A 72,089-nucleotide genomic window follows, 5' to 3' on the forward strand; every position below is an offset into this window, starting at 1 on the left:
TTGTCGTTTCATGAAGTATCCCTTCTTGCCCTTGCCCTTCTTGAAACTAGTGGTTTTACTAACCATCAACAATTGATGCTCCTACTTGATTCCTACTTTCGTGGTGACCCTTCGCTGAGCAATACGCCCTCTTGTGTCGGGCCTTGGGTCGTAAGTGTCACCGACTGAACGCCGATCATCATGATGTCGGGGCCCGTAGGGCCCACCCCGCGGAGGGGTGCGTGAACGGCGGCGATCTTCGTGATTTATGGAACGGCTGCCTCCTCTGTGCTGCTGATGGGAACCAGGGCTATGAACCGACCGATGTGTATTCGCATGAACGGAACTATTATGGATCCTGTTATGCGACTGGGAGACTGCCGAATTCTGCTGCTGCGCCGTGTGCAACAGGGCTCGGATCTGCTCGATTCCCCTACCAGCCTCCGAATCAGTCGGCTGGAGGGAATCGGCTATCTTGGCAGCCGCAGCCAAGTTGAGGAGGGGTGTGCGGAACAACTCCATGTTGCTCCGCCGAGTGTGTCGACTGGCAGAACGGCGAGGCGGACGACGCGCGCCGGACGTTTCGCCGATCTCATGCTCGTTCCGGCCAGCTTGACGGAGATCTTCATGGGAGTTGGCCATGTGTACTTCTGCTGCAAGCCCGCGACCCGCGTACTCGGAAGGAAACTCAGTCGGAACCGAGCCCGAGTGTTGGGATAGTGGGGCAACCACAACAGACTCTAGAACCGCCACTTGTGAAGACGCGGTCTGGCGCGCCTGGGCGTGTTGCACCCAACGCTGAAGTCGCGGACGGCAGGACCGCTTGTTGCGGCGCGTGACGGCGGTGTAGGTCGACACCGGAGCCGACTGCTGGAGAAGAAGAATGCCGCGGGCGCCGGCACGGAAGTGTGTAGCCCCACGGCAGGGAAGCGCCTCGACGTCGAGAGGAGCATCCCGAAGCCACGCCGAATCGTCGATGATGAAGGAGAGAGCGCCGAAGAAGATCTGGTGACCCATGCTCGAATCTCCACCGGACGACATGACGAAAGGAAGTAGTCGCAAACTCGCCGGAAGTCGCTTAGACGCCTGCCCCACGGTGGGCGCCAACTGTCGTGGGTATAAGCCTGACAGTAGATGTGTAGGGTACGAAAAGGATGGGCAGAGCCTTAGCTACGGCGAGGTTGTATGAGTTCAGGCCCCTCTGCGGTGGAGGTAATAGCCCTACGTCTCAGTGCTCTGGGAGCTTGTTGTCGAGTGCAATACGGAATACAATGAGTTGCTAACCTCTTCACCAGCGGGGGAGGGTGGCTTATATAGAGTGCGGTGCCCTCCACAACGGTTCTGGTATAGGGGTGGAGTAGTGGCGATTGAATGCATACGTTATAGGTAACGTATGTCCTAGATGCTAATAAATGCACCAGGAAACGTATGACCGTTTTCCTCCAGGGGGGTTACGATGTTCCGAGTGGCATCCAGTCGGTTAGTTAGATGTTCTTCGAATGCTAGTCTCCGACTGGATGGTCGAGGACCTGTCACCGACTGGGTGATGGGGATTCCTTTATTCAGTCGGAACTGAATAAAGGCCTCGTCCCTTATGAGAGGTAGTCCTTGGGTAGGACTTACAGGACAGGCCTATAACCCTACCGTACGACTATAACCCCATCAAAACCTGCATGTCAGTGTGATCACTCGCCCTCCAATAAAAGAAATCCTGTTGTCATCCTCATATGGAACGACTCTGCATCCAATGTGCACAGCCGCCACCGCCCGAACCGGAAGGACCCCGTGTCGGACCACAGGTCGCCACGGGCAAGCCAAGTCGCCCCCGCCCCGCCGTTAGTCTTGTTGCCTCGTGTAAGCCGCGTCATGTGCACCGCCGCGGGTCTCTTTTGAGTCGCCCGAGAGCACTGTATCGCCATTAATCATAGCCCGCGTAGCCACCGCTGGCGAATCGCTTCCAGACCATGTCCCCGAGCTCCGCCTCGTCACGCTGGTATCCCTCGCCAATGGGTTCGAGCAAGGGTGCCCTGAGATGACCGAATCGAGCCTTCCTCCGCCTCTTCAATCGACCATTCCTCGTTGCCGATTCGTGGCTTCCAAGCCTGCACCGAGCCCACTGAGCTCCCCCACCGCATCTAAGTGAGTTCCTCTCAATTTCCCCTCATCTCCTTTGCTCTATTTCGCGTTGTAGCGCCATCACCTGCGAGCTCCGAGCACGGCCGCACCATGGCCGATGAACTCAAGCAGTTTGTGCTCCCCTGCCTAGTCCAGTACCACGCGGCGGCTCCCCATCATGGTCTGCTCCTTGCCCCCTGCCCCCGTGCAGTCCGGCGCCCCACGTTGTGGTTTTTGTCCTCGACGCCCCCTGCAGCCCGACGACGGCTACTGAGCCGTCCAGAGGCTGGCATGGGACCTCCTGGGCATGTCGTCCATCCGTGCCCGGCTTGTGGCCGGAGGCCATGGCTGGCGGCCGAGCATGCTTCTCTGTGGCGCAAGAGCCGATGGTGCTGGGAGGCTCGTCGACCGACAGCCTGGCTGATCGAAGCCGCGGGGCCATGGGTGCGCGAGGGCGTGAGGTGCTGTTCCGTGTGGAGAAAAGTCAAAGGAGACGGAGTTGACCACTTGCGCCATTTCTTGTCCACCACGTGGACCTTTTATACGGATCCACTTGTCGGATTTGCACTTAAATGGTTTTAATCTAGCAATCAGCGGTTTTTGAAAACTATCAGCACAATGGTGATGGTTTTTTGAAAACAAAACGAATGATGATGGTTTTTTGTTTTAGCATCCGCAATTGTGGTGTTTTTTGTAATTTAGTTGTAAAATGTCTAAAAGGTCTTATATTTAGAAACGGAGGGAATACATGATACACAACATCAAAGCATAACTCGAGCAGCACTTCTTCCCAAGTTTCACAGCTTTATTCACATGCTATAATTGCTCAAAAATCAAAAAAATATCACGGGTATGCTTGTTACGTCTATTATAATCCCTAGTACCACATGTACCGAAGCTTTATTCTTCATGCGCTATCTTCCTCCCTTTCAGACCATTGCCCGCTGCTCGTTTTCCAAGCGCATGGACCGAAGCGCCCTAAGACCTTTCGTTTCGAAAACTTTTGGATTTCGATGCCCAACTTTAGGCGAGTCGTTCAGGAGGCTTGGGAGACGGAAACTGGTCACAGCGATCCATACCACATACTGTTCCACAAATTGCAAAAAACAGCCTCCATGCTCCAAGTTTGGAGCAAAGAACTTTTCTCCAACACAAAAATCCAACTTCACGCGGCCCTACACGTCATTCTTCATCTCGATATGGCCCAAGAAGCGCGGCTACTCTCTCAACAAGAATCGGAGTTGAGGGCTAGATTGAAGAGAAGAGTCATTAGCCTTGTCGTTCTCGAAAGGACGAGAAAAAAGCAATGCGCGAGAATCAAGGATCTCAAAGCCGGAGATGCAAATACCAAATACTTTCACACAAGGGTCAATGCGAGGAGAAGAAAGAACTACATTCATAGGCTCAAAGTTGGACCTGGTTGGGTAACCTCTCATGCGGAAAAGGAAAAGGTGGCACACCAGCACTTCTCTGCTATCCTTCAGAATGGGGCCCCCCGGTCCCGGGACCTTAATTGGGAAGGTCTACAATTCAATCAGTGCGATTTAACCAGCCTCGGCGACGCCTTTACGGAGAGCGAGGTCCTCTCCGCCATCTCGCAAATGTCGGGCGACAAGGCACCAGGACCGGACGGTTTTACAGGAGCTTTCTTTAAGTCTTGTTGGTCGATCATCAAAGTGGACATGATGAAGCCGATCAATGCCTTCTCGAATCTACAAACCACACATCTGCACTGGTTAAACTCGCCAAACATTGTGCTTTTACCCAAGAAAGACGGCGCAGAAGATATTTCAGATTTTCGTCCACAAGCCTCATACATGCTTTCACAAAGATTCTGTCCAAAATCATGGCATCTCGGCTAGCCCCCTTCATGAATGAATTAATCTCCAACTCTCAAAGTGCTTTCATCAAATCCAGAAGCATCCACGATAATTTCATGTTTGTTCGGGGCTTTGTCCGCCGTCTGCATAGGAACAAGGCCCCTTCATTGCTGCTTAAGTTGGACATTATGAAGGCCTTTGACTCCATCCACTGGGACTATATTTTGGACTTTCTACAACGCCGCGGCTTCCCTCCCAGATTTAGAAACTGGATTACCGCCATCTGGGCTTCCTCATCTTCGAGGGTCCTTATCAATGGTATCCCGGGCGAGCCAATAAAACTTGGAAGAGGGCTCCGACAGGGTGACTCTCTGTCTCCGTTGCTGTCCGTCGTCGCTATTGATCCTTTACAGCAACTTCTTGATAAGGCCACTGATCTTGGCCTTCTCCACCGTCTTCGTGGTCGGGCTTCCACTATGCGTACCTCTCTCTACGCCGACGACGCCGCTATCTTTATGGCTCTTATCAAAGAGGACATACAGAATCTCGCGGCAATTCTTGCTAACTTTGGGGAGGTCTCAGGCCTCAAGGCTAACCCTCACAAGAGTATTGTTGCACCCATTCACTGTGCCAACGTTGACCTTGATGACATTCTTCAAAGCTTCCCCGCCACTAGAGTTGCTTTCCCTTTGCGTTATCTTGGCCTACCTCTGTCCACACACAAACTTAAGAAATCTGATTGTCAATTTCTGGTCGACAAGGTGGCTAGAAAACTTCCCCCATGGCAAGGATGGAACATTAACATCGCGGGGAGAACCACACTGGTCAAATCCGTACTTTCCTCTCTAGCCATATATTTCATAACCGCACTCAACATTCCGGCTGGCACCTCCGCAGAAATAACGAAGATTCAGAGGGCCTTCTTATGGGCAGGCACCAACTCGGTCTCTGGAGGTCAATGTAAGGTCAACTGGAAGCTGGTTTGTAGACCATTATATCTTGGCGGATTGGGGATCCTCGATCTAGAAAAGTTCTCCAAAGCCCTCAGACTACGATGGTTATGGTTCCAGTGGGCTCATCCAACTAGGGCGTGGGTCGGGTTTGACATCCCGTGCGGAGATGACGACATGGACTTGTTCTACTCTGCCACAACGGTGATCATAGGGGATGGCAAGAAAGCGAGTTTCTGGTTTGCTCCTTGGTTACACGGGCAAAAACCTAAGGATTTGGCTCCGGACATCTTCGCTCTCTCCAAGTGCAAGGCGGCAACTGTGGCTCATGCACTGACGAACGATGCTTGGATTAGTCGCACTGACACGCACACATGGTTCTCTTTGGAGGCCATACAACAATTCATTAATCTTTGGACCAAGATTCAGGAGGTTCATTTGGATGGCGGCACGGAGGACGCCATTCGATGGAAATTCACGGGAGATGGCTACTACACTGCCGCCACGGCTTACCAGATGCAATTTGCAGCGACAATCAAATCTGACATGCCCATGAGGGTATGGAAGGTTTGGGCGCCGCCAAAAGTTAAACTATTCTCATGGTTAATTATACCAGACAGAGTGTGTACTGCCGATAGACTAACCCGTAGGGGCTGGCCAAATTGTGGTCTTTGTCAACTGTGCAAGGCTGTTCCTGAAACTGCTTCACACCTCTTTTTTAAATGCCGCTACTCAGTCAGGATTTGGAATTCCATATGCGGATGGCTTGGATTTCAATCGCAGACCAATGTTTGGGCTGATCTTCCGTCTGTGAACAACTGCTGGGATGCTCACGGTCACATCGGCACGAACAAAAAGGCTTTCAAATCCATGATGATGCTTGTTTGCTGGGCGATCTGGAACGAGAGGAATGCTAGGGTTTTTCAGAACAAGGCATCTTTACCTGCTCATGTAGTGGCTACCATCAAGGCTGACGCAATATTATGGACGAAAGCGGGCGCTAGGTCCTTGGGGAGTATTATCCCAGGAAAATAAGTAATTTCTGTATTTTAGCTTGGCCTGTGTGGCCATGTAATCGCTATTCTTTGCTACTTTCTTCTTAATTAATGCATGAGGCAAATCTTTTGCCTCCGTTTCAAAAAAAAAGTACCACATGTTAGTTCAATTTGAGCATCCGGAGAAGCTCTAAGTGGATCTCGTAGCTCGCTCTGTCGGTGGTAAGGCAGTGTGATTTTCATTTCCTTTAGCCCTTCCACATTCAGAAGAAAGAACTCGCAAAGTTAATATAGGAACTATTTTGTACGGCATAATTCTTCAACACCACTTTCTTTAGATGCAGCTGAAAGCATTCGATTGGGTCCAGTAAGTCATACCTCCGGGCATTATTAAAAACATCCATTGCTCGTGACGGTGACTGAAACTGGAGAAAGATAGACCAAACAATACAAAGAAAAGTTACCAACATGTTAGCAAATACAAATAGTTGGCTAGATTACACCGCCACGGTGGCCCTTTTGTAAGGTTCAGACTGGAAATCAAATCTTTGCCCGATCAAGTTATTGTTTTCCACGTATGCTCCTGAAAACTGAATTCCCCCTGAAAGAAGCACAATAAGCAAACGACATTGGATTAGACCCTGACTAATGAAAGATTGGTGGCCTCTTTGTTGAAGCAATCAAGAGTATTTTCTGGAGTATAGACACTCAATACAAGGAAACGGAAAGCAGTGTTCAATGATTCTCAAGACTTGGATATAGAAATGTTATCCAGATGATAACTCCGTATTTTATTAAGTTTTAGAAATAGACATATATGAACTATTGTAGTAGCTTCTCTTCATGTTTACTCAAGAATTTCCTTTGACCATTTTTTCAGGTTTCTTAAAAATAACAGCAGCTACATTTGAGGGTCTTTTCTAATGGCTCATTATTTGCTGCCATCTTATGTACTCCCTCTATGCCTAAATACTTGTAGTTGGAGAGAACTAGTCTAGTCCTCCCCAACTACAAGTATTAAGTTACAAACAGAGTAGTATGTTTTCATGCCAATTTATGGATCTCTGTTTATGGGAAGGAGTACTCGGAACTGGATCCTCTAACATTAAAAAGGGATGTTAGAGAAGCTACAATACCTTAACTTCCCTTCTTTCAATTTATATGATTAAGGCTAAAATGATTTAAATTAGTTTGCAAATTAAAGATCTACTATCTATATTCGTAGTAATTACATACAAACAAATTGATGGTGAAATAAAATTAATTTTGGATTATTTATATCTACGGTAAATACCAACAGTAAATAATCTGCTAATATTCCCTAACTTTTCTTCTAAACTTTACACTAGGCAAGCACTGTAGCAGCATGACATTCCTTCTCTATGTTATAGGATCCGTTACTCTGCTTTGGGACCTCCAGACCATGCATGGTGTACTCTGTTTTTTGTTTGTTACAGAACATGGGCGAAATTGGATATGAAACTTTGCAAGTATGTAAAATAATATATTCAAACTACATCCTCCGTTCCTAAATATATGTCTTTTTAGAAATGCACTACGGACTATATACAGATACATATATAGACATATTTTAAAGTATGGATTCACTCATTTTGCTTCATACGTAGTCTGTAATGGAATCTCTAAAAAGACTTATATTTAGAAACGGAGGGAATACATCCATAAATTATGTCAGAATTTTTAAAATTCAATTCCTGTGGACACAAAAATCCTGCCACATTAAGCTTGTACCGGTCAAAATATATCAACTCCAGTTAAAAATAGGATACATCCATCACTTTAACATGCTGCTGATACATACGTAACATCTAAGGATAATACAGTAATTTGATAACTTGACTAGCACTTCTTCAAAAATTTCACAGCTCATGTGGGAAGGTCAAAAAAATATTGATCAAAAGTCCAGTGGCCTTTACCTTTTTTTCGCCACATTACAGATGAAAGTACAGCAAAGAATCAGCATTCAAACTTCACATGCTATTGTTCGTAAGAATGGAAGAATTTATGATAAATTTAAAGCAAAAAATTCTAATTGTGCGTAAAGAAAGATTTCTATGAACCAGAGATGCATTATTCGTTGAAACTAACAGAAACAAGGTTGCAAAACATTATGCGTGTAATGCATTCATGAATTGCAAATGAGGAGACCTGGGACAAAAGGCATGAAGGCCATCATTTTTCATCTAAAGCAAGTTATATGATACATAAATATTGTACACTGCTGGTGTTACCAGCTTACAATACAACGATCAAACAGCAACGAAACAAGGGCAACCAACTAAACATAACAGATTAAAACTAAAATTCAAGCGCAAAAGAGTGTTCTCTAGTTAAATTTCATATGTAATATCCCCTAGACCCAACTCTATACACTTCCAGCATCCGCTGGAGGGCATGTCAAAGGGGTTATTTCTGCAGAATAACTAAGTAGCCCTACTGCCACGAATACATATTCTCCTGGAGACAACAGCTCCAACTGTGGTTCATCCATGTATTTTCCCACAATGCCTTCCCTAGTGATGCACACGGCAACAGGAAACTTTACTAATCTGACCACAAAGAAATTACAGGAAATAGCACAAACGCCCCAGCAGGCATTGCCGCATCTCATGAATACTCTTATCTATCACAAGTCTGAAGATGATACAACATTATACATAGGTTATTTTCTTGCTGCTGCTAGGACAAGGAAACAGAAAAAACTTATCATACTCCCTCCGATCCAAATTAATTGACACTGGTTTAGGACAAAGTTGTACCAAACTAGCGTCAATTAATATGGATCAGAGAGTAGCTTTTCTTTCTGTTTACTGAATAACGTGTTTTTCCAGGTTCCTTCAAACTTACAGCAGCTACTGCTCTAATAAATTAGGAAGGCGATAGTGGTACCTTACTGGATGTCATTCTGCTCTAATAAATTAGGAAGGCGATAGTGGTAACTTACAGCAGCTATTGTTAAGAGTTTGGCGATCAACTCATTGTATCTCGTTTTGGTGGTAGACTAGGAGCTGTTTCGACTTAGGTTTGACAGTAGAATTGCAAAATTAGTCCAGCAAGTAAACAACTATCACAGAACATCAACCATACAAAAAGATAGATGCTGATCAGTATATTTGCTACCATCATATATATGTTTTCATACCAATTTATGGATCTCTGCTTATGGGAAGGAAGCGGTACTCGGCTTTGGGACTTCCAGACCATACATGTCTTACACTGTTTAAAGGATGACATCGAGTTAAATGACACGGGCATCCTTTTTAACTAAAAAGACAGTTAGATCATCATACATAAAGAGAGTAACTGCTGGTGTCACTAGCCTACGATACAAGACCGAACAGCAAAGAAACGAAAGTTACAAACTAAACACAACAGATTATAAACCAGCATCCAAGCGCAATGGAACAGAAAATAAACCACTGAGGAACCCCTTCAGGCGCGACAGAACATAAAACGAATTACTGATGAACTGTTTCAAGCACGATAGAACAGAAAATGCATTAGGCAAGGTCGGATTTGAAGCATGAGCTTAGACACCACCTACTTTGTCCTGGTAAAATCCTGAGTGGGCCATAAAACATTCCACCGCTAAATGAAGTAGAAGGCTGGGACAACATTATAGGCTAGATACAAAAGGTTGGGCTTCGAAAAGAAGGCAAAGTCAAATTTCAAGATGGGCACCAACTACATCGAAGAAAGGATTGGAGGCTTACTGGCTAGCACCACACGTTGGTGGTCTTGGCAGCCCAAGTTCTAATCAAATTTGGTATATAGCATCTCCTAGACCCTTCTCTTCACACTTTGAGCATCTGCTGGAGGGCAGGTCAAAGGGGTCATCCATTGACAAATCATGGGTATGACTGTTGCATGTGAAATCATCCTTAGTGCCAAATCTCAGTTCAATCTGAGCATCTCGAGAAGCTCTACCGTTGCATTATAGGTTACGTAGTTGACTAGTGCACCATCGGCGATGGCAGTGGTAAGGCAATGTGACTTTCATTTCCTTTAACCCCTTCGCATTCAGAACAAATAACTTGGCAAAGTCGATAGATGAACTCTTGGTGCCATCATAATCTTCAATACCACTTCTTTTAGATGAATCTCAAGGCATTCAATTGGGTCCAGTGGGTCATACTTCCAAACATTATTCATAGTCTCCCGTGGCTGGAACTGGAGATAGAAAGAACAAACAATATAAAAGAAGTTTTCAGCATGTTAGCAACACAATAGTTGTCCAGATTTCATGTCAATCAAATGCTTATTTTTGACATTTAAAGCAAGCAACTATTTTTTATACTCACAATGACATAAAGCCTCTCCAAGCAGGGGAAGCACTTGAGGAAGTTAACCACCGAATCCAGACTAGGGCCAGCAGAGCCAAGAACCAAAATGCTCATGGTGTGCATTTTGGCCATCAAACTGACAACAACCATTTTCGGCAGAATAAAGTGCAAATATAAGAATAATAGCCTACACATAAGAATGTCGAATGCACTTAACCACTGAAGGGTCTCAGACAATGGGATCCAATGTTACCGATTTTATTCAACATTGTTGTTGATATGTTGGCATTGATGATTAAGCGGGCCAATGAGAAGGACCTTGTAGGGGGATTAATCCCGCATCTTGTTGAGGGGGGGCGTCTCTATTCTACAATATGCAGATGACACGATTCTGTATCTGAAGCATGATCTTAGTAAAGCCAGAAATCTCAAACTTATCTTATGCTTATTTGAACAGTTATCTGGGCTGAATATTAATTTTAATAAAAGTGAATTGTTTTATTTTGGAAAGGCCAAAGAAGAACAACACACTTATAATCAATTGTTCGGTTGTGCAAGTGGGAATTTACCTTTTACTTATTTAGGGATTCCTATTCATCACCGAAATTATTAAATAAGGAATGGAAATGCATCGAGGACTGAATCGAAAAGAAGTTAAGCTGCTGGAAAGGCAAGCTTTTATCTTATGGAGGACGGTTGGTACTTGTTAATTCGGTATTATTAAGTATGCCTATGTTTCTCCTATCCTTCTTCGAAGTACCTGTCGGGGTGCGGAAAAGGTTGAATTTTTATCGATCTCGCTTTTTCTGGCAGAGTGATGAGATCAAGACAAAGTATAGGCTCACGAGATGGGACATCATTTGTAGACCAAAAGAACAAAGGGGTTTAGGGATTGAAAATTTAGAGATTAAAAATAGATGTCTACTCAGTAAATGGTTGTTTAGAATATCTATGGAAACAGAAGGTATACGGATACAGATTCTGACGAACAAGTACTTACACAACAAGACCTTGGCTCAGGTTACAGCGCGACAAACTGACTCTCCATTCTGAAAGGGGTTGATGCGGTCTAAAAATGCTTTTTTTAACAGGACTAGGTTTGTCATTGGTAATGGTGAATCTACGAGATTCTGGGAAGATACTTGGCTAGGGGAGACGCCTTTAGCTATTCAGTATCCGCAGTTGTACCATATTACACAAAGGCGACAGGCGACCGTTGCGTCAATATTACGCGAGGTTCCTCTAAATATTCAGTTCCGTAGAGCCTTACTTGGTAACATATGGTTTACCTGGTTGCATCTAGTTAGAAGGTTGATGGACATTAACCTCTCTGAGTACCCCGATAGTGTTCATTCGAAGTTGACCACTAACGGAGTATTTACGGTAAAATCTATGTACTTACATCTCATAGAGTCAACACCTATTCCAAAATCATTACATATTTGGAAGGTCAAAGTTTCACTTAGAGTTAAGATCTTTATGTGGTTTGTTCACAAGGAGGTTATTCTAACGAAGGATAATTTGGCAAAACGTAATTGGAAAGGTAATCCGAGATGCAGCTTCTGTCAGAACAATAAAACTATTAAGCACCTCTTTCTCGATTGCCCTATGGCTAAACTTCTATGGCGATCGCTTCATATTGCTTTCAACATCAAGCCCCCTAATAGTTTAGACACGTTATTTGGGACGTGGTTAAAGGGGGTCGATGTTAAAACCGCTAAACTTATCCTCGTAGGATCATGTGCACTTTTATGGGCTACATGGAATTGTATAAATGACTTAGTATTTAACATACAACGACATATTCATTTTTTGCAGGTCATTTTCAGGGCTACTGCCTTGATCCGCGCGTGGTCCTTACTCACTTCTGTGGAAGCCAGGGAGCCTATGGTTACTGGGTGTGTCCGATGGGAGATGGTAGCTCAGGGTATCTTCAACCGGTTTGGATGGCGACATATTAATAGGATAGGTGGTTAGTCATCTAGGCCTATGTTCACCTCCGGTTGTGGCGTGTCAGACGCCGTGTATCTTTTTATTTTTGTTAAGACTCCTGTGTACTATTTTGAGACTTGGTTTCGATTTTAATATATGGCGGTATGCATCTCTCGATGCAGAGGCGGGGGCTATTCCTCCTTTTCAAAAAAAAAAATTAACAAAGGTTGCTGCTAACCTGAAAAATTGTACTTCCAAAGTGGACATAGGGTATGCGTTCACACAGCACACCCAATATCTCCAGTTTAGGTGCGCATATTATCCATATGCTCGCCGTGCTGCCCTTTGCATCCAGTCGTAGCAATCTCTCAAGGCACGGTGTGTCCTCAATGACTAGCTCTTGCAAAATGATAGCTCCAAATCCAAACCTCAAGTTGGCGCAAAAGCCTAAACTCCTAAGAGTTTGGGAGCTAATGCAGATGCAACTAATGCCCTGATTTTCCTTGAGCTCAAGGCTTTCCAAGGCAGAGCAGCCAGAGAGCATGTTCTGGAAAACCTCCTCCGAGATGGTGACCATTTCCATGATCAGCTACAAGGCATGGAAACTTCAGGGCAATCAAGTTACTGTTGGGGAAATGGGAGCCGTGGAATTTAGCTACTCCTCCAGGGGGAGGCGGCGGGATGACCCTCCTTATCTAAAAAAAAGCTTACATGGAGAGTGGGCGAAAAGCGGAAGAGAGACAATGGCATTGGCAGCAGGGACAACTTGTCCCTGGTGTTGGGGAAAAGCCCCTGCGAAAAGTAGAACGTGCAGGTGTAGGTGAGCTCGAACGCCTGTAGGCTATCCAGGGCATGGGAACTAAGCCAGCCTTTGATCTTGTCGTCGTTCCTAAAGATGCAGACCGAGAAGCGTTTTGGTTTGCACTTTGGTTGTTTTTGGTTTGCATTTTGATAGCGGCTTAAAGTGCTCGAGTGCCCGGCCCGGTGTGTTGTGGGTTGTTGGCCTTCTGAGGTATTGTATGTGTTGTGATGCTTTAAGCCTGGTTGTTAGGCGCTGTTTTAGGTTTTTGTCCGGTTTTTCTTATAAACTGAGCATCCTTTTTCATTCTTCTTGTTTTGGCACTCGCTTTATGCACTGCATTTCTCTTCTGAGGATGTTACTTGTAATACCTCTTCTGATCAACGCAGAGAGGATTTTTGTAATCAAGTCCTTGTTGTTGAGTTCACAGTCCACCTCGATGTTCAGAGAAGCGGAGCGCCAGAGCAGACGCCACCGGCGGGAGATGGCCTGCGTGCGGGCACCTTCCTTGGTGGGGAGAAGAGAGATGATGGTGCCAAGGACGGCGTCGGTGTCAGGCCTGCACCTGCATTTCCAGCATTGGCAACACCTTCAGTTAACGGACGGCCAAGATCAATCGAATCCAACGGCTCGCTCCACTCGTCGTTACTGTAGTTATTTCAGGTGCCGTTAACTGTAGTAATTCTAGTACTGTTCCGTTGCCGGTCACTGTACCTTTCACCTGTTGCCAGCGGGGCTTTAAAGCCACCAGCTCTTGTCTGTAATCGGTATTGAATTTGCTAAGATGCTACATTGCTTTATTATACTTCTTACAGAAATATAAACCCTAGCTGGGCTACTTTCCCCTCTCCTCTCGCGATCTGAGTGAAATTCCTCCTGTTGTTTGCTACGAACCCCACTAGGGTGTGACAATTGGTATCATGAGCGCAGTCTTTCCTCGGCGACGAGATCGATCGGAGTTGCCGCAGTAATTTCCCACCCTTCCCTCCCTTTTCTCGGCAGCGATGGCGGCGTAGCTGGCGGTCTTGTGGTAGCGCGGCGGCGATAGACAATATCGACGGCAGCTCGTTGAGCGCGACGGGTTTCTGTTAGGGAACATTGCATGGGAAACAAAAAAAATTCCTACGCACACGAAGACCTATCATGGTGGTGTCCATCTACGAGAGGAGATTTGGATCTACGTACCCTTGTAGATCGCACAGCAGGAAGCGTTAAGAAACGCGATTGATGTAGTGGAACGTCCTCGCGTCCCTCGATCCGCCCCACGAACCGTCCCGTGATCCGTCCCACGATCCGTTCCGATCTAGCGCCGAACGGACGGCACCTCCGCGTTCAGCACACGTACAGCTCGACGATGATCTCGGCCTTCTTGATCCAGCAAGCAAGACAGAGAAGTAGATGAGTTCTCCGGCAGCGTGACGGCGCTCTGGTGGTCGTGATGATCTACTCTTGCAGGGCTCCGCCCGAGCTCCGTAGAAATCCGATCTAGAGGTGGAACTATGTGGTTTAGGGTTGAGTTGCACGTGGCAAAAGTTGTCTCAAATCAGCCCTAAAATACCAATATATATAGGAGGGTGGGGGAGGGGCTTGCCTTGAGGGCCAAGCCCTCAAGGGGTGCGCCGGAGCTAGGGGAGCAGGACTCCTCCAATTCGGTTTGGGGAAGGAGGAGTCCTCCCCTTCCTTCACACCTCCCCTTTTCCCTTTTTATTTTTATTTTCTTTTGGAATTTCTTTATGTGGCGCCATGGGCCTCTTGGGCTGACTCCACCAGCCCACTAGGGACTTGTGGCGCTACCCTAGTGCCATGGGCTCACTCCCAGGTGGGTGGGCCCCTCCCGGTGAACTCCCGGAACCCATTCGTCACTCCCGATACAATGTCGGTAATGCCCGAAAACTTTCCGGTAACCAAATGAAACCATCCTATATATCAATCTTCGTTTTCGGACCATTCTGTAAACCCTCGTGACGTTCGTGATCTCATCCGGGACTCCTAACAACATTCGGTAACCACACATATAACTCAACTATACTAAAACATCATCGAACCTTAATTGTGCAGACCGTGCGGGTTCGAGAACTATGTAGACATGCCCCGAGGCACTCCTCGGTCAATATCCAATAGCGGGACCTGGATGCCCATATTGGATCCTACATATTCCCCGAAGATCTTATCGGTTGAACCTCAGTGTCAAGGATTCATATAATCCCGTATGTCATTCCCTTTGTCCTTTGGTATGTTACTTGCCCGAGATTCGATTGTCGGTATCCGCATACCTATTTCAATCTCGTTACCGGCAAGTCTCTTTACTTATTCCGTAACACAAGATCCCGTGACTTACACTTAGTCACATTGCTTGCAAGGCTTGTGTGTGATGTTGTATTACCGAGTGTGCCCCGAGATACCTCTCCGTCACAGGGAGTGACAAATCGCAGTCTTGATCCATACTAACTCAACGGACACCTTCGGAGACACCTGTAGAACACCTTTATAGTCACCCAGTTACGTTGTGACGTTTAATGCACACAAGGTATTCCTCCGATGCGAGTGAGTTATATGATCTCATGGTCATAGGAACAAATACTTGACACGCAGAAAACAATAGCAATAAAACGACACGATCAATATGCTACGTTCATAGTTTGAGTCTAGTCCATCACATGATTCTCCTAATGATGTGGTCCAGTTATCAAGCAACAACACTTTGCACATAGTCAGAAAACGTTGACTATCATGGATCAACTGGCTAGCCAACTAGAGGCTTGCTAGGGACATTGTTTTGTCTATGTATCCACACATGTATCTATGTTTTCATTCAATACAATTATAGCATGGATAACAAACGATTATCTTTAAACAGGAAATATAATAATAACTATTTATCATTGCCTCTAGGGCATATTTCCAACAGTCTCCCACTTGCACTAGAGTCAATAATCTAGTCATCACATCGCCATGCGATTTACATTGTAATAAATTGAACACCCATACAGTTCTGGTGTTGATCATGTTTTGCCCGTGGAAGAGGTTTAGTCAACGGGTCTGCTACATTCAGATCCATGTGCACTTTGCAAATATTCACATCCTCTCCCTCGACGTAGTCGCGGATGAGGTTGAAGCGTCGTTTGATGTGTCTCGTCTTCTTGTGAAACCTTGGTTCCTTTGCTAAGGCAATGGCACCAGTGTTGTCACATAACAGAGTTATTGGATTTAGTTCGCTCGACACAACTCCAAGATCTGTCATGAACTGCTTCATCCAGACACCCTCCTTTGCTGCCTCCTGATACGTCTCCATCGTATCTGTTTTTCCAAACTCTTTTGCCCTTGTTTTGGACTCTAATTTGCATGATTTGAATGAAACTAACCCGGACTAACGCTGTTTTCAGCAGAATTGCCATGGTGTTGTTTTTGCGCAGAAATAAAAGTTCTCGGAATGACCTGGAAATTTACGAGGATTTTTTTGTGGAATATATAAAAAATACTGGCGCAAGATTCAACCGAAGAAGTGGAGCGTGGAGCCCACAAGCCCACCAGGCGCCCCCCCCCCCTGGTCGCGCCCGGCAGGCTTGTGGGGCCCACGTTGCTCCATCGCCTCCAATTCCAGCTCTATTTAGTCCCTTTCGTCCAGAAAAAATCAACGAGAAGAGTCATCGTGTTTTACGATACGGAGGCGCTGCCACCTCCTGTTCTTCCTCTGGAGCGCAGATCTGGAGTCCGTTCTTGGCTCCGAAGAGGGGAGATCGTCGCCATCGTCATCACCAACCCTCCTTCATCACCAATTCCATGATGCTCTTCACCGTTCGTAAGTAATCTCATCGTAGGCTTGCTGGAAGGTGATGGGTTGGATGAGATCTATCATGTAATCGAGTTAGTTTTGACGGGGATTGATCCCTAGTATCCGCTATGTTCTGAGATTGATGTTGCAACTACTTTTCCATGCTTAATGCTTGTCACTAGGGCCCGAGTGCCATGATTTCAGATCTGAATCTATTATGTTGTCGGCAATATATGTGTGTTCTTGATCCTATCTTGCAAGTTGTAGTCACCTACTATGTGTTATGACCCGGCAACCCTGGAGTGACAATAGCCGGAACCACTCCCGGAGATGACCATAGTATGAGGAGTTCATCTATTCACTAAGTGTTAATGCGTTGGTCCGGTTCTCTATTAAAAGGAGAACATTAATATCCCGTAGTTTCCATTAGGACCCCGCTGGCACGGGAGGGATGGACAATAGATGTCATGCAAGTTCTTTTCCCTAAGCACGTATGACTACATACAGAATACATGCCTACATTACATTGACGAACTGGAGCTAGTTACTTATCTCTCCGTGTTATAACGGTTGCATGATGAATAACATCCGGCATAATTATCCATCACCGATCCAATGCCTACGAGTTTTTCCTACTGGTCCTTGCTACGTTACTTTGTCGCTAGTGATGTCACTGCCGCTACTGTTACTTTGCCGCTACTGTTGTCACTGCTGCTACTGTTACTTTGCCGCTACTACTGTCACTCCTGCTACTTTTACTCTATCGCTATTGTTGTCGTTGCTGCTACTGGTTACTGTTGCTACTGTTGCTATCACACTACTCTGCTACTGATACTTTTCTGCACATACTAAGTCTTTCAGATGTGGTTGAATTGACAACTCAACTGCTAATACTTGAGAATATTCTTTGGCTTCCCCTTGTGTCGAATCAACAAATTTGGGTTGAATACTCTACCTTCGAAAACTGTTGCGATCCCCTATACTTGTTGGTTATCACCTCCGAGGCAGCCATGTACTCCGCTTCACATGTAGAGTCTGCTACGACGCTTTTCTTGGAATTGCACCAGCTTACCGCACCCCCATTAAGAATAAATATGTATTCGGTTTGCGACTTAGAGTCATCCGGATCGGTGTCAAAACTTGTGTAGATGTAACCTTTTACGACGAGCTCTTTGTCACCTCCATAAACGAGAAACATTTCCTTAGTCCTTTTGAGGTACTTCAGAATATTCTTGACCGCCGTCCACTGATCCACTCCTGGATTACTCTGAGACCTGCCTGCCATACTTATGGCCAAGCTGACTGCTACGGCAACAAAAGTCCTTCCCCAACAATGCCAGGAATTCTTCTTGCTACTTCTCTTGTTTGCGTTGGTTTTTCCCTTGAAGAGGAAAGTGTGATGCAGCACAGGAGCAGTAAGTATTTTCCTCAGTTTGAGAACCAAGGTATCAATCCAGTAGGAGAATCTCGTCAAGTCCAAAGTACCTGCACAAACACAAAGAGCTTGCACCAATGCTATAAAGGGGTTGTCAATCCCTTCAAGATTGATTGCAAAGTGAGATCTGAAGGCGGAAAGTGCAACGAAGTAAAAAGTGTAAGGCTGAAAATATGGTGTGGAGTAGACCCGGGGGCCATAGTGTTTACTAGAGGCTTCTCTCAAAATAGCAGGTATTACGGTGGGTGAACAAATTACTGTCGAGCAATTAATAGAACCACGCAAAGTCATGACGATATCTAAGGCAATGATCATACATATAGGCATCACGTCCGAGACAAGTAGACCGATACTTTTTGCATCTACTACTATTGCTCCACACATCGACCGCTATCCAGCATGCCTCTAGTGTATTGAGTTCATGACGAACAGAGTAACGCCTTAAGCAAGATGACATGATGTAGAGGGATAATCTCAAACAAATGATGAAAACCCCATCTTTTTACCCTTGATGGCAACAACATCATGCGTGCCTCGCTACCCCTTCTGTCACTGGGTGAGGTCACAGCACGGTATGAACCCAAAACCAAGCACTTCTCCCATTGCAAGAATCATAGATCTAGTTGTCCAAACAAAACCCACAACTCGAAGAGAATTACAAGGATATGAAATCATGCATAAGAGAGATCAGAAGAAACTCAAATAAGATTCATAGATAATCTGATCATAAATCCACAATTCATGGGATCTCGACAAACACACCACAAAAGAAGATTACATCGGATAGATCTCCATGAAGATCATGGAGAACTTTGTATTGAAGATCCAAGAGAGAGAAGAAGCCATCTAGTTACTAGCTATGGACCCGTAGGTCTATGGTGAACTACTCACGCATCATCGGAGAGGTCATGGTGTTGATGAAGAAGCACTTCGTGTCCGAATCCCCCCTCTAGCAGGGCACCAGAACGTGCCCCAGATGGGATCTTGCGGAGACAGAAGCTTGCGGCGGCGGAAAAGTACTTTCGATGATCTCCTGATTTTTTATGGAATTTTTGGGAATATATAGGCGCAAAACCTAGGGCAAAGGAGCCTCAGGGAGCCCACAAGCCAGGCGGGTGCCCCCAACCCCCCCCCCCCCCCCCCGGCCGCGCCATGAGGGCTTGTGGGGTCCCTGGTGGCCCCCTGCCCTGATTCTCCGGCTTTCCGATCTTTTTCTGTTCCGGAAAAAATCTTTTTGGCAGTTTCATTCCGTTTAGACTCCGTTCAAAATCCTCCTCTGAAAGGGGTCAAAAACATGGAAAAAACAGGAACTGACACTTGGCACTAAGTTAATAAGTTAGTCCCAAAAAATATATAAAAGGCATACAAAACATCCAAAGTTTGACAAGATAATAGCATGAAACCATCAAAAATTATAGATACGTTGGAGACATATCACTGTCGTCTGGTCTAGTGCACAACATTGCATACATGATAGAACCTACGGTTGAAGCGTAGGGGGCGGAACTCATTTGTTCTCTATCTTCCGCAGTTGCTGGGCACTGAGTCTTACTCAACTTTATACCTTGTAATACTGGCAAGAACCCATTCTTGGACTGATCCATTTTGAACTTCTTCAAAACTTTATCAGGGTATGTGCTTTGTGAAAGTCCTATAAGGTGTTTCGATTTATCCCTATAGATCTTAATGCCGAGAATGTAAGCAGCTTCTCCTAGGTCCTTCATAGAGAAACTTTTATTCAAGTAATCCTTTATGCTCTCCAAAAACTCCCACTCACTTTCTTGTAAATACAAGATTCTCCAACCACTTGTATAAACCCAAATGCTTTGATCACCTCATCGAAGCGCTTATTCCAACTCCGAGATGCTTGCATCAGTCCATAAATGGATCGCTGGAGCTTGCACACTTTGTTAGCATTCTTTGGATCGACAAAACCTTCGGGTTGCATCATATACAACTCTTCCTTAAGAAAACCGTTAAGGAACGCCGTTTTGACATCCATCTGCCAGATTTCATAATCGAAAAATGCAGCTATTGCTAACATGATTCGGACAGACTTAAGCATCGCTACGAGTGAGAATGTCTCATCATAGTCAACTCCTTGAACGTGTGAAAAACCCTTTGCCACAAGTCGAGCTTTATAAACGGTCACATTACCGTCTGCGTCCGTCTTCTTCTTAAAGATCCATTTGTTCTGAATAGCCTTGCGGCCTTCAGGTAGTACTTCCAAAGTCCACACTTTGTTCTCGTACAGGGATCCTATCTCGGACTTCATGGCCTCCAGCCATTTGTTGGAATCCGGGCCCACCATTGCTTCTTCATAATTCGGAGGTTCATTGTTGTTTAACAACATAATTGATAAGACAGGATTACCGTACCACTCAGGAGCAGTATGTGATCTTGTCGACCTGCGAGGTCCGATAGGAACTTGATCCGAAGTTTCGTGATCATCATCGTCAACTTCCTCCTCAACCGGCGTCGCAGCAACAGGGGTTTCCCCTTGCCCTGCGCCACCATCTAGAGGGATTAGAGGTTCGACAACCTCATCAAGTTCTATCTTCCTCCCACTCAATTCTTTCGAGAGAAGCTCCTTCTCAAGAAAAGCTCCATTTTTAGCAACAAAGACATTGCCCTCGGATTTGAGATAGAAGGTATACCCAACTGTCTCTTTTGGGTAACCTATGAAGATGCACTTTTCTGCTTTGGGTTCCAGCTTTTTAGGCTTAAGCTTTTTGACATAAGCATCACATCCCCAAACTTTAAGAAATGACAACTTTGGTCTTTTGCCATACCACAATTCGTATGGTGTCGTCTCAACGGATTTTGATGGTGCCCTATTTAAAGTGAATGCAACTGTCTCTAATGCATAACCCCAAAGCGATAACGGCAAATCGGTAAGAGACATCATAGATCGCACCATCTCTAATAAAGTACGATTACGACGTTCGGACACACCATTAGGCTGTGGTGTTCCAGGCGGTGTCAACTGTGAAACAATTCCACATTGTCTTAAGTGAGCACCAAACTTGAAACTCAGATATTCACCCCCATGATCAGTCCGTAGGAACTTCATCTTCTTGTTACGATGATTTTCAACTTCACTATGAAATTGCTTGAACTTCTCAAACATTTCACACTTGTGCTTCATCAAGTAGACATAACCATATCTACTCAAATCGTCACTGAAGGTGAGAAAATAACGATATCCGCCGCGCGCCTCCACACTCATCGGACCGCATACATCGGTATGTATGATTTCCAACAAGTCACTTGCACGCTCCATTGTTCCGGAGAACGGAGTCTTAGTCATCTTGCCCATGAGACATGGTTCTCACGTGTCAAGTGAATCAAAGCCAAGTGACTCCAAAAGTCCATTGGAATGGAGTTTCTTCATGCGCTTTACACCAATATGACCTAAGCGGCAGTGCCACAAAAACATGGCACTATCATTGTTAACTCTAAATCTTTTGTCTCAATGTTATGTATATGTGTATTATCTCTATCAAGATTCAATATGAACAATCCTCTCACATTGGGTGCATGACCATAAAAGATATTACTCATAGAAATAGAACAACCATTATTATCTGACTTAAACGAGTAACCGTCTCGCAATAAACAAGATCCAGATATAATGTTCATGCTTAACGTAGGCACTAAATAACAATTATTTAGGTTCATAACTAATCCTAATGGTAACTGAAGTGAAACTGTGTCAACGCGATTGCATCAACCTTGGAACCATTTCCCACGCGCATCGTCACTTCATCCTTCGACGGCCTTCTCTTATTCCGCAGTTCCTGTTTCGAGTTGCAAATATGAGCAACAGAGCCGGTATCGAATACCCAGGCATTACTACGAGAGCTAGCTAAGTACACATCAATAACATGTATATCGAATATACCTGATTTTTCCTTGGCCGCCTTCTTATCAGCCAAATACTTGGGGCAGGTGCGCTTCTAGTGACCCATACCCTTGCAATAATAACACTCCGTTTCAGGCTTAGGTCCAGCTTTGGGTTTCTTCGTCGGATTGGCAACAGGCTTTCCGCTCTTCTTGGAATTACGCTTCTTTTCTTTGCCGTTTCTCTTGAAACTAGTGGTCTTATTCACCATCAACACTTGATGCTCTTTACGGAGTTCTGACTCTGCGAGTTTCAGCATCGCGAATAACTCGCCAGGTGACTTGTTCATCCCTTGCATGTTATAGTTCAACACAAAGCTCTTGTAGCTTGGTGGCAGTGATTGAAGAATTCTGTCAGTGGTAGCCTCTTGCGGGAGTTCAATCCCCAGCTCAGATAGACAGTTTGAGTACCCCAGACATTTTGAGCACATGTTCACTGACACACGAATTCTCCTCCATCTTGCAAGCATAGAATTTATCGGAGGTCGAATACCCTCTCGATCTGGGCGTTCTTCTGAAAGATAAACTTCAACTCCTGGAACATCTCAAATGCTCCATGACGCTCAAAGCGACGTTGAAGTCCCGGCTCTAAGCCATACAAGACTGCACATTGAACTACTGAGTAGTCCTCCTTACGTGTTAACCAAGTGTTCTTAACATCTTGGTCAGCCGTAGCGGGTGGTTCATATCCTAGCGTTGCATTAAGGACATAATCCTTCTTCCCAGCTTGCAGGAGCAACTTAAGATTACGAGCCCAGTCTACAAAGTTGCTTCCATCATCTTTCAACTCAACTTTCTCTAGGAACGTATTAAAATTCACGGTGACTGTCGCGTGAGCCATTGATCTACAACACAAATATTTCAAAGTGGACTTATACTATGTTCAAGATAATTAGAGTTTAACTAATCAAACTAATTGCTAAACTCCCACTCAAAAAATACATCTCTCTAGTCATTTGAGTGGTACATGATCCAAATTCACTAACTCAAGTCCGATCATCACGTGAGTTGAGAATAGTTTCGGTGGTAAGCATCTCTATGCTAATCATATCAACTATACGATTCATGTTTGACCTTTCGGTCTCATGTGTTCCGAGGCCATGTATGCACATGCTAGGCTCGTCAAGCTTAACCCGAGTGTTCCGCGTGTGCAACTGTTTTGCACCCGTTGTATGTGAACATTGAGTCTATCACACCCGATCATCACGTGGTGTCTCGAAACGACGAACTATAGCAACGGTGCACAGTCGGGGAGAACACAATTTCATCTTGAGATTTTAGTGAGAGATCACCTTATAATGTTACCGTCGTTCTAATCAAAATAAGGTGCATAAAAGGATTAACATCACATGCAATTCATAAGTGACATGATATGGCCATCATCTTGTGCTTCTTGATCTCCATCACCAAAGCACCAGCACGATCTTCTTGTCACCGGCGCCACACCATGATCATCATCATGATCTCCATCAATGTGTCGCCATCGAGGTTGTCGTGCTAATTATGCTATTACTACTAAAGCAACGTCCTAGCAATAGAGTAAACGCATCTGCAAACACAAACGTTAGTTCAAAGACAACCCTATGGCTCCTGCCACTTGTCATACCATCGACGCGCAAGTCGATATTAACTATTACAAAATGATCATCTCATACATCCAATATATCACATCACGTCATTGGCCATATCATATCACAAGCATACCCTCCAAAAACAAGTTAGACATCCTCTAATTTGTTGTTGCATGTTTTACGTGGCTGCTATGGGTATCTAGTATGATCGCATCTTACTTACGCAAAAACCACAACGGAGATGTGCAAATTGCTATTTAACCTCTCCAAGGACCGCCTCGGTCAAAACCAATTCAACTAAAGTTGAACAAACCGACACCCGCCAGTCATCTTTATGCAACGAGGTTGCATGTCAATCAATGAAACCAGTCTTTCAGAAGCGTACGAATAATGTCGGTCCGGGCCGCTTCAATCCAACAATACCGCCAAATCAAGAAAAGACTAAGGAGGGCAGAAAATCGAACATCACCATCCACAAAACCCTTTGTGTTCTACTCGAGATAACATCTACGCATGAACCTAGCTCATGATGCCACTGTTGGGGAACGTTGCATGGGAAACAAAAAATTTCCTACGCACACGAAGACCTATCATGGTGATATCCATCTACGAGAGGAGATTTGGATCTACGTACCCTTGTAGATTGCATAGCAGGAACCGTTAAGAAACGCGGTTGATGTAGTGGAACATCCTCACGTCCCTCGATCCGCCCCACGAACCGTCCCGCGATCCGTCCCACGATCCGTTCCGATCTAGCGCCGAACGGACGGCACCACCGCATTCAGCACACGTACAGCTCGGCGATGATCTCGTCCTTCTTGATCCAGCAAGAAACACGGAGAAGTAGATGAGTTCTCCGACAGTGTGACAGCGCTCCGGTGGTGGTGATGATCTAATCCTGCAGAGCTCCGCCCGAGCTCCGCGGAAATCCGATCTAGAGGTGGAACTATGTGGTTTAGGGTTGAGTTGCACGTGGCAAAAGTTTTCTCAAATCAGCCCTAAAATACCACTATATATAGGAGGGAGGGGGAGGGGCTTTCCTTGAGGGCCAAGCCCTCAAGGGGTGCGCCGGCGCTAGGAGGAGGAGGATTCCTCCTCCAATTCGGTTTGGGGAAGGAGGAGTCCTCCCCTTCCTTCCCACCTTGCCTTTTTCCCTTTTTCTTTTTCTTTTCTTTAGAAATTTCTTTATGTCGAGCCATGGGCCTCTTGGGCTAACTCCACCAGCCCACTAGGGACTTGTCGCGCCACCCTAGTGCCATGGGCTCACTCCGGGTGGGTGGGCCCCTCCCGGTGACCTCCCGAAACCCAATCGTCACTCCCGATACAATGCCGGTAATGCCCGAAAACTTTCCGGTATGAAACCATCCTATATATCAATCTTCATTTCCAGACCATTCTGGAAACCCTCGTGACGTCTGTGATCTCCTCCGGGACTCCGAACAACATTAGGAAACCACACATATAACTCAACTATACTAAAACATCATCGAACCTTAAGTGTGCAGACCCTGCGGGTTCGAGAACTATGTAGACATGCCCCGAGGCACTCCTCGGTCAATATCCAATAGCGGGACCTGGATGCCCATATTGGATCCTACATATTCCCCGAAGATCTTATCGGTTGAACCTCAGTGTCAAGGAGCCATATAACCCCGTATGTCATTCCCTTTGTCCTTCGGTATGTTACTTGCCCGAGATTCGCTCATCGGTATTCGCATACCTATTTCAATCTCGTTACCGGCAAGTCTCTTTACTTGTTCCGTAACACAAGATCCCGTGACTTACACTTAGTCACATTGCTTGCAAGTCCTGTGTGTGATGTTGTATTACCAAGTGGGCCCCGAGATACCTCTCCGTCACACAGAGTGACAAATCCCAGTCTTGATCCATACGAATTCAACGAACACCTTCGGAGACACCTGTAGAACACATTTATAGTCACCCAGTTACGTTGTGACGTTTGATGCACACAAGGTATTCCTCCGGTGCATCCAGTTACGTTGTGACGAGTGAGTTATATGATCTCATGGTCATAGGAACAAATACTTGACACGCAGAAAACAATAGCAACAAACGAAACGATCAATATGCTACGTTCATAGTTTGGGTCTAGTCCATCACATGATTCTCCTAATGATGTGATCCAGTTATCAAGCAACAACACTTTGCACAGTCAGAAAACCTTGACTATCATTGATCAACTGGCTAGCCAACTAGAGGTTTGCTAGGGACATTGTTTTGTCTATGTATCCACACATGTATCTATGTTTTCATTCAATACAATTATAGCATGGATAATAAACGATTATCCTTAAACAGGAAATATAATACTCCCTCTTTCCATATATATAGGGCCTAATGCGTTTTTCGAGACTAACTTTGACCATATGTTAGAGCAATAATATGTGGCATGCAAGTTACACAAAGCATATCTTCAAATTCGTACGTGATAGGAGCTTTCAGTGATATAATTTTCACATTATACAATTCATATACTATTAATCTTATCAATAGTCAAAGGCAATCTAAAAAATGCATTAGGCCCTGTATATTTGGATGGAGGGAGTAATAACTATTTATCATTGCCTCTAGGGCATATTTCCAACAGGGTGAGCATCCTACTCTTCAAGTAAAATCCCAGGTCAAGCTACGGGTGGTGCTGTTTCAGAGGCGAAATCGCAGGCGGCGGCAGGATCCAGTGCCAGATCGGGTTACCGGGGAGTACCGGCAGTAAAATTCCTCTCTGCAACCACTGAATCACGATGGGGCGTTCTAAATCTAGCCTTGAGGAGTCTGACATAGCTGATCTACTCACAATGAAGGGAGAATTTCTACAACACCGTGAAGAAATAGCAGATCTGAGGGGCGAAGTTGATGATCTGCGTAAGGACGTGCATAGCATAAATCTTAAGCAGGACACCATGGTTTCCTTTCTTGATGGAGTACAGAAAGCCGTCTCCACTCTGAGTTTGCAGCTATCTACCATGGCGGATGTGCTCAAGTCCCTCCGACCCACGGAAGCCTCGAGCTCGGCACAACAGGGCGAACTATCACCTGATCAACCATAGAAAGAAACAGTAGTAGTGGATAGAACTATGTATGAAGAAATGCAACGGCGTCTCGTGCTGGAACAAGAAAAAGCAAGACAAGCTGCATCGCATATCCCACACCACCTAGCACCAATTCAGGTACCTAGGCCTACCATCCCACCAGGTTTTGGAGCAAACCAGACGATGGAGACCCACTGTGGCAACGCCACACCCACAGCGGCGTATAAAACTACACGTACCCCAGGGTTCCATGGGTTTCAACCACCTGGTATTCTCATAATTGGGATGACTTCCAGAAACAGTACGAGCAGGAGATGCGTACTCAATTCCTCAAAAGCATTACCAAGGGTCCACGCATGGATTTCCCTCGTTTTGATGGTGATAACCCAGCGGGCTGGATCCGCCAATGTGAGAACTATTTTCATATGGCTGGAGCACCTGCAGAATAGAAGGTCAACTTGGCACAACTTTATGTAACAGGGAGAGTTGATGTATGGTTGCGCCGCTCAGGAATTTTGAAGAAGCAGTTAACTTGGGCACAATTTTGTGAGGAGATATTGCGCAGGTTTTCATCAGCCAGTTCCTATGAACTGACTGATAGGTTTAATACCCTCAAGCAGAGCACCCTCACTGTCTCAAAGTACACTGATCTGTTTGAAGAGTTAATGGCTGGGGTACAATCAGATAATCCTATCATGGATGAGAACTGGTTTGTCAGATGCTATGTGAATGGACTTCGTTCCCAGATCAAGTTCCAAGTGAGAGCTCTAAGACCCACAAGTTTGACAGAAGCATATTGGTTAGCAATAGACTTGGAAAAGGGGGCAGTTGAGAAGAAATCATACACCAGCTACTCTGGGACTACTAAGTATTCCATAGGCTACCATAAAGCTAACACTATCCTCCATGAGAAACCAACAGAATCCAAACTTGTTGTTATCAATCAAAGAGCTAGAGAACCTGGTAAATGTTGGAGATGTGGAGATGCATGGTTCCATGGCCAAAAATGTAAAATGGCTCCTGTCCTAAATGTACTTCCTGGAGAAGACCCTACTGAACAAGCAAAGGAACCTGAAGAAATAGAGGAACAAGAGGAGGAAGAACAATTACAGCAGGAAGAGCATTGTATGACACTTTCCGCACAAGCTATGAAATCTAACAATATCAATACCATTTCTCTTCTGGTTCAGATTGGGGGAAAACAAGGAATTGCATTAGTGGATTCTAGGAGCAACTCAACTTTCATCAGCCTCAAGTTTGCCCTATCTACCAACTGCACTATCCTGAAAGACACTTCAAGAGCAGTCACAATTGCTCGAGGAGGAACACTCTGGTCTGGTTCCTATGTCCCACCCACAACCTTCATTGCAGGCAACACCAAATTCACACAACAATTCAGAGTACTCGATCTCCCTGGACATGATATAGTACTAGGAAGTGATTGGATGGCCCAACACAGTCATGTGGCTTTTCATTACAACCCAAGACAAATTTCTGCCATGATGGATAAGCACACACCAGTGACTATTAGAGCTTGTGATACCCTGGCTGATGCAACTCCCATAGAGGCAACTGAAGTGGACAAACTCTTAGCTCTGGGTGCACGTGGCTATGTACTGCACCTCATTAGGGACACTTCATGGAAAGCATCAGTTCAACAAGAAGTACCACCACCTGTTTAGGAAGTACTGCAACAATTCCCTGATGTTTTTCAAGAACCAAAAGGGTTGCCACCCAAGAGAACTCATGACCATAAGATCCCTCTAAAGGAGCAAGCAATACCACCAAACTCTAGGCCTTACAAAGTACCACACATGCAGAGAAATGAGTTAGAGAGACAGATTGACTCTATGCTCAGAGACAAAATTATAAGAGCTAGTGAAAACCCATATTCCTCCCCTGCAATTCTTTTCATGAAGAAGGATGGCACTTGGAGAATGTGCATTAACTACAGAAAACTAAATGCTGCTACTATCAAAAATAAATTTCCCATACGTGTAATTGAGGATTTGTTGGATGAATTACAGGGTGCTACTTATTTCTCTAAATTGGACCTCAGATCTCGCTATCATCGGGTGAGAATGAATGAGCATGACATACCTAAAACTGCTTTCAGAACATATTTTGGTCATTATGAGTTTTTGGTTATGCCCTTTGGTCTTGCTAATGCATCTGGGACTTTCCAAGCCCTAATGAACAACACTTTTGATCCATACTTAAGGAAGTTTGTGTTGGTATTGATGACATCCTTATCTTCAGAAAATCCCTCTCTGAACACTTGGAACACATACAAATTGTTCTCCAGCTCCTGAAAGAACATCAGCTCTTTGTCAAGCTTTCCAAGTGTGTGTTTGCTTCTAAGCAAGTGGATTACCTAGGCCATATAATCACTGGTGAAGGAGTATCAGCTGACCCTGCAAAAATCACTGCAATTGTTGAATGGCCAGTACCAACTACACCTAAGCAGCTCAGAGGATTCTTAGGTCTCTGTGGATACTACAGGAGATTCATTAAGGACTTTGGCACCATTTCCAGGCCACTGCATGACATATTGAAGACAGACAGTTTCTGTTGGACAGACCTCCAAACCACTGCTTTCAACAACCTAAAACAGGCAATGATACAGGCACCAGTGCTAGCACTCCCTGACTTCTCTGAGCCATTTACCTTGGAAACACATGCATCTGGAGTTGGTTTAGGAGCAGTTATGATGCAGAAGGGTAGATCCCTGGCTTACTACAGCTCTACTCTCTGTCCAAAAAATGTTGCACTTTCAACATATGAAAAATAAGCACTAGCAATCATTGCTTCTCTGAAAAGGTGGAGGCACTATTTCCTTGGGAATGACCTCGTCATCAAAACTGATCACCAGATTCTGCAATTCATGACTGACCAGAAGATCACCACAAGTATCCAGTACAAACTCATTCTCAAGCTGCTAGAATTCAACTTCACTCTCCAGTACAAGAAGGGAAAGGAAAATATTGTTGTTGATGCTCTTTCTAGGAGAAATTCACTCATGGCTATCTCTATGGTTACACCACAGTGGATCTCTGCAGTTGAACAATCCTATGTTCACGATAGCACATGCCAGTAACTGTTAGAAAGGCTGTTATTATCACCAACTCATGCTGAAAATCAGAACACCCTGCATTCAGGGATCATTAGGCACAAAAGGGAAGATATATGTGGGCAAAGATATTGACTTGAGAGCAACGTTACTCACAGCTCTCCATGCATTAGCTATTGAAGGACATTCTTGAAGGAAAGCCACTTATCACAGAATCAAAAAAATATTCTATTGGCCAGGACTGAAGCAAGCAGTGGATCAGTTTGTGGCAGAATGCCCAACATGCCAGAAAAACAAAGGAGAAAATTGGCCCTATCCGGGCTACTTGGATCCTCTCCAAATTCCTTACATGGTATGGACACACTTGAGCATGGACTTCATTGACGGATTACCTAAATCAAATGGACATGATGTTATCCTGGTAGTAGTGGACATGCTATCCAAATTTGCACACTTCATTCCTCTGTCTCACCCCTACACTGTCCAAACAGTGGCTCAAGCATTTATTGACAATGTGATAAAACTTCATGGCCCACCACTGGCTATTGTGTATGGTCGTGATCGTATCTTCACCAGCCAACTGTGGCAAGATATCTTCAATGGCATGGGAATAGACTTGCATTACAGCTCTGCTTATCATCCTGGGTCAGATGGCCAAACGCAATGTGTGAATCGGTGTCTTGAAAACTATCTTCGCTGTCTCAGCTCAATGCAACCTAAGAAATGGGCTAAACTTAGCCATGGCACAGTACTGGTACAACACAACCTACCATAGCTCCCTCAAGAAAACACCATTCGAGGCAGCTTATGGATACCCACCCCCAAACATCTGTGAGAACATCCTACCTGACAATATGACGGAGGATGCCTCACAGTTCTTCACTAACAGAGAGGCACTTCCCAACATATGACGGACAATCTCACTGCTGCTCAAGCTCGTATGAAAAAGTATGCCGACCGGAAGCGCACTGAAAGGACCTTGCAAGTAGGTGATATGGTGTACCTCAAAATGCAGCCTTATCGCCTGAATGCTTTCGGACTTCGTACTCACATCAAACTCCAAAGTAAGTACTACGGCCCCTTCCGCATCCTCGCTAAAGTGGAGCAGGCCGCCTACAAACTTCTTCTGCCAGATAGCACGAGCATCCATCCAGTTTTCCATGTTAGTTAACTGAAGAAACACGTGGGACAAAAAGCAATTCCATGCTCGTATCTTCCCTTGGTACGACCACATGAAATGATCCTCACTGAACCAGTTATGGTCCCGGAGACATGTAAAATTCCTCGCAACAATCTACCGGTGGTCCAATGGCTCGTGCAATGGGCTAATCTGCCACCGGATGAAGCTTCGTGGGAGGACGCCGTGTTCATGGAGAAGACATTTCCAGCCTTTTTCAAAGCAACTATTGATCGGTTGTTTAATCGCTGACCTCCTTGAGGGCAAGTTCGATCTCACCCGAGGGTATTATCAGTCCTGCACCTGCATTTCCAGCGTTGGCGACACCTTCAGTTAACGGACGGCCAAGATCAACCGAATCCAACGGCTCGTTCCACTCGCCGTTACTGTAGTTATTTAGGTGCCGTTAATTGTAGTAATTCTAGTACTGTTCTGTTGCCAGTCACTGTACCTTTCACTTGTTGCTAGCGGGGCTTTAAAGCCACCAGCTCCTATCTGTAATCGGTATTGAATTTGCTAAGATGCTACATTGCTTTATCATACTTCTTACAGAAATATAAACCCTAGCTGGGCTACTTTCCCCTCTCCTCTCGCAATCGGAGTGAAATTCCTCCTGTTGTTTGCTACGAACCCCACTAGGGTGTGACAGTCGGGGAAGCAGCTTATGAAATGAGTGATCCCCCCATCAACGACACCAGCTAGATCGACAATTCCCCCATCAATACCCCCGATGATATCGACGCTCCCCGGTGGATCTTGGTCATCGACGAGATGGAACTTACCCTTCTTGGAAGTTCGCATCGCCGTCGTCGCTTCCACCGCCTCCCTAGCAGTCGCTGCTGCCTCCGTCGCAGTCGCAGCCGCCACCGACGCCTCCTTGGAAGCAGTCGGTGCCTCCTTGGCAGCCGCAACAGCAAGTGAGCCGGCCGCCTCCATGGTTGGCGGCTTGCTGAGACGTCGCGAGAATGTTGGTGTGGTGGGGAATGGGGAACGAATGGAGGGATTGGGAACCAAAGATTTACTCAGCAATCATCCTGTTGGTCCGCTGAATGCCCATCTCGAGCCCGTTCTGGTGCCCGCCGGAGATAGGATCGACCACGAACGGCTTCTACATCATCGTGTTGCTTCCATGCTGATCTGTGAATGGTTTATTATAGACCTACGAGTACGTAGTTAGTATATAGATGGCTATCTCTCTTTTATCTTCAATACAATGACCATCACATTTTCGTTTTGATCTATCCGATGTAATTCTTTTGTGCAGTGTGTTTGCTGTGATATGATGAATTGTAGGTTTATGTTTAGATTATTCATGATAAATATTTGAGTCTTCTCTGAATTCTAAATATGATTCTTATGTGCATGGTCATTATAGATTCTTAAATCTCTTCGATCTATTGATTTGGTTTGGCCAAGTAGATTGATATTTCTTCAGTAAGAGGGGTGCGTTGTAGTGGGTTCAATCTGATAAATTTCTATATCCCACTAGCACAAAGGGGACAAGATACGTCTTTGTATTGTTGCCACTAAGGGTAAAACGATGGGGTTAGTTCATATTAATTGAGTTCTCTTTGTCTACATTATGTCAATGTTCTCCAAGCATTACTCTGTTTTACTTAATACTCGAGATGCATGCTGGATAGCAGTCGATGGGTGGAGTAGTAGTAATAGGTGCACGTAGGAGTCGGTCTATTTGCTTATGGACATGATGCCTATATACACATGATCATTGTCGTGCCGGAGAGCAAAAGGGCATCCGCACAAGTTTCCGCCTCGAGACGGCGGCACTTTGTCCTGAAAGTCTCTTTTTATTTTTTTTCTAGGTCAAAACACATCTTATAACAGAAGAGGGGCGAGGGCACGTGAGAGGTGGTCCCAAGACATTAGGGTGTGCCTATGGGGGTGGGCGTGTCTTGTTGGCTTGGCACCAATAGGTGGCCCCCATCTGGTATATTTTTGCTCCATAATTTCACATATATTCCACAAAAATTCCATGTGAAGTTTCATGGCATTTGGAGTCCGGTGAATTTTCACGTTTTTTCTTTGTTTTCTGGCCCAGAATTCGAGACAATTTACCCTCTTTGTGATGTACCTTGTAAATTCAAAGAGAAAAGGCATAAGAATTGCATCATAAAGTGGAATAATGACCAAGAATCATATAAATACTAAAAAAGAATCATAATGCAAAATGGAATTATCAGCCCCCCTCAAATGGTTCTTCGCTCCAGTATTTATTATTTTTCCACAGAAAATTGTGAGAAAGTTTTGGACGATGACGAGAACATTTATTTTCTCACAAAAACAACACCAGGGTAATTCTGCTGAAAACAGCTTCAGTCCAGGTTAATTCCAATTAAATCATATAAAGTGCATCAAAATCATATAAAAGTATTGAAAACATAGGTAAATATGGCATGAATACTTCATAAATTACCGATACGCTGGAGAGTATCATGCATTCCCAACGCTGGCCCGCATATTTGCTCCCGCATTTGTCCGCGGACACATATCTGGGAGGTGGCCACCAACTTTGTCTGCATACATTTCAACCACTGTTTCAACTACCCGCACAAAATGCATGCAAACGCGGTGGATTTCATATAAACTGGACGAAATTCATTATATTTCGGAAAAATTCTAACTAAAAACTACACCAGACTAAGGTAAAACTTCTCGGTGTCCGTCACCGGTGGATATTCATGTCGACGACACAGATACCGTTGACTAGTCTACATCCAACCGTGGCGGGTCTCCCTTGTCTTCCTCATGTTCGGCAGCACGCCCATTGGACTATCGTGAACCTAGAGGTATATGTTTTAGTGCAAAGGTCATCCCCCTTGTCCAGCAACACCGCTCATCGGAGTAGCACCGGAAAACCTAGAGGGGGACGATGGTGGCCTGTGAGAGCGGGAAAGTCACTAGTTGTGCATGTCGGCGTCGCCGCGGCGGTGGCCTTCCCGGGACCCAGGCCATGGGAGCCTCCCATGTTCTACTTTTTCTCGTTGATGGTGCCATGCAAGGACGTGTCGATCTTTGTGTCGGCGATCTGTGCGAAGGCATGGTCACATACACATGAGGGGTTGTACGAGACGGTCTCGTGCATGGCAACAAAGATGCCCGTTCCGTCGTGCTCCCCCACGTGCTAGTTTGGAGCAACTCAACACCCCACAACAAGCTGGTTTGGAGCGGCAAGTTGCTGACCATGTGTCGGCTTGAAGTGGCCTCCTTCGCAAGCTGGCTTGGAGCGGCTAGGGAGTTGGAGCAAAGAGATGCACAACTCGTATCTGGCGAGCTCGGCGGGTCACCTAGCCGACTTTAATGCCGAAGAACTCCTCTTCCTGGTTGCCGGATGCCATGGAGAGCGTGGATAAAATTATGGAGGGAGGATATGGGGAGCGGAGGTGTGGTGCAATTTTTTTCCGGCGTCTGGCATCGTTTAAACAATGGAGTGAGCATGGAGCCAATTGGCATAGTGTTTAATGTTGTCCAACTAGCGAACGGACATGTAACCGGAGTAGATTCCTCGGCATACGCACAGATTTAATGGAGGAATGCGGGCAAACTATGCCCGTTTGAATGCGGCGATGAGGCTTGTTCAGTCGAGCGTGCATCGGACGTGCGCTCTCTCGGTCGATGCACCGCTTCAATGCCAGTGGTGAGAGGTCGCGTCTGCTCTGGCTTAGTGTCAATGTGTGATGGCCGCTCTACAACGACATGGATGCGGGCCGACGGACACCGGCATGAACGCGCGCGGATGAGCGAGGCGGGTTTAGGATGGGCCCGGGCAGTCGAAAGCGGACGTGGCAGTTGTCCGGACGCCCGCAACGCTCCCTCCCCCTCCCCCCTCTCATTTTGTCTCCTCTTTGCGAGAAAAAGCGTGCCCGAACCGCTAGGCGGACCAATGCAATCCCGCATTGGATGGCTTCAACGGTTAGGGCCGCGTGGTCCAAATGTATGCGGGTAGTTTGAAAGTCGAGATGCCCTAAGTAGTACAGGTAATTAGACAATTTTTAATTTTCTTTAGGGCATGGCCTTTATTTAGCAACATTAACAAGTAACCATACTAGTCCAAGGCTACACCATAATTGATTAGAAGCAAGTCAACCATTACGCTCATTATCATCCGGATGTCATGTCAGCCATGTGGTGAGAAGCATGGTGCTGATGCTTGGAGGGTTAGCGAACCGATTAGGCCCCGCTTGAATTCGATGTAAAGTTTTACATCCGGATTAAATCTACAGATGTATACTACCAGTCGATGTTATTATTTTCGTTCGAAATAAAAAAGACGACTAAAGGTGTGTATTTATTACGGATGTATTTAGAAGCACACCGACAATCCAAGCAAGGCCTTAGTGATTATCCGGAGCTCGCAAGTAATCATGTATTTTCAGTAAAGTTCACCTGAATATGTGTCTACCTATCCTCCATCCTATATGTGCCTCTATTTTTTCTTCTTCCCTTTTATGAAACTTATACTATAGATTCATACATATTGTGGAATTCGCCCAAAGTCACCTTCGTATCCTGCTTCCTTTCTCTTGTTGTGAAGAAGTTACCTTCTCCTTCTTCAGTTAGTCAATCTCTGGCAAATAAAAGCAAGCCTGAGGTGACAATTCACAATAAAAAAAACATGCAATGTGCCCTTTGGTCCACGCCATTACATACCTCCCGTGAAGAGGATCGTTCCTTGTCGACACGATGCATGCTCTGCAACTGCAAAGCTGGCCAAACATGCAGATTAATCCGGCAATATATGTCTCAAGCGGCTGTCATAAATTGCTTCATACTCCACGGTATATATGTCTATAGTTCATATAGGAGTATATAATTACTAACGGTACAGCCTTGACTTTGCAGGAGCTTCATTTTTAATAGTATAAAGTAGTGCCATCACGCACATTTTAATTTCACGCAGGAGCTAGTCGTGGCCACGGAAGAAGAAGTGGGCAGCAGAAAAATTAACGCCTACCGGCGGCAGATGCGTCTGCCTTTGCCATTTCAGAGGAAGCAACGTGAGGCCGACTAGGACAGGGAGGGAACGGGGAGAAGAGAGGCGTGGCGGAGAGACAACCGCACCGCACCGCACGGGGCTGGAAAGATGAGAGGTACTGGTACCACGCATGTTCTCAGCCATCTTTTATTTTTATTTTTATTTCTGAATGACGCGGCAGATCAATGGTCAAATTGGGTAAAAGGAGCCCATGTGCGGCCACACCCTGGAATGCATCTCACTTTGCTGGCCAGGGGAGGCAAGAAAGGAACCAAGCAGATTGTCAATGCCGAATCATGCATAGTACTCCGTAGATTAGCAGTGGAGTGCTGCTGCTAGCATGGCGTAGCATAGCATGGCGTGGATGCGCACCGGCTGGCAGCGGCCAAAGCGCCGCCCTTTCTGCCGGAAAGCCGGCCAAAGCTAGCTGGATCGGCTTTGCCGCTGATCAGTGATCATGGAGCGTTTCCAGCCGCGCGACTTATTCGCCGGGTATCGTGCACTCCTTGTCGACGGACGGACGGCTGGGAAAGGCTGGCCGTTTTGGACCCCGGCAGCAACCACTCATCACGGGCGCCGTGCATCCGCAACGACTAATAACTAGTTGCTCTTGGCCCATCAACACCCAAATAATTGCAATCTGCCATAAGTGTTCCCATCTCTCGAATGGCATACGAGCACAAAATGAGCAAAAACAAGAATGAGCACAATTTGTACAGCTTGTATTTTCTTTCATTTTGCATTATTACAAGATCTCACGACGACGACAAGGAAAGAAAGAAGCAACGAATGTTGTGTATGCACAGTTGATTCAATTGCTCTGGTGTTTGTGTCCCATGGGGACTAAAGAATCGTACTACTATAACAGCCTAGAATTACAAGGCATTCAACAAACCAATTTTGTACAGTACAAGAATCGTCTACTATTTTTTTCTTCTTGGGTTTTTGAGCTGTTCCTACGGATCAATTCAGTGTCGTGGAACAAGAACGAATTCATGACGCCGCTACCGTCGGCGGCGAGACGACGGTGGTGGTGGTGGCGGTGGTGGTGGGGCATTCTGCGTTCTGCGCCGCGTTGGCGGCCGCCCAGCGTCGGCACGACCTGCCGAGGGACGCGGCCTTTCGCCGCGCCCGCTCCGAGCCGCTGCCCATGAGCTCCCAGATCGCCCACTCCACGCCGTTGATCGCCAGCACCTGCGACACGGCCGCAGCCCCCGCGCGCCGGCACAGCAGCACCAGCGCTGCAGCCGCGCACTCCCTTGACCATTCCGTGCCGCGACGCATCTCGGCCACGAGCTTCGCGACGGCGCCATCGATGTTCACGATCGCCTCCGCTCCCCCGCGCTTGGCCAGCGACGCCAGCACCGCCGCGGCGATCTCCTCCTCGCCGATCGCCGACAGTGCCGCCTCCGCAGCACCTGCTCCCACGAGCTTGCCCACGTTCTCCCTCTCGGCGGACAGGCACAGCAGCGCGGCCAGCGCGTCCTTCTTGGTGCTCGGGGGGCCCGTGCGCACCAGGAGCACCACCTTCTCGGCCACAACTGGGTTCCGGCCGAGCCGGCGGCGGTACGTGTGGACGGCCGACAAGCTGAGCACGGTGGCAGCGGCGTTCTCCTTCGCCCGCCATGTCGCGCCGGAGCCCATCACGTTGCAGAGCGCCGCCACCGCGCCCTCCGCGTGCATGATGCGCTTCTTGTTGGCGTCCAGAATGGAGAGGTTGAGCAGCGCGGTCACGGCGTTGAGCTGCAGCGCCGCGTCCTCGGAGTTGAGCAGCGGCACGAGGAGCGGGACGGCGCCGGCCTCCCCGATGAACGCGCGGCTCTCGGAGCCGGACTTGGCGAGCAGACGGATCTCGTGCACCACGCGGTTGTCCGAGCCAGGGGAGAAGGAGGCCGAGAGCTTCTTCACGAGAAACGACGCGGTCATGCGCGCCGCCTCCACCGCGGCCTTGTTTGCGGTCACCTGTGGCGCCGGCTCGGGCTTGCCAGGCTCGCAGCCTTCCATGGCGACGCCGTTCTCGCGGCACCACCGCGAGATCAAGTTCTTGAGCGCCTTGTTGGGCACGAGCTCCAGATTAGTCAGCACCTGGCCGGTCTTGGGGCACGTCGACTTGCCGGCTCCGAACCACCGCGTAATGGACTCGCGGTCGTACGTCTGGCCGCTAGAGGACACAACCGGGTCGCGCATCAGATCGAGAGAGATGGGGCAGCGGAAGTCCGGCGGCGGCGACGCAGGCTCGGCGCCATCGTCGTCGGCATCCACCTTGGAGTCGAGCGGCCGCGGCGTGGCTGCGCTGAAGAGGACGCACTTGGCGTACCGGAGGAGGCCGACGAGGGCAATCATGGCCGACGTCCACCGCTCCGCCAGGCGGTCGCCGATCTCGCGCTCCAAGATCTCGATCTCCTGGCTGCAGCTGGCCGGGTCGTTGATGGCCACCTCCTCAAGGATGGCCTCCAGGCGCTCCCGCTCAGGCACGATCTCCCGCTCGACCTCCTGTATCAGCGCCAGCACGCTGGCCTTGAGCTCCTGCTCCGCCGCGGCCCCGGGCGCGCGGCGCCGGCACTGGCGCGAGGCGAGCGTGAGGAGGTCCGCCACGTCGTCGGCCAGCCCGAGCTCGGCAACGGGGAGGATGTCGAGCAGCGTGGCCAGGTCGTGCTGCAGCTCGCGCACCCGCGAGGCGACCTCGTCGGACTGGAGCAGCAGGCGCATGCGGCTGCGCGCGGAGCAGTCGGCCACGACGGCCTTGAAGCGCTGCAGCACGAGCAGCACCTCGCGCAGGCAGAGCGACGCGGACCGCGGCATCCGGCCGTTCGCGCCCAGCAGCAGCAGGTCGTCGAACACGGCCACGAGGAGGCGCGCCCGGCGGGACACGGACGCGAAGACCGCCCTGAGGAACGGCGCCGGCGGGTCGGCGGCGGCCAGGTCGCGCGCCAGGCGGCGCAGGGAGCGGAGGATCTCGACGTCGGGCGCCGACGAGGAGTATGAGGAAGAAGACGAAGCAGCAGCAGACGGCTCGGGCGCCGCGTTCTTGGCGCTGGCCATTTCGGCAACCAGAAAGGCAGCGGATGCGTGAAGGCTTTGGATGGTGATGGAGTGGGATTGAACCAGACGATGGATGGAGTGCGGGGATGGATATGTTATGAGACGAAGTGGGGAATGGGCGTGGGTATGTATATATACGAGCGAGACGTGTTGGCGCGTCGAGGCCGGACTTTCGTGGACCGTGACGCGAGGCTTTGTTTACCCGTCTCATCTCGACCTGCTTCGTCTATTGTTTTTTTGCTGTCTTGATTGATTTCGGTTATTATTTTATGGGGGGGATTGGTTGAAGGAAAATGTCGTGGTGGATGGATCGTTGAAGGGGCTTGCCGGGTTGATCGGATCGTGTCCATTCAATCGCTTGCCTGATCAATGCATGCGTCGATCTGCAGGCCGGGTCAGGTCGGCGTTGCATGCACAGTGACACGGTCCGTGCGCTTCAATTTGATTTCATCCGTGTCGCGACTGTATCAACTTTTTTTTGTGTGAGATGCACGACTATATCAACTTTGGATTTTTCTTTTTTGAAGCAGATGCAATCGCATTGTTACCAAATCATGCTCCTAAATAAGAGTAAAGTCTGATTTAAACCCTGAGAGTGTAAGCCGAGACGCCCCGAGCTCTAAATCCGTAAAGTCTGTACCCTAAGCACCTCAATTGCGGTCTGATTTAAACCTTGATGGTATTTCAGGAGGGGATTTGCTGATGTGGCAGATGGGTTTGCTGGTTAGTGGGTCGATGCCATCAGTTTTGTCTCTCACCACCCGAAGTAGTACTCCAGACGCTCTCATTTCAGATCGAAGCCAACAGAGAGGGGATCCAAACTAGGGTTCGTCGGGCGGCGATTGCAGGAGCGCGGGCGACGATGTCGTCGTTCTCGAGGGTATCTTCCTCCTCCCGCGGTGCGGGCCATCGAAGCAGAGGTGGGAGCATGGCGCCAAAGAGGTCGCCGGTGCCGTATCTTGAGGATCCAATGGCTTACGAGCCGCCGAAGTACTGCAGCAACTGCGGGAGTAAGGCGCCGCGGTGGATTTCCTGGAGTTTAGCTAACCCAGAAATGAGATACTACTCGTGTGTGGTATGATTGATTTTTTTGCCTTTTTTGTCTCAACTTTTTTCTGCATTTTCTGAACATTTTTGCTCGATTTCAACAGAGAACACCAGCCTGTGGATTCGTTGACTGGCATGACACAGCAACACACCCATATTTACGTGAATTGCTGGGAGATCTTCGGGATAAAATTTGGGATTTGGAGAGTGTTGGTGCTAATGCTGCTAGAGGAGAGGTTGTTGCATTGAGAGATGAGCCGGAGATGAAGAATGTGCAGATAATGAATGTGAAGATGAATAATGTGAAGATGAAGAATGAGCTGGAGCTTAGGGCTAGATGTGATAGCAATGAGATGGTGCTGATATATAGCATGTCATGTATGCTGTTGTAATATTCCTGTCAGGTTTATTTGCAGGGCTAATGTTGACCTAATAGTTGCAATGTTATTGTGTTGGACAATTGAGAATGTAATCAGTAGTCATATTTCAATGAAAATGAACTGCTGAAAATTGAGAATGAAATGTTGACAGCATAAATATGGTTTCCGCAGCAACAGCACATAAGCATCAATGTTGTCATAGTTTGACAACATACAAAATAAGCACTAGTTTCATAGTTTAAGTGATGAGACTCATTTCACACATCCAAAGTAAGCACTAGTTGTTGTGAAATAATACATGAAGAACTTAGTAGTTCCCACTTGCTGTGAAATAAGCCATGAAGCCTCCCTGATTTCTTCCTCTCTTCTTGCCAACTGTGGTACTGCCTTGTGGTACACCACTTCCAGTTGGAGATGATGCTTTAGGAGGAGCAAATGCTCTTGTTGGAGCTGAGGCTCTTGGAGGAGCTGATGCTCTTGGAGTAGCTTATGTTGTTGGAGTAGCTGATGCTCTTGTAGTAGTTGATGCGGTTGGAGGAATTTGAGAGCTTGATGCACCTGCTTTTGCCCTGTTTTTTATAGCTTCTGTCTCTCCTTGCTGCAAGAAGTTATAATCACAGTGGTCAAAAATAAAGCAACTGGTTATATAAAGAGTGATTAAAAATTGAACAATTTGTCATAGTTTTATATACCTCTTTGGTCCTTAGTTTCTTCCCTCTCTTAGCAAGATCTGCTTTAGCTTTCTTGTTTCTATCTGGATTTTGTTTACAAGAACTGCCCCCCTATATGAAATCCGACATTCAACAATTCGGCTGGGTCCATGTTTCCTAAACGAAAACCTACATTGCAAAAAACCATGCATTCTTAGTGTTTTGGTGTGATCATAACACTACAAACACCAGTAATCAATCGATTTGAGCCCCCCAAAAACTGAACTTTCCCCTGTTAATACCCTAACCCTAACCAATCGAAGAACACACACAAAAAGCTAACGGACAGACGACAAGAACAGGCGCACCTTTTTCTTTGCTGCTGATTACAACGCCGTCCTAAGCCGCGATCACGCCATGGTCGTCATCTCTGCCATGGACAGGGGAGGGGAGTTGATGCGTCGCGGAGGAAGAAGGGAGAGGAAGGGGGGCGAATGGAGAGTGCGCAAATCGAGCTGGTCCGGCTCAACCAAATGGAGAAGCTGCCAGGCTGCATGGGACCCACGAACACGAGCCATGATCGAAGAGATCCCACCAAATCGACCTTTCTTCGTTTGGATATGCCAGCAAGGTTTAAATCAGACCAGGATTGAAGTGCTTAGGGTACAGACTTCAGGAATTTAGAGCTCGGGGTCCATTTGCGTCGCGGCTTACACTCGCAGGGTTTAAATCAGACTTCACTTCCTAAATAACACTAGTTTACATACCTTGTTAAAATTCCACTACTTCCAGAGGATTCGTGTGCATTTTCGGCAACTTTGGTGACGCCTCACGATAAATGCCGGCAACTCCATTCTATTCACACACCCAAGCGTTAATTCCTTCTGCAAGGTATTTAACATGTGTCTGTATGTTTTGTCTGTTAGACGAATCGCCTCAGACCAGTGTCATTCTTCTCTATAGAAGGCCAGATTGGTCATCCAGCTGCGTCGATCGTGATATCACATTTTTTTGCATCGTACTTACTACTTATAGCGAGTTCGTTCGCCCATGAACTTCACCTTCAGGCAAATACTCAAACATCGTTTGCCCCCAGCCACATACTACGTCTAAATCTGGCTCACAACTCACAAGGCATGACTGGATGGCCAACAAAAATGGTGTGAGCAACAGACACATGAAGGAAATCTTTTGCTAATGGTAGCATCAGATTGGCAGCCGTTGCACTTGCCTGATCCAAAGTGGCAAGCTGAGAGCAACGAAAGACGGCGACGGACAACGGCCGGGCCGGGCACATTCACGTCAGGGATAGCTGGCTGGAATCGACAGTCGCTCGCCGGATTCCGCACAGTACTGCGACCATGCATGAACCCATCGCGTACGGTACGGCCGACAGCGCTAGCTCTCCGGCCAAAATAAACCACCTGCCGGCGCTGGAGCACGCACGCAGGCACAGCGGCGGTCAACTTTTCACGGATCCGGCAATAAAATAGTATCTTTTTACCCCTATCATCAAGACTTGCTCCCAGCAAAGTGGGCAAGTTCTTCTAGTCCTGCCGTGCCGGCCATACAACACATGCCGTGAAGCTTTAGCGGTATTATTATTATTAATCAAAGCTTGAGCATCAGCGCACACCGGCCTGGGTAGTAAAGAATTCGAGGCTTGATTTAGATAGTGTATTGACTTGATCCGATCCTGACGCGAGGGTGAGCCGAGAATCGGCCTCGTGGCAGCAGGGGCGGCGCCCTTTGACCCCCGGGCGTACACGTTTACCGCTCCCTGTCGCCCGCTGGCCGGTAAACGGGCGGCGAGTGGCCACCTCCAGCTAATAGTCGGGCGGACGGCCGGCGCGTCGACGGCCTGCGTAACAGCCGACGTGGATGCCACGCCGCCCAGCCCAGCTTCCGAACGCGTGACCTCGGCGGCCCGTAATCGCGGCCGCCGCGCGCACGGCGGCCGACGGCCGAGGAAATGGAGGAGGGGGTGAAGGTGAAGCGGCGTCGCGGGTTCTTTCCTTGTCGAGGAAGGGGCGGCGGCTGCTGGTTTATGTGTGGTTCGCCGTGGCTGGTGACAAGTCCTAGGTCGTGGTAAGCGGTGAGAGCGACGGGGCTCCCTCCGGCTCCGGGCGTGTGTGATGATGGCGAAGGGGACGACGAATGGCCCGCGCGTGGTGGAGGACGAGGGGAGTGTGTTTGCGGGAGCGTCCACGCGCTGCTAATGACGGCACCGCCGCGTCGTGATTCGAATATCAGGAATGAGAACATCTACCTGGACTAAAATCGTATACAGCCGGAGCTTGGTTATGTGAACACACTGTTTGTATTGGTCTCTTGGAGGTACATATATGCAAAGTACTTGCTCCGTTCCTAAATACAAATATTTTTTAGAGATTCTCACTAAAAGACTATATACGGATGTATATAGATATACTTTAGAGTATAGTTCATTCATTTTGTTTCGTATGTAGTCCCCCAGTAACATATCTAAAAAAGACTTATATTTAGGAACGGAGGGAGTACAAGGGAGTGGATAGTAAGATCGTGTGAGTCTACAACGGCTTTGGAGCCGGACGAGCTAATATCCAAGAGGAGATAAGCACGTATTGCATGCGGTTAAGGAAACCCGTAAAGACGTGATCTGCATGGTTAACCACCTAATGAACGTGTCGTGGGTGTGTTCCAACACCCTCCGCAGTAGAAACGTGGGGTTCACCGACGTTGAGGCTGAACCAAAAGTCGAGGAAGACGTCCGTTGGAAGCCCCTTGGTGAAGATGTCGGCAAACTACGAGCTCGTGGGGACGTGGAGCACACGGATTTCTCCAAAGGCAACTGATAACCACAAGTATAGGGGGACGAAAGAGTTTTTGAGGGTAGAGTTTCAACCCAAATTTACTGATTCGACTCAAGGGGAGCCAAAGAATATTCTTGAGTATTAGCTGCTGAGTTGTCAATTCAAACATAACTGAAAGACTTAATATCTGTAGCAAAGTATTTAGTACCAAAGTAGTATGGAAGTAACGATAATGGTAGCAAACGTGACAGTAGAAATTTTGTAGTGATTGTAACAGTATCAACGGAAAAGTAGCTTAGAAAAGATCAATATGTGAAAAGCTCGTAGGCAATGGATCAGTGATGGATGTCATTCATCATGCAACAGTCATAACATAGGGTGATACAGAACTAGCTCCAATTCATCAATGTTATGTAAGCATGTATTCCGTATATAGTCATACGTGTTTATGGAAAAGAACTTGCATGGCATCTTTTGTCCTACCCTCCCGTGACAGCGGGGTCCTAATGAAAACTAAGGGATATTAATGTCTCCTTTTAATAGAGAACCAGACCAAAGCATTAGCACTTACTAAATACATGAACTCTTCAAACTACGGTAATCACCGGAAAGAATCCCAGTTATTGTCACACTGGGGGATGTTGGTCATAACTCGTAATAGGTGTATATAACTTCCAAGATAGGATCAAGAACATATATATTTATGAAAACATAATAGGTTCACATCTAAAATCATAGCACTCGGGCCCTATGACAAGCATTAAGCATAGCAAAGTCATAGAAACATCAATCTCAGAACATAGTGGATACTAGGGACCAAACCCTAACAAAACTAACTCCATTACATGATAGATCTCATCCAACCCATCACCTGTCCAGCAAGCCTACGATGGAATTACTCACGAACGATGGAGAGCATCATGAAATTGGTGATGAAGGATGGTTGGTGATGACGACGACGTCGATTTCCCCTCTCCGGGGCCCAAATTAGACTCGAGATCTGCCGTCCCGAGGAAAAACCGGAGGTGGCGGCGGCTCCGTATCGTAGAACGCGTTGAACTCTTCTCTCTATTTTTTTCACAGATGGGAATATATAGGAATGGAAACGAGGTCGGTGGAGCTTCAGGAACCCCACAAGCCCAGGGGGCGCGACCTAGGGGGGCGGCCTACACGCTTGTGGCCTGGGGTGGCTCCTCTCTGATAGATTCTTTTCGCCGGTATTTTTTATTAAATCCAAAAATATTCTCCATAAAATTTCAGGTCAATCCGAGAACTTTTATTTCTGCACAAAAATAACATCAAGGTAATTCTGCTGAAAACAACGTCAGTCCGGGTTAGTTTCATTCAAATCATGCAAATTAGAGTCCAAAACAAGGGCAAAAGAGTTTCGAAAAGTAGATGCGTTGGAGACGCATCAACTCCCCCAAGCTTAAATCTTTGCTTGTCCTCAAGCAATTTAGTTGATAAACTGAAGTGATAAAGAAAAACTTTTACAAACTCTATTTGATCTTGTTGTTGTAAATATGTCTAACTTATGTTCAGATTTTCAGCTCAGATTATAGACTAACCACAATTATAGACTAACCACATTAACAATAATATTTAGGTCTCATGTTTACTTATATCAATGGCATAATCAACTAGCGAGCAATAATAATAAGTCTCGGATGACAACAGTTTTATCAAAACAATCATAATACAATATGATAAACTGGTATCTCGCTAGCCCTTCCGAGACCGAAAAACATAAATGCAGAGCACCTCCAGAGAACAAGGACTGACTAGACATTGTAATTCATGGTAAAAAAGATCCAGTCATACTCATACTCAACATCAATTAATAGCAAAGCATATAGATGATGGGGGTGCTCTCTAACTCGTGCCTCTTATAAGAAGAGGATGACCCAACGATAACGTAAAATAGATAGGCCCTTCACAGAGGGAAGCATTGATTTGTAGAGGTGCCAGAGCTTGAGCTTTTCAAAACAGAGATGAGTCAAAATTTTGGGTGATATGCTTTCATTGTCAACTGATAACCCACAAGTGTAGGGGATCGCAACAGTTTTCGAGGGTAGAGTATTCAACCCAAATTTATTGATTCGACACAAAGGGAAGCAAAAGAATATTCTCAAGTATTAGCACCTGGGTTTGTCAATTTCAACCACACCTGAAAGATTAGTGTGTGCAAGCAAAGTATCAGTAGCAAAGTGGTATGATAGCAACGGTGCCAGAAACAGGACTGTTGACGGCATACTATTCCTAACTTGTTGTATCAATGGCGCCAGTAAAGTGTTGCAGCAAGTAACAGCAAAGTAGCAAGTAACAGCAGTAACAGCAAAGTAACGTAGCAAGGACCAGTAGTAAAAGACTCGTAGGCAGTGGATCGGTGATGAATGAGTATACCGGATGTGATTCATCATGTAACAGCTATAACACGGAGAGATAAGGAACTAGCTCCCGTTCGTCAATCTAATGTAGGAATGTATTCCGTATGTAGTCATACGTGCTTAGGAAAAAGAACTTGCATGACATCTATTGTCCATCCCTCCCGTGGCAGCGGGGTCCTAATGGAAACTACGGGATATTAAGGTTCTCCTTTTAATAAAGAACCAGACCAACGCATTAACACTTGGTGAATACATGAACTCCTCAATACTATGGTCATCTCCGGGAGTGGTTCCGGCTATTGTCACTCTGGGGTTGCCGGGTCATAACACATAGTAGGTGACTACAATGCAAGATAGGATCTAAAACACACATATATTGGCGACAACATAATAGGTTCACATGTGAAATCATGGCACTCGGGCCCTAGTGACAAGCATTAAGCATGGCAAAGTAGTAACAACATCAATCTGAGAACATAGTGGATACTAGGGATCAATCCCCGTCAAAACTAACTTGATTACATGATAGATCTCATCCAACTCATCATCTTCCAGCAAGCCTACGATGAGATTACTCACGAACGATGAAGAGAATCATGGAATTGGCGATGGAGGAAGGTTGATGATGACGATGGCGACGATTTCCCCTCTCCGGAGCCCCGAACGGACTCCAGATCTGCCCTCCACATGAAGAACACGAGGTGGCGGCGCCTCCGTATCGTAAAACGCGATGAATCCTTCTCCCTGAATTTTTTTCCGGGCGAGACGGAATAAATAGAGCTGAGTTTCGGAGCGGTGGTGCCACGTGGGCCCCACAAGCCCTCATGGCGCAACCTAGGGGGGTGGCCACGGCCCAAGGGCTTGTGGCCCACTGGCACACCCCCTTCGGTGGATCTTTGCGCAGGTATTTTTCTTTAATTCCAGAAAAATTCTCCATAAATTTTCAGGACATTCCGAGAACTTTTATTTCTGCACAAAAACAACATCATGGCATTTCTGCTGAAAACAACGTTAGTCCGGGTTAGTTCCATTCAAATCGTGCAAATTAGAGTCCAAAACAAGGGCAAAAGAGTTCGGAAAAGTATATACGACGGAGACGTATCAACTCCCCCAAGCTTAAAGCCTTGCTTGTCCCCAAGCAATTCAGTTGACAAACTGAAAGAGACAAAAGAAAAACTTTGATGAACTCTGTTTGATCTTGTTTTTGCAACTATGTCTAACTCATAACCAGAATTTCAGCAAGATCACAAGCAAACCACATAAGCAAATGACATCTAGGTCTCACGGTAAACTCATATCAATGGCATAATCAACTAGCGAGCAAATAATAATAAGTTTCAAACGTCAATACTTCAATCAAAACAACATGAAGCAGTACGAATAGATGGTATCTCGCTAGCTCTTTCTGAGACCGCAAAACATAAATGCAGAGCACCTTCAAAGACCAAGGGCTGACTACACATTGTAATTCAAGGCAATGAAGATCCAGTCACAGTCATACTCAACACAGTTAAAAGCAAAGCATAAAAACGACAGAGGTGCTCTCTAATTCGTGCTTTTGTAAGAGGAGGATGACTCAACAGAAACATAAATAGACATGCGCTTCGCAGAGGGAAGCATTGATTTGCAGAGGTGCGAGAGCTCAAGCTTTGAAAACAGAGATAATAATTTTGGGTGGCAATGCTTTCATTGTCAACACAATGACTAAGAGTTCTCAACATCTTCCACGCTACACATGCTATTGGCGGTTCCCAAACAGAAAAGTAAAGTTTTGACTCCCCTCACCACCAATCAATCACACTCCACGGCTAGCTGAATCCTCGGGTACCATCCATACCAACATCAATCCTGGGGGAGTTTTGTTTGCAATTATCTTTTTTATTTGAGCATGGAACTGAGAATTCCATTTACCGGCCCCTTTCTCGTGAATGATAGTGAATAAACACATATCGAGGATAACACACCTAGCATGGAAGATACTAATAGCCCCCTGTCACCACATGAGCAGTTCGGGCATGCAAAACAGATTACTTCTTGAAGATTTACAGAGTGGCACATGCAAATTTACTTGGAACGGCAAGTAGATACCGCACATAGGTAGGTATGGTGGACTCATATGGAACAACTTTGGGTTTATGGAAGTGGATGCACAAGCAGTATTCCCGCTTAGTACAAGTGAAGGCTAGCAAAAGACTGGGAAGCGACCAACTAGAGAGCGACAACAGTCATCAAAATGCATTGAGGTTAACTAACATTGAGTGCAAGCATGAGTAGGACATAAATCACCATGAACATGAACATCATAGAGGCTATGTTGATTTTGTTTCAACTACATGTGTGAACATGCGCCAAGTCAAGCCACTTGAATCATTCAAAGGAGGATACCATCCTATCATACTACAACACAGTCATCTCAAAATTCATGTGGGCATCCAAGACAAACCATTATAAGCTCCTAGCTAAGTAAGCATGGCATAAGCAACTATGATCTCTAAGTTGTCATTGCAAACATGTTTTTCTCACAACAAAGTTGAATCAGGCACGATGAGCTAGTCATATTTACAAAAACAAAATAGATTGAGTTCATACCGGCTTTTCCAGGCTCAGTCACTTCATCATATATCGTCATTATTGCCTTTCACTTGCACGACCGAATGATGTGAACAATAATAAGCGTGCTCGTGCATTGGACTACGCTGGAATCTATAGGCAAACACAAAGGAGAAGACAAAGTAATATGGCTCTTTAACAGCTAAACAGGTATGCATGCGAGAGCCACTAAACATTGTAACCATGGTCTTCTACCTTGACCCAAAGAAAAAGAAAACTATTTACACGGGAAAGCTCCCAACAAGCAAAAGAAGAAAAAGAAAATCTTTTTGGGTTTTCTCAAACTAGACAGACACACGAAAAGAAAACGAGAAAAAGAAAATAAACTAGCATGGATGATACAGTGGCAAAGTGTGAACACCGGCTAACCAAGTGAAAGCATAAGCAAGAATGTAAAGTCGGTGAGAACACGTACTCCCCCAAGCTTAGGCTTTTGGCCTAAGTTGGTCTACTCCCAAGGAGGGAAATAACCAGCTCCGGGATACTCCGGAGTGGACTGAGGATGCCACTGCCGTGTGAGCACCTCTGGCTCCCACTGATAAACTGGCGTCTGGTACTCGACTGGTGGCTCGAGCACGGGCACCTATGGTTGGGCTAGGCCCCAATATGCGTAGATGTCCGAGGGCATAATAATCTACCTGCCTGCATGAAGATTGAACAAAGAAGGAGCAGGCAAAGTAATAGTCTCACGAGTACCCTGACTAAATACCAGGTTATAAATCATCCTTCTATTTATATCTCTATCAAGAAAGTCATGGCGAACCATGCTATCGTAATCTAGATATCTCTCTGGAAGAAGAATTTCTTCTTCCTCTTCGAGTCTAATAGGTATCTCAAAGTGTCTGGCAAGACGGGTAGCATAGATACCTCCATAGACAACACCTTTAGAACGGTTCAGGTTCAACCGTTGAGCTACTATAGCGCCCAAGCTATAAGTTTTATCATTATAAAGGGCTTCGCGCAAGACCGCAAGATCTGGGGAACTAAGTGGCCCAGCTTTCCCACGACCAATCAAACATTTTCCCACAGAAAGTGAGAAGTACCGAAGCACGGGAAAATGAATGCTAGCAGCTCTAGCGCAAGACACTCCTCTCTCCTCTCCTATAGCAATTATATTGATGAAAGCTTCCAAGTCCCGTGGACGAGGTTCATGAATATCCCCAACGTAAGGTAATTTGCAAACATTGCAAAAATCATGGAGTGACATGCGCTGGGGGATATCATAAAGTTTAAACTCAACCATAGGAGGATTCTTCCTCGGATAGAAGTTAAAGCTTTGTACGAAGATATTAGTGCGGAGGAGGTATTGCAGACACTTATCTTCAACGAAGGCGGTAAGGCCTGCGTTTTCCACCAAGTGATAAAAGTCCTCATAAATTCCAACGGCGCGTAAGAACACGTCGCTTGGCCACTCGCACGCTCGAACTTCTGTGACTCGAGGGACCAAATACTTGGGCTTCTTCTCACTCCCATCATCCTTGGGGTCACGGCTTGAAGAGCCTCTCAAGAACCTCCTCATCTTTTCCCTTTTCTACCTCTAAAAATTTCTGAAATTTTTAGTGATTCTAAGGAAAAGTGAACAAGGCTCAACGAAACTCATAGCAACTACTCCCACAAGTGCCTAGAGGCCATATTACGCATCAAAACTACTTGGGACCAGCTAAAATTAGCATGCAAAGCTCAAGAACAGGGTCACCAAGGCAGCAAAAATACACGAAGTATAAGGCACTAGAGCAAAAACTAATTGGACCAATGAAGGAGTCACTTACCAAGGAGTACTTTCCCCAAAACAGTTCGGAGAATGGTGATTTGAGCAAAGTGATCGAAAATCCCAGCAAGAGGAGCAAGAACACGGGTTTGAGGTGCGAAATGATTTTTTTTCTAGAGGTAGGAGAACCAGATGAGAGCAAGAATGAGTGGAGGGGGTGCCTGTGGGCCCCACAAGCCTGGGTGGCGCAGCCAGGGGGGTGCCCGTGCCATCAGGGCTTGTGGCCCACTTGTACAGCCCCCAGACAAACTCTTTGTCTCAGAATTTTTCAAAAAACTTCAGAAAAAATCATACTTGATTTCGAGGACGTTCGGAGAACTTTTATTTTCGGGGTACTTTTCTACCGGATGCTAAAACAGAAAACAGGGAATACTAAACTAAATCTATCATTTTTCTTCTAAGCAACCGAAGGTGAAAGCTTGAAACAGAGGTTTGTGACTCCTTGATTCATCCATCTCATGTTCATCCAAAGAAATCCGTCAGTGAGATTGATCAAGTCTCTTTGACAAACCTTTTCGAATCGCAAAAGAGAACGGAGAATTTTCTATAATCACTAGGTCACCTCAATGGGGATGTGTATCTCCCCAACAAGCAAATCATACTTCATCTTGACATGACGAATAGGGCATTCAAAGCTCCCAATAAGAATCGATGAAGTCTTTTTGATAACATTGATGCAATGCACTCGATATTGTTTCTTCGGAAAGTGCATCGTATGCTCATTACCGTTGACATGGAAAGTGACATTGTCTTTGTTGCGATCTATAACAGCCCCTGCAGTGTTTAAAAAGGGTCTTCCAAGGATGACCGCCATGGCATCGTCCTCAGGAATATCCAAGATAACAAAGTCTGTTAAGATGGTGACATTAGCAACCACAACACGCACATCCTCGCAAATGCCGATAGGGAAAGCAGTTGATTTGTCGGCCATTTGCACAGAGATTTCAGTGGGTGTCAACTTATCCAGTTCAAGTCTACGATAAAGAGAGAGAGGCATAACACTAACACCGGCTCCAAGGTCGCATAAAGCAGTTCTAACGTAGTTACCTTTAATGGAGCAAGGTATAGTGGGCACTCCGGGATCACCTAGTTTCTTAGGAGTTCCACCCTTGAAGGTATAGTTAGCAAGCATGGTGGAAATTTCAACCTCGGGTATCCTCCTCTTATTAGTCACAATATCCTTCATGTACTTAGCATAAAGAGACATTTTGAGCATATCTGTCAAACGCATTTGCAGAAAGACAGGTCTGATCATTTCAACGAATCGCTCAAAATCCTCATCATCCTTTTTCTTGGATGGTTTGGGATGAAAGGGCATGGGTTTCTGAACCCATGGTTCCCTTTCTTTACCATGCTTCCTAGCAGTGAAGTCATTCTTATCGTATCTCTTATTCTTAGGCTATGGGTTATCAAGATCGACATGTTCAATCTCCACATCCTTATCATTGCTAGGTTGAGCATCATCATGAACATCACTATTGATATTATCATTAGGCTCATGTTCATCACCAGATTGTGTTTCAGCATCAGAAGCAGAGACATCGTTTGGACTCTCAGGTGTAGCAGCAGCAGGGTTGCTAGCGTGCAGTTTCCTATCATCTTTCTTCTTCTTTCTAGGATGACTAGGTGCATCAGTGCTAACTCCTTGAGAATCTTGTTCAATTCTCTTTGGATGACCCTCAGGATACAAAGCTTCCTGTGTCATTCTACCGCCTCTAGTAACGACTCTGACATAATTGTCATACAACTCATTGAGCAAGTCATTTTGAGCTTTAAGTACTTGTTCTACCTGAGTAGTTACCATAGAGGCATGTTTACTCAGAAGCTTAAGATCATTGACATTTCTGTCCACACAAGCACTTAAATGGCTAAGCATACAAGCATTCTGTTCCAATTGTCTTCTAACATAATCATTGAAACTTTGTTGTTTGGCAACAAAGTTATCAAATTCATCCAGGCATAGGCTAGCAGGTTTATCAAAAGGAATATCACTCTCATCAAACCTACGCAGAGAATTTACTTCTACTACATGTATCGGGTTATCAAGACCATGGATCTCTTCGATAGGTGGTAGATTTTTGACATCTTCAGATTTAATGCCTTTCTCTCACATAGATTTCTTGGCTTCTTGCATATCTTCAGGACTGAGGAATAGAATACCTCTTTTCTTCAGAGTTGGCTTAGGAGGTGGTTCGGGAATAGTCCAAGCATTCTCATTGCACAAGATGTTATTCAGTAGAAGCTTGTTCTACGGTTTGTTCCCTAAAAACACAACCAACACAACTATCTAGGTGGTCTTTGGAAGCATCGGTAATTTCATTATAGAAGATATCAAGTATTTCATTCTTTTCAAGAGGGTGATTAGACAAAACATTCAGTAGCTGGATGAGTCTCCCCCAAGCTTGTGGGAGACTCTCTTCCTCAGCTTGAGCAAAGTTGTATATTTCCTGCAAGGCAGCTTGCTTCTTATGGGCAGGGAAATATTTTTCAGAGAAGTAGTAGACCATATCCTGGGGGCTAGGCACACAACCAGGAGCAAGAGAAGTGAATTGATGATCCACAAGTATAGGGGATCAATCGTAGTCCTTTCGATAAGTAAGAGTGTCGAACCCAACGAGGAGCAGAAGGATCTGACAAGTGGTTTTCAGCAAGGAAAAATCTGCAGGCACTGAAATTGTCGGTAACAAGTGATTGTGCGGTGAGATGATTCGTAGCAAGCAACAAGTAACAAAAGTAGCAATGGTGCGGCAAAGTGGCCCAAACCCTTTTGTAGCAAGGGACAAGCCTGGACAAAGTCTTATAGGAGGATAAATGCTCCCGAGGACACACGGGAATTTCTGTCATGCTAGTTTCATCATGTTCATATGATTCGCGTTCGTTACTTTGATAGTTTGATATGTGGGTGGATCGACGCTTGGGTACTGCCCTTACTTGGATAAGCATCCCACTTATGATTAACTCCTCTCGCAAGCATATGCAACTACGAAAGAAGAATTAAGACAAAGTCTAACCATAGCATTAAACTAGTGGATCCAAATCAGCCGCTTACGAAGTAACGCATAAACTAGGGTTTAAGATTCTGTCACTCTAGCAACCCATCATCTACTTACTACTTCCCAATGCCTTCCTCTAGGCCCAAATAATGGTGAAGTGTTATGTAGTCGACGTTCACATAACACCACTAGAGGAAAAACAACATACAACATATCAAAATACCGAACGAATACCAAATTCACATGACTATTATTAGCATGACTTATCCCATGTCCTCAGGAACAAAAGTAACTACTCACAAGACATAATCATAATCATGATCAGAGGTGTAATGAGTAGCATCAAGGATCTGAACATACACTCTTCCACCAAGTAATCCAACTAGCATCAACTACAAAGAGTAATCAACACTACTAGCAACCTTACAAGTACCAATCAGAGTCGCAAGACGGAGATTGGTTACAAGAGATGAACTAGGGTTTGGAGATGAGATGGTGCTGATGAAGAGGTTGATGGTGATGAGTCCCGTCCGATGAGAGGAGTGTTGGTGATGACGATGGCGACGATTTCCCCCTCCAGGAGGGAAGTTTCCCGAGCAGGATCGTCCTGCCGGAGCTCTAGATTGGTTCTACTCAAGTTCTGCCTCGTGGCGGCGGCGAAACCACGGAAAAGCTCCCTTCTGAATTTTTTCTGGACGAAACCCTCCATATAGCAAAAGAGGGGGGCAAGTGGGCCAACAGGGTGCCCACAAGCCCCCATGGTGCGACCTGGGGGGGGGGGGGTGGCCGCACCGTGCAGGCTTGTGGCCACCCCCTGGCCCTCCTCTGGTACTTCTTCGGCCTAGTATTTTTTATATATTGGGAAAAAATCTCCGTTGATTTTCATGGCTTTTGGAGTTGCGCATAATAGGTATCTCAACTTTGCTCCACTTTCAGGCCAGAATTCCAGTTGCCGGTATTCTCCCTCTTCATGTAAACCTTGCAAAAATAAGAGAGAAAAGGCATAAGAATAGCACCGTGAAGTGAAATAAGAGCCAAAGAAGCGATAAATATCAACATGAAAACATGATGCAAAATGGACGTATCAACTCCCCGAAGCTTAGACCTCGCTTGTCCTCAAGTGAAAGCCGAGCTCAAAAAATATGTCCACATGTTTAGGGAGAGAGGTGTCGACAAAACAAGATACGAACATGCATGCATCATGATCAAGATTAGAACAACAATACCAACATATAATCTCTCATGCTAAAGTGATAATTTCTTCACAAAGTAAAGCATGGATCAAGAACCTTACCGAGAAGTAACAACCGATAGCCTTTAGTCATTGAAGCAATTGCAATTTATCACAACATCAGAAAGAGTCAAATAAGAGCTTGTAAAGAAAATCCACATACTCAATCATTCTTTCGTTCTCTACAATTGCTACAACTCATGTGGTACTCATGAGATCAAAGTTTCAGCTGGACACAAAGAAAGATGGGGGCTTATAGTTTTGCCTCCCAACTGCTTACCTCAAAGGTAATGTCAACAGTAATAATTCATGGATATTTACCTCCAAGTTGACATATGAATATAGATCTTTCCCAAGCATCTGACGGTAGCCAAGACAAAGGCAAAATAGGGAATTGGTGAAGATCACCATGACTCTTTCAAGGGCAAAAACTAAAGGTACAATATAGGCCCTTCGTAGAGGGAAGGAGAGGTTGTCATGCGCTTTTGAGGTTTGGATGCGTGTCCTCTTAGTGCAGAGGAACGTCACTTTATGTCGCCCCCTGTGATAAAGAACTTTATTATGCAGTTTGTCGCTTTTATGTCTTCCTCATCACAGGTTCGTATAAAGCTTATTTTCCACACACTAATAGATCATACATATTAGAGAGCATTTTTTATTGCTTGCACCGATGACAACTTACTTGAGGGATCTTATTCAATCCATAGGTAGGTATGGTGGACACTCAAGGCAAAACTGGTTTGAAGGTTTATGGATGCACAAGTAGTATCTCTACTTGGTGCGGAAGTTTTGGCTATTGTGAGGTGGAAGCAATCGTCACATGCTAAGGGATCTCTAATCATATAACATTGTTCAGAGCCAAGCAAACACAATTCATTATGTTGTCCTCCTTGTCCAACATCTACTTCTAGGCATGTAATAGTTTAGTGAGTGTTCACAATCATAGATGGTGTCAGAGATGATATATTTATATGTGAACCTCTCCTTCTTTATCACTTCCTATTAATTGCAACAATGACCAAGGTCTACGTTTGCCTACGCTCAACAAGTTTAAATCCTCATTCTTTTTATATGTGAAGCCATCACTTCCCATAAGATCACTACATGATCTTTCATGCTTTTGTTCTATTCTCACTCTTTTGATCATGGCAAGAGGCAAAGCCCTTAAACTAAGACACTCTTTATTATATGGCTCACGAGCAAGAATACATCGGGGGTGACACAAAGCAAAACTCAAAACTAAAACACTAAGTCTTTACTCAACTAGAAAAAGAGAAACCTGAAAAGGAAAACTAAAAACAAAGGTAAAGGCAAAAGATTTGATGGTGATACGATACCGGGGCAACTCCCCCAAGCTTGGCACCAGCCAAGGGGATTGCCCATACCCATGTTTAGTTGTCTTCCTTTGGTGGTGATGGAGGAGTTGTTGCAACCTTTGTTTCCAAGAGGGCCATCAGTCTTCGATTTACACTTTGGAGATCTGTGATATGTTTCTCCAGCAAAATAACTTCACGAGTGAGACAAGTATTGCGAGCACGAGTTGTTTCACAAAACCTCAAGAGTTCAATCAAAGATGGAGATAGCAGGTGGAGGTAGGGTTGGAAGGAATCCACTTCTTCAACTTCTTCCTTGTTGAGCACATATTGCACTTCATCCCATGCCTGATCCTTCTCCTTAGCCTTGCCCTTGGTTTCTTTGGGTAGCCTCTCCTTAGCCTCCACGACCTCCATCCTTTTCAGATCAGCATGAACTTCTCCATAGATCTGACGGAGGTTGTTATCCCCCATAGACTCTTGAGAAGACATCTTGACATAGATCTGCGGCAGAAAACAGGGTCGAAACAAAAAACACAGGAAATCTGTGATACAGGGTCAGACCAAACAAAAGTATATATAATTTTCAGACCAGAAGGAGTCCCCTGCACAAAAACGGAGTCTGGGAGGCGCACGAGGTGGCCACAAGCCCTCACGGCGCGGCCAGGGGTGGCCCGCGCTGTGTAGGCTTGTCGCCTCCTCGCGCACTTTCCGGACTACCTCCAATTTTTGTATTTTTTCAAACATTCCAAAACGGATAAAATTTCCTATGGGGAACGTTTTGGACTCTGTTTTCTTACCGAATCTCATACCTCTTTGTTTTCGGAGTCTGAAACAGGCTGATAAATGTCCCTTAGGTATTCTTCCGGAGTTATGGTATTGATATTGCTTTCAACATTTATGGGACTACCTGAGATACAATGCTTGATTCTCTACCCATTTACCACTCTCGGACAATTACTTTCCGTGTTGTTGATCTTGATAGTACCGGAACGATATACTTCCTCAACAACATAGGGACCTTCCCATTTAGAGAGAAGCTTGCCTGCAAAGAATCTTAAACGAGAGTTATATAGCAAGACATAATCACCTATGTTGAACTCACGCTTTTGTATCCTCTTATCATGCCACCTCTTAACCTTCTCTTTGAAAAGCTTGGCATTCTCATATGCTTGAGTTCTCCACTCATCAAGCGAGCTAATGTCAAATAACCTCTTCTCACCGGCAAGTTTGAAATCAAAGTTGAGCTCTTTGATTGCCCAATAAGCTTTATGCTCTAGCTCAAGAGGTAAGTGACATGCTTTCCCATACACCATTTTGTACGGAGACATGCCCATGGGATTCTTATAGGCGGTTCTATAAGCCCACAGTGCATCATCGAGCTTCTTAGACCAATTCTTTCTAGGCCTGTTGACAGTCTTTTGCAGAATTAGTTTAATCTCTCTGTTGCTTAGCTCTAATTGACCACTGGACTGAGGGTGGTAGGGAAATGCAATTCTATGGTTGACATCGTACTTAGAAAGCGTTTTACGGAAAGCACCATGAATGAAGTGTGAACCACCGTCGGTCATTAGATATCTAGGGACTCACGGGGCCCACTCGGTAATACAACATCACACACAAGCCTTGCAACCAATGTGACTTAGTGTAAGTTACAGGATCTTGTATTACGGAACGAGTAAAGAGACTTGCTGGTAAACGAGATTGAAATAGGTATGCGTATACTGATGATCGAATCTCGGGCAAGTAACATACCGAAGGACAAAGGGAATGACATACGGGATTATATGAATCCTTGGCACTGAGGTTCAAACGATAAGATCTTCGTAGAATATGTAGGATCCAATATGGACATCCAGGTCCCGCTATTGTATATTGACCGAGGAGTCACTAGGGTCATGTCTACATAGTTCTCGAACCCGCATGGTCTGCACACTTAAGGTTCGACGTTGTTTTATGCGTATTTGAGTTATATGGTTGGTTACCGAAGGTTGTTCGGAGTCCCGGATGAGATCACGAACATCACGAGGGTTTCCGGAATGGTCCGGAAACGAAGATTGATATATAGGATGACCTCATTTGATTACCGGAAGGTTTTCGGAGTTACCGGGAATGTACCGGGAATGACGAATGGGTTCCGGATGTTCACCGGGGGGGGGGGAGCCCATTGGCCTTGGGGTGGCGCACCAGCCCTGGGTGGGCTGGTGGGACAGCCCAAGAAGGCCCTATGCGCCATAGATATAAAATCAAAGAGAAAGGATAAAAAAGGGGGTGGGAAGGAAGAGAAGGACTCCACCTTCCAATCCTAGTTGGACTAGGATTGGAGGAGGACTCCTCCTCCCCTTGGTGCACAGCCCTTGGGGCTCCTTGAGCCTCAAGGCAAGCCTCCCCTCCCTCCTCCTATATATATGGAGCTATTAGGGCTGATTTGGGACAACTTTTCCAAGGCAGCCCGACCACATACCTCCACGGTTTTACCTCTAGATCGCGTTTCTGCGGAGCTCGGGTGGAGCCCTGCTAAGATTAGATCACCACCAACCTCTGGAGCGCCGTCACGCTGCCGGAGAACTCATCTACCTCTCCGTCTCTCTTGCTGGATCAAGAAGGCCGAGATCATCATCGAGTTGTACGTGTGCTGAACACGGAGGTGTCGTCCATTCGGCATTAGATCGTGGGACGGATCGCGGGACGGTTCGTGGGACGGTTCGCGGGGCGGATCGAGGGACGTGAGGACGTTACACTACATCAACCGCGTTCACTAACGCTTCTGCTGTGCGATCTACAAGGGCACGTAGATCGAAAATCCCCTCTCGTAGATGGACATCACCATGATAGGTCTTCGTGCGCGTAGGAAATTTTTTGTTTCCCATGCGACGTTCCCCAACAATGGCATCATGAGCTAGGTTCATGCGTAGATGTCATCTCGAGTAGAACACAAAAGTTTTTGTGGGCGGTGATGTGCGATTTGATGCCCTCCTTAGTCTTTTCTTGATTCCACGGTATTGTTGGATCGAAGCGGCTCAGACCGACATTACTCGTACGCTTACGAGAGACTGGTTTCATCGCTACGAGCAACTCCGTTGCTCAAAGATGACTGGCGAGTGTCAGTTTCTCCAACTTTAGTTGAATCGGAATTGACCGAGGAGGTCCTTGGATGAGGTTAAATAGCAATTCATATATCTCCGTTGTGGTGTTTGCGTAAGTAAGATGCGATCCTACTAGATACCCTTGGTCACCACGTAAAACATGCAACAACAAAATTAGAGGACGTCTAACTTGTTTTTGCAGGGTATGCTTGTGATGTGATATGGCCAACGATGTGATGTGATATATTGGATGTATGAGATGATCATGTTGTAATAGTTAATATCGACTTGCACGTCGATGGTACGGCAACCGGCAGGAGCCATAGGGTTGTCTTTATAACTAACGTTTGTGCTTGCAGATGCGTTTACTATTTTGCTAGGACGTAGCTTTAGTAGTAATAGCATGAGTAGCACGACAACCCCGATGGCGACACGTTGATGGAGATCATGGTGTGACGCCGGTGACAAGAAGATCGTGCCGGTGCTTTGGTGATGGAGATCAAGAAGCACGTGATGATGGCCATATCATGTCACTTATGAATTGCATGTGATGTTAATCCTTTTATGCACCTTATTTTGCTTAGTACGACGGTAGCATTATGAGGTGATCTCTCACTAAAATTTCAAGACGAAATTGTGTTCTCCCCGACTGTGCACCGTTGCTACAGTTCGTCGTTTCGAGACACCATGTGATGATCGGGTGTGATAGACTCAACGTTCACATACAACGGGTGCAAAACAGTTGGGCACACGGAACACTCGGGTTAAGCTTGACGAGCCTAGCATGTGCAGACATGGCCTCGGAACACATGAGACCGAAAGGTCGAGCATGAATCGTATAGTTGATATGATTAGCATAGAGATGCTTACCACTGAAACTATTCTCGACTCACGTGATGATCGGACTTGAGATAGTGGATTTGGATCATGTACCACTCAAATGACTAGAGAGATGTACTTTTTGAGTGGGAGTTCTTAAGTAATATGATTAATTGAACTAATTATCATGAACATAGTCTAATGGTCTTTGCGAATTACGATGTAGCTTGCGCTATAGCTCTACTGTTTTTATATGTTCCTAGAGAAAATTTAGTTGAAAATTGATAGTAGCAAACTTTGCAGACTAAGTCTGTAAAACCGAGGATTGTCCTCGTTGCTGCGCAGAAGGCTTATGTCCTTAATGCACCACTCGGTGTGCTGCACCTCGAGCGTCATCTGTGGATGCTGTGAACATCCGACATATACGTTTCTGATGACTACACGATAGTTTAGTGCAAAATACTTAATGGCTTAGAAGCAAGGCACCGAAAACGTTTTGAAACGTCACGGAACATAAGTGATGTTCTAAAGAGATGAAATTGTGATTTCATGCTTGTGCCCTTGTTAAGAGGTACAAGACCTTCGACAAGATTCTTTGTCCACAAAGTAAAGGAGAAAGGCTCAATCGTTGAGCATGTGCTCAGATTGTCTGAGTACGACAATCGCTTGAATCAAGTGGGAGTTAATCTTCTAGATGAGATAGTGATAGTTCTCCAAAGTCACTGCCACCAAGCTGTGAGAGCTTCGTGATGAACTATAACATATCAAGGATACATACAATGATCCTTGAGTGATTCGCGATGTTTGACACTGCGAAAGTAGAAATCAAGAAGGAGCATCAATAGTTGATGGTTTGTAAAACCACTAAGTTTCAAGAAAGGCAAGGGCTAGAAGGGATACTTCATGAAACGGCAAAACAGTTGCTGCACTAATGAAGAGACCCAAGATTAAACCCAAACCCGAGACTAAGTGCTTTTGTAATGAGGGGAACAGTCACTGAGGCGGAGCAACTCTAGATACTTGGTAGATAAGAAGACTGACAAAAGTCGAAAGAAGTGTATTTGATATACATGATGTTGATGTGTACTTTACTAGTACTCCTAGTAGCATGAGGGTATTGGATACCGGTTCGGTTGCTAAGTGATTAGTGACACGAAATGTAAGCTACGGCATAAACGGATACTAGCTAAAGGCGAGGTGACGATACGTGTTGGAAGTATTTCCAAGGTTGATATGATCAAACGTCGCACGCTCCCTCTACCATCGGGATTGGTGTTAAACCTAAATAATTGTTATTTGGTGCTTGCGTTAAGCATGAACATGATTGGATCGTGTTTATTGCAAGACGATTATTCATTTAAAGAGAAGAATGGTTACTCTATTTTCTTGAATAATCACCTTCAATGGTTTATTGAATCTCGATCGTAGTGTTACACATGTTCATGATATTGGTGCCAAAAGATATGAGTTAATGATGATAGTACCACTTACTTGTGGCACTGCCGCTTGAGTCATGTTAGTATAAATTGCATGAAGAGGCTCCATGCTGATGGATCTTTGTACTCACCTGATTTCGAATCACTAGTGACATGCAAATCATACCACATGAGCAAGGCCTTGTTTTCATTGAGATGAAACAAGATAGTAACTTGTTGGAAGTGATATATTTTGATGTATGCAGTCCAATGGGTGCTGAGGCACGCAGTGGATATCATTATGTTCTTACTTCAATGATGATTTGAGTAGATACTAAAGTATTTACTTAATGAATCACAAGTCTGAAATATTGAAAAGTTCAATTCTGTTTCGGAGTGAAGTTCGTCGTAACAAGAGGATAAACTGTCTACGATATGATCATAGAAATGAATATCTGAGTTACGAGTTTTGGTACGCAGTTAAGACAATGTGGAAATTGTTTCGCATTTCATGCCACCTGGAACATCATAGTGTGATGATGTGTGTGAACATCATAGCCACGCACTATTTGGTACGGTGCACACTAAGATGTCTCTTATCGAATTACCACTATCGTTTATGGGTTATGCATTAGAGACAACCGCACTCACTTTAAATAGGGCACCGCGTATTTCCGTTGAGATGACACAGTATAGACTGAGGTTTAGAGAAATCTAAACTGTCGTTTCTTGAAAGTTTGGGGCTTCGACACTTATGTGAAAAAGGTTCAGTCTGATAAGCTCGAACCCAAAGCGGATAAATGCTTCTTCATAGGGTATCCAAAACAGTTGGGTACATCTCCTATCTCAGATCCGAAAGCAAACTGTTTGTTTCTAGAAACGGATCCTTTCTCGAGGAAAGGTTTCTCTCGAAAGAATTGAGTGGGAGGGTAGTAGAACTTGATGAGGTTATTGAACCATCACTTCAACCAGTGTGTAGCAGGGCGCAGGAAGTTGTTCCTGTGGCGCCTACACCAATTGAAGTGGAAGCTGATGATGGTGATCATTGAGCTTCGAATCAAGTTACTACAAACCTCGTAGGTCGACAAGGTCGCATACTGCTGCAGAGTGGTACGGTAACCCTGTCTTGGAGGTCATGTTGTTGAGCAACAGTGAACCTACGAGTTATGGAGAAAGCGATGGTGGGCCCAGATTCCGACAAATGGCCGGAAGCCATGAAATCCGAGAGAGGATCCATGGATGAAAAACAAAGTGTAGACTTTGGAAGAATTACTTGATGGTCATAGGACTATTGAGTAAAGATGGATCTTTAAAGGAAAACATACGATGATGGTGATAAGTCACTATTAAGAAAAGCTCGACTTGTCGCAAAGATGTTTTCGACAAGATCAAACAGTTGACTATGATGAGACTTTCTCACTCGTAGCGATGCTATAGGTCTGTTAGAATTATGTTAGTTGTTGATGCATTATTTATGAAATATTGCACGTAGGATGTCAAAACATTGTTTCCTCGACGGTTTCCTTGAGCAAACATTGTATGTGATACAACCAGGAGGTTTTGTCGATCCTAAAGATACTAGCAAGTATGCAAGCTCCAGTGATCCTTCAATGGACTGGTGCAAGCATCTTGGAGTTGGAATATACACTTTGATGAGATGATCAAAGATTTTGGGTATGTACAAGGTTTATGAGAAACTTGTATTTGCAAAGAAGTGAGTGGGAGCACTATAGAATTTGTGATAAGTATATGTGGTTGACATATTGTGGATCAGAAGTGATGTAGAATTTCTGTAAAGCGTATAAGGTTGTTTGAAAGGAGTTTTCAAAGGAATACCTGGATTGCGCTACTTGAACGTTGAGTATCAAAGATCTATGGAGATATATCAAAAGCGCTTAATGAAAGTTTCAATAAGATGCATGCCTTGACAAGTTTTTGAAGGAGTTCAAAACAGATCAGCGAAGAAAGAGTTCTTGGTTGCGTTGTGAGGTGTGAATTTGAGTAAGACTCAAAACCCGACCAAGGCAGAATAAAGAGAATAGACGAAGGTCGTCTTCTATGCCTTAGCCGTAGAATCTAAAGTATGCCATGCTGTGTACCGCACCTGATGTGTGCCTTGACTCAAAGGCTGTTGAGAGGTACAGAGAGTGATCCATGATTGAATCACTAGCAGCGGTCAAAATTTATCCTTAGTAACAAATGGACTAAGGAATTTTTCTCGATTATGGAGGTGGTTAAAGAGTTCATCGTAATGGGTTACATCGATGCAAGCTTTGACACTAATCCGAATAACTATGAGTAGTGAAACGGATTCATATAGTAGAGTAGATATTTGGAGCATTTCTGAATAGCACGTAGTAGCAGCATCTATAAGATGACATAAAGATTTGTAAAGAATGCACGGATCTGAAAGTTTCAGAACCGTTGACTAAAACCTGTCTCACGAGCAAGACGTGATCAGACCCCATAACTATATGGGTGTTGGATTCGTTGGAATCACATGGTGATGTGAACTAGATTATTGACTCTAGTGCAAGTGGGAGACTGTTGGAAATATGCCCTAGAGGCAATAATGAATTAGTTATTATTATATTTCTTAGTTCATGATAATCGTTTATTATCCATGCTATAATTGTATTGATTGGAAACACAATACTTGTGTGGATACATAGACAAAACACTGTCCCTAGTAAGCCTCTAGTTGACTAGCTCGTTGATCAAAGATGGTCAAGGTTTCCTGGCCATAGGCAAGTGTTGTCACTTGATAACGGGATCACATCATTAGGAGAATCATGTGATAGACTAGACCCAAACTAATAGACGTAGCATGTTGATCGTGTCATTTTGTTGCTACTGTTTTCTGCGTGTCAAGTATTTGTTCCTATGACCATGAGATCATATAACTCACGGACACCGGAGGAATGCTTTGTGTGTATCAAACGTCGCAACGTAACTGGGTGACTATAAAGATGCTCTACAGGTATCTCCGAAGGTGTTTGTTGAGTTAGTATAGATCAAGACTGGGATTTGTCACTCCGTGTGACGGAGAGGTATCTCGGGGCCCACTCGTTAATACAACATCACACACAAGCCTTGCAAGCAATGTGACTTAGTGTAAGTTGCGAGATCTTGTATTACAGAACGAGTAAAGAGACTTGCCGGTAAAAGAGATTGAAATAGGTATGCGGATACCGACGATCGAATCTCGGGCAAGTAACATACCGAAGGACAAAGGGAATGACATACGGGATTATATGAATCCTTGGCACTGAGGTTCAAACGATAAGATCTTCGTAGAATATGTAGGATCCAATATGGGCATCCAGGTCCCGCTATTGGATATTGACCGAGGAGTCTCTCGAGTCATGTCTACATAGTTCTCGAACCCGCAGGGTCTGCACACTTAAGGTTCGACGTTGTTTTATGCGTATTTGAGTTATATGGTTGGTTACCGAATGTTGTTCGGAGTCCCGGATGAGATCACGGACGTCACGAGGGTTTACGGAATGGTCTGGAAACGAAGATTGATATATAGGATGACCTCATTTGATTACCGGAAGGTTTTTCGGAGTTACCGGGAATGTACCGGGAATGACGAATGGGTTCCGGAAGTTCACCGGGGGGGCAACCCACCCCGGGGAAGCCCATAGGCCTTGAGGGTGGCACACCAGCCCTTAGTGGGCTGGTGGGACAGCCCAAAAGGGCCCTATGCGCCAAGAAGAGAAAATCAAGAGAAAAGGAAAAAAAAAGGGAGGAGGTGGGAAGGAAGGGGGACTCCCTCCCACCAAACCAAGTCCAACTCGGTTTGGGGGAGGAGTCCTCCCCCCTTGGACTCGGCCGACCCCCTTGGGGCTTCTTGAGCCCCAAGGCAAGGTCCCCTCCCTCCCACCTATATATACGGAGGTATTGGTGTTGATTTGAGAGGACTTTTCCACGGCAGCCCGACCACATACCTCCACGGTTTTTCCTCTAGATCGCGTTTCTGCGGAGCTCGGGCGGAGCTGTGCTGAGACAAGATCATCACCAACCTCCGGAGCGCCGTCACGCTGCCGGAGAACTCTTCTACCTCTCTGTCTCTCTTGCTGGATCAAGAAGGCCGAGATCATCGTCGAGCTGTACGTGTGCTGAACGCGGAGGTGCCGTGCGTTCGGTACTAGATCGTGGGACTGATCGCGGGATTGTTCGCGGGGCGGATCGAGGGACGTGAGGACGTTCCACTACATCAACCACGTTCACTAGCGCTTCTGTTGTACGATCTACAAGTGTACGTAGATCACTCATCCCCTCTCGTAGATGGACATCACCATGATAGTTCTTCGTGCGCGTAGGAAAATTTTTGTTTCCCATGCGACGTTCCCCAACAATAACAGAGTAACTTGTTGGGAGTAATGCATTTTTGATGTGTGCAGTCCAATGAGTGCTAAGGCACGCATTGGATATCATTATGTTCTTACTTCACTGACGATTTGAGTAGATACAGGAGTATTTACTTGATGAATCACAAGTCCAAAATATTGAAAAGTTCAAGGCTATTTCAGAGTGAAGATCTTCGTGACAAGAGGATAAACTGTCTACGATATGATCATAGAGATGAATATCTGAGGTGCGAGTTTTGGTACGCAGTTAAGACAATGTGGAAATTGTTTCGCAGTTCATGCCACCTGGAACACCATAATGTGATGATGTGTCTAAACGTCATAGCCACGCCCTATTTGATATGGTGCATACTATGATGTCTCTTATCGAATTACCACTCTCGTTTATGGGTTATGCATTAGAGACAACCGCATTCACTTTAAATAGGGCACCGCGTATTTCCGTTGAGATGACACCGTACAAACTGAGGTTTAGAGAAATCTAAGCTGTCGTTTCTTGAAAGTTTGGGGCTGCGATGCTTATGTGAAAAAAGGTTTCAGTCCGATAAGCTCGAACCCAAAGCGGATGAAAGCATCTTCATAGGATATCCAAAATAGTTGGATACATCTCCTATCTCAGATCCGGAGGAAAGTGTTTGTTTCTAGAAACGGATCCTTTCTCGAGGAAAGGTTTCTCTCGAAAGAATTGAGTGGGAGGGTGATAGAACTTGATGAGGTTATTGAACCATCACTTCAACCAGTGTGTAGTAGGGCGCAGAAAGTTGTTCCTGTGGCGCCTACACTAATTGAAGTAGAAGGTGATGATGGTGATCATTAAGCATTGGATCAAGTTACTATAAACCTCGTAGGTCGACAAGGTCACATACTACTATAGAGTGGTACGGTAACCGTGTCTTGGAGGTCATGTTGTTGAACAACAATGAACCTACGAGTTATGGAGAAGCAATGGTGGGCCCGGATTCCGACAAAAGGCTGGAGGCCATGAAATCCGAGCGAGGATCCATGTATGAAAACAAAGTGTAGACTTTGGAAGAACTACTTAATGGTCATAGGACTATTGAGTAAAGATGGATCTTTAAAAGGAAGACAGACGATGATGGTGATAAGTCACTATTAAGAAAATCTCGACTTGTCGCAAAGATGTTTTCGACAAGATCAAAGACTTGACTATGATGTGACTTTCTCACTCGTAGCGATGCTAAGAGTCTGTTGGAATTATGTTAGTAGTTGCTGCATTATTTGTGAAATATTGCACATAGGAAGTCAAAGCATTGTTTCCTCGATGGTTTCCTTGAGGAAAGATTGTATGTGATACAATCAGGATGTTTTGTCGATCCTAAAGGATACTAACAAGTATGCATGCTCCAGCGATCCTTCAATGGACTGCTGCAAGCATCTCGGAGCTGGAATATACACTTTGATGAGATGATCAAAGATTTTGGGTTTGTACAAGGTTTATGAGAAACTTGTATTTCCAAAGAAGTGAGTGGGAGCACTATAGAATTTCTGATAAGTATATGTGGATGACATATTGTGGATCAGAAGTATTGTAGAATTTCTGTAAAAGCATAAAAGGTTGTTTGAAAGGAGTTTTTCAAGGGAATACCTGGATTGTGCTACTTGAAAGTTGAGCATCAAGATCTATGGAGATAGATCCAAACGCTTAATAGAAGTTTCAACAAGATGCATGCCTTGACAAGTTTTTGAAGGAGTTCAAAATAGATCAGCAAAGAAGGAGTTCTTGGTTGTGTTGTAAGGTGTGAATTTGAGTAAGACTCAAAACCCGACCACGGCAGAATAAAGAGAATAGATGAAGGTCATCTTCTATGCCTTAGCCGTAGACTCTAAAGTATGCCATGCTAAGTACCGCACCTCATGTGTGACTTGCCTCAAGTCTGTTGAGAGGTACAGAGAGTGATCCATGATTGAATCACTAGCAGCGGTCAAAGTTATCCTTAGTAAATAATGGACTAAGGAACTTTTCTCGATTATGGAGGTGGTTAAAGAGTTCGTCATAAAGGGTTATGTCGATGCAAGCTTTGACACTAATCCGAATAACTATGAGTAGTGAAACGGATTCGTATAGTAGAGTAGATATTTGGAGTATTTCCGAATAGCACATAGTAGCAGCATCTATAAGATGACATAAAGATTGTAAAGAACACACGGATCTGAAAGTTTTAGAACCGTTGACTAAAACCTCTCTCACAAGCAAGACGTGATCGGACCCCAGAAATATATGGGTCTTGGATTTGTTGGAATCACATGGTGATGTGAACTAGATTATTGACTCTAGTGCAAGTGGGAGACTGTTGGAAATATGCCCTAGAGGCAATAATAAATTAGTTATTATTATATTTCTTTGTTCATGATAATCGTTTATTATCCATGCTATAATTTTATTGATTGGAAACACAATACTTGTGTGGATACATAGACAAAACACTGTCCCTAGTAAGCCTCTAGTTGACTAGCTCGTTGATCAAAGATGGTCAAGGTTTCCTGATCATGGGCAAGTGTTGTCACTTGATAACGGGATCACATCATTAGTAAAATCATGTGATGGACTAAGACCCAAACTAATAGACGTAGCATGTTGATCGTGTCATTTTATTGCTACTGTTTTATGCGTGTCAAGTATTAATTGCTATTACCATGAGATCATATAACTCACTGACACCGGAGGAATACTTTGTGTGTATCAAACGTCAGAACGTAACTAGGTGGCTATAAAGATGCTATACAGGTATCTCCGAAGGTGTCCGTTGAGTTAGTATGGATCAAGAGTGGGATTTGTCACTCCGTGTGACGGAGAGGTATCTCGGGGCCCACTCGGTAATACAACATCACACACAAGCCTTGCAAGCAATGTGACTTAGTGTAAGTTATGGGATCTTGTATTACGGAACGAGTAAAGAGACTTGTCGGTAAACGAGATTGAAATAGGTATGCGGATACTAACGATCGAATCTCGGGCAAGTAACATACCGAAGGACAAAGGGAATGACATACGGGATTATATGAATCCTTGGCATTGAGGTTCAAACGATAAGATATTCGTAGAATATGTAGGATCCAATATGGGCATCCAGGTCCCGCTATTGGATATTGATCGAGGAGTCACTCGGGTCATGTCTACACAGTTCTCGAACCCGCATGGTGTGCACACTTAAGGTTCGACGTTGTTTTATGCGTATTTGAGTTATATGGTTGGTTACCGAATGTTGTTCGGAGTCCCGGATGAGATCACGGAATCACGAGGGTTTCTGGAATGGTCTGGAAACGAAGATTGATATATAGGATGACCTCATTTGATTACCGGAAGGTTTTCGGAGTTACCGGGAATGTACCAGGAATGATGAATGGGTTCCGGATGTTCACCGGGGGGCAGCCCACCCCGGGGAAGCCCATAGGCCTTGGGGTGGCGCACCATCCCTTGGTCGGCTGGTGGGACAGCCCAAGAAGGCCCTATGCACCATAGATAGAAAATCAAAGAGAAAAGAAAAAAAAGGGGTGGGACGGAAGAGAAGGACTCCACCTTCCAATCCTAGTTGGACTAGGATTGGAGGAGGACTCCTCCTCCCCTTGGTGCGCAGCCCTTGGGGCTCCTTGAGCCTCAAGGCAAGCCTCCCCTCCCTCGTCCTATATATATGGAGCTATTAGGGCTGATTTGAGACAACTTTTCCAAGGTAGCCCGACCACATACCTCCACGGTTTTACCTCTAGATCGCGTTTCTGCGGAGCTCGGGCGGAGCCCTGCTAAGATTACATCACCACCAACCTCTGGAGCGCCATCACGCTGCCGGAGAACTCATCTACCTCTCCGTCTCTCTTGTTGGATCAAGAAGGCCGAGATCATCGTCGAGCTGTACGTGTGCTGAACGTGGAGGTGCCGTCCGTTCGGCACTAGATCGTGAGACGGATCGCGGGACGGTTCGTGGGACGGTTCGTGGGGCGGATCGAGGGACGTGAGGACGTTCCACTACATCAACCGCGTTCACTAACGCTTCTGTTGTGCGATCTACAAGGGTACGTAGATCGGAAATCCCCTCTCGTAGATGGACATCACCATGATAGGTCTTCGTGCGCGTAGGATTTTTTTTGTTTCCCATGCGATGTTCCCCAACAGGGACTCCAAATCTAGGGAAGATAACTTGTTTTAGCATCTTGATAGAGGTGTTGTGATCAGCACTACTAGTGGGGATAGCTTCTACCCACTTAGTGACGTAATCAACAACAACTAAGATGTGAGTATACCCATTGGATTTTGGAAAAGGTCCCATATAATCAAAGCCCCAGACATCAAATGGTTCAATGACAAGTGAATAGTTCATAGGAATTTCCTGACGTTTGCTAATATTACCTATTTTTTGACATTCGTCGCAAGACAAGACAAACTTACGGGCATCCTTGAAGAGAGTGGGCCAATAGAAACCTGATTGGAATACCTTGTGTGCAGTTCTATCTCCCGCATGGTGTCCTCCGTAGGCCTTGGAGTGACACTTTTGTAGGATCTGTCCCTGTTCATGTTCAGGTACACAACGTCTAATAAATGTTGGAATTATGCCCTAGAAGAAATAATAAATGTATAGTTATTATTATAATTCCTGTATCAAGATAATAGTTTATTATCCATGCTATAATTGTATTGAATGAAGACTCATTTACATGCGTGGATACATAGACAAAACACCGTCCCTAGCATGCCTCTAGTTGGCTAGCCAGTTGATCGATGATAGTCAGTGTCTTCTGATTATGAACAATGTGTTGTTGCTTGATAACTGGATCACGTCATTGGGAGAATCACGTGATGGACTAGACCCAAACTAATAGACGTAGCATGTTGATCGTGTCATTTTGTTGCTACTGTTTTCTGCGTGTCAAGTATTTATTCCTATGACCATGAGATCATATAACTCACTGACACCGGAGGAATGCTTTGTGTGTATCAAACGTCGCAACGTAACTGGGTGACTATAAAGATGCTCTACAGGTATCTCCGAAGGTGTTAGTTGAGTTAGTATGGATCAAGACTGGGATTTGTCACTCCGTATGACGGAGAGGTATCTCGGGGCCCACTCGGTAATACAACATCACACACAAGCCTTGCAAGCAATGTAACTTAGTGTAAGTTGCGGGATCTTGTATTACGTAACGAGTAAAGAGACTTGCCGGTAAACGAGATTGAAATAGGTATGCGGATACTGACGATCGAATCTCGGGCAAGTAACATACCGAAGGACAAAGGGAATGACATACGGGATTATACGAATCCTTGGCACTAAGGTTCAAACGATAAGATCTTCGTAGAATATGTAGGATCCAATATGGGCATCCAGGTCCCGCTATTGGATATTGACCGAGGAGTCTCTCGGGTCATGTCTACATAGTTCTCGAACCCGCAGGGTCTGCACACTTAAGGTTCGACGTTGTTTTATGCGTATTTGAGTTATATGGTTGGTTACCGAATGTTGTTCGGAGTCCCGGATGAGATCACGGACGTCACGAGGGTTTCCGGAATGGTCCGGAAACGAAGATTGATATATAGGATGACCTCATTTGATTACCGGAAGGTTTTCGGAGTTACCGGGAATGTACCGGGAATGACGAATGGGTTCCGGGAGTTCACCGGGGGGGCAACCCACCCCGGGGAAGCCCATAGGCTTTGGGGAGACACACCAGCCCTTAGTGGGCTGGTGGGACAGCCCCAAGGGGGCCTATGCGCCAAGGATAAGAAATCAAAGGAAAAGAAATAAAAAAGAGGGAGGAAGTGGGAAGGGAGGGGGACTCCTCCCACCAAACCAAGTCCAACTCGGTTTGGGGGGGAGTCCTCCCCCCCTTGGCTCGGCCGACTCCTTGGGGGTCCTTGGACCCCAAGGCAAGGCCCCCCCTCCCTCCTCCTATATATATGGAGCAATTAGGGCTGATTTGAGACGACTTTCTCACGGCTGCCCGACCACATACCTCCATAGTTTTTCCTCTAGATCGCGTTTCTTCGGAGCTCGGGCGGAGCCCTGCTGAGACAAGATCATCACCAACCTCCGGAGCGCCGTCACGCTGCCGGAGAACTCTTCTACCTCTCCGTCTCTCTTGCTGGATCAAGAAGGCCGAGATCATCGTCGAGCTGTACGTGTGCTGAACGCGGAGGTGTCGTCCGTTCGGTACTAGATCGTGGGACCGATCGCTGGATTGTTCGCGGGGCGGATCGAGGGACGTGAGGACGTTCCACTACATCAACCGCGTTCTCTAACGCTTCTGCTGTACGATCTACAAGGGTACGTAGATCACTCATCCCCTCTCGTAGATGGACATCAC

The 72,089-nt window shown here is 45.6% G+C and overlaps 1 protein-coding gene and 1 pseudogene across 1 annotated transcript; both read right to left on the reverse strand.

The window, feature by feature from the left end:
• Window positions 1-9,637: 9,637 nt before the first annotated feature.
• Window positions 9,638-31,808, reverse strand: LOC123400513 (annotated as a pseudogene).
• Window positions 31,809-36,566: 4,758 nt separating this feature from the next.
• On the reverse strand, window positions 36,567-39,109 carry LOC123444725 (U-box domain-containing protein 16-like). Its single transcript, XM_045121548.1, has one exon. It carries the CDS (start codon window positions 38,905-38,907, stop codon window positions 36,859-36,861), a length of 2,049 nt encoding a protein of 682 aa, XP_044977483.1. The 5' UTR covers window positions 38,908-39,109; the 3' UTR covers window positions 36,567-36,858.
• Between the last annotated feature and the right edge of the window lie 32,980 nt (window positions 39,110-72,089).

Source organism: Hordeum vulgare, chromosome 1H, assembly GCF_904849725.1.
Source record: "Hordeum vulgare subsp. vulgare chromosome 1H, MorexV3_pseudomolecules_assembly, whole genome shotgun sequence".
Taxonomy (NCBI): Eukaryota; Viridiplantae; Streptophyta; class Magnoliopsida; order Poales; family Poaceae; genus Hordeum; species Hordeum vulgare.

Excerpts from the sequence above, each read along its gene's own strand:
- LOC123444725 (XM_045121548.1), bottom strand. The coding sequence starts at position 38,907 with ATGGCCAGCGCCAAGAACGCGGCGCCCGAGCCGTCTGCTGCTGCTTCG.